The sequence below is a fragment of the Cryptomeria japonica genome, chromosome 2 (genome assembly GCF_030272615.1).
Source record: "Cryptomeria japonica chromosome 2, Sugi_1.0, whole genome shotgun sequence".
Lineage (NCBI taxonomy): Eukaryota > Viridiplantae > Streptophyta > Pinopsida > Cupressales > Cupressaceae > Cryptomeria > Cryptomeria japonica.
In genome coordinates, this window is record NC_081406.1 from 281,929,184 (window position 1) to 282,001,272 (window position 72,089).

General features: G+C 35.9%; 1 protein-coding gene across 1 annotated transcript; it reads left to right on the forward strand.

Moving 5' to 3' along the window:
- Positions 1 to 6,563: 6,563 nt before the first annotated feature.
- LOC131054456 (uncharacterized) lies at positions 6,564 to 56,013 on the forward strand. The gene is made up of 7 exons (XM_057988972.2): positions 6,564 to 7,379; positions 14,547 to 14,744; positions 15,033 to 15,305; positions 17,284 to 17,386; positions 18,019 to 18,137; positions 46,607 to 46,783; positions 54,796 to 56,013. Exons 1-7 carry the CDS (start codon positions 7,050 to 7,052, stop codon positions 55,660 to 55,662), a joined length of 2,067 nt encoding a protein of 688 aa, XP_057844955.1. The 5' UTR covers positions 6,564 to 7,049; the 3' UTR covers positions 55,663 to 56,013.
- The last annotated feature ends 16,076 nt before the right edge of the window (positions 56,014 to 72,089 follow it).

Below are 72,089 nucleotides of genomic sequence, written 5' to 3' on the forward strand. Positions count from 1 at the left end.
CCCAAGAATGCCATGTGTCTCAAGGGGAGAGTATCCACACCATAGGAGGTTAGGATGTGCAAGCTAAGGTAGGTTTAATTAAACCCAGGGTTAGATGGAATGGGTTAGGTTTAGAAGTGGTTAGGTTAGGTGGTTAGAAGTTAGAGGGAAACATCATATTTGTATCATCACAATCACTTTCACAATCCACCTCCCATAACAAGCTTTCCACATCCCATAACAAACTTTCACACTCATGATCATCCATGATCCATATTAAATTATCTCTTGCAGAGGCTCACATGTTGAATGGATACAAACAATACACCATGCAAAAATATTGAACTTAATAAATCATGCATCAACAAACAAACTATTAAGAAAGACTATAGCCTAATCGATTAACTACCTATCACTATAGAATCATTATCAAATGACATGTCTTTATGGATATATCTTTCCTACAAGCACCCTATCAAACACCATGTCATAATGGATACATGTTTCATAAAATAGGCATCCCATCAAACATCATCTTTATCATTCTATTGAGAGACACTTTTCTTTGGAAATAAGATCTAAATGGTTGTTGACTCATTTGGTCCAGTGAGTCTTATCTTTTATTTTATTAATTTTATATCATATTCCTATGCTACTAGAGGATATCCACAAGTGGTTAGAAGAGTGAGGACGGATCATGATTTTTATATTTTGATTGCTATTTGTTGTTTGTCTTGATTATATTGTTGGGGCAACTACATTTCTTGTGTGTGATTGGGGTTCTATTTTGAATGATCAAACATTTTGTGCAAATTAGATGTCATCTAATACTTTCTTGTATCAAAGTTCACATGCTTTGTGGTTACTTCCTCACATATTCTAATAGGGTTCTATTATTACCAGTATGAATGAAGGCATTCCTTGTCGAAAATGTGTCTTTCTACTAAAAGCCTGGATAGTTATCACCTTGGTCTTTCCATACCTTGGTGTTGTATATCCATTTGCAAAATAAAAATTCTCTATGATGATATTTTTGTGCACTAGTAAAAGTAAAATGAAAATTAAAAAACTAGTAACCAATTCAATCTAATCAATATCGTGAATGTAAAATTGCAACAATATTGTAAACTCATCAAAATCCCAACCACAATCCTAGAATCTACAAAACCATTCAACACTACCAATGGAGTTCTAAATCAAGTATGCAAATAAATGAAATAACATAACTATACCTTCACACACATGATAAGTTTAACTCCATTGTTATCTAATCCTTAAACATCTTATGGATAACAATATTGCTCTCAACAATAAGCTCTAACACAAGATGGAATAAATAAATGGAGTGTGATTGATTGATGATGCAAGCAAGATGTAAGAGTTTGCAGATTTTACTAATCCTAAATTTCACAACTTATTTTTTGTGTATGCTTGTGTATGCCTCATGCATTTGTTGTGTATGTTCTATGTATAGTTTGAATATGGCATACACAGACCATAGGAAGACAGTGATAAGCAACAATCTTTATAAAAATAAGGCAAAAGACAACCAACAATAAATTATTTATTTTGTATGCTCCATGTATATTTTTACTTTGATCTTTCAAGAAGAATAAGGTGAAAGACACACTAATTTTGACACTCCCATACTTCCAAAATCCTTGTGACACCAATAATAAAGCTATTAGTGTTGTCTTATGTAAAGAAGAGAAGCTCATCACTTACATCAATGAGAAGTTAAATGAAGCCAAGTAAAAGTATTTAGTATATGATCAAGATTTGTATGTGATTATTTAATCTTGGTAAAAATGAAGGCATTACTTATTATCGATGAACTTTATTTTGTACATTGATTGTAAAAAATTAAGTCTTATTGATAGTTAATAAAAGTTGAATCATAGGTATATGAAGTAGGAGTAATTGAAAGGATTTTCCTTTGTTCTCAAGTGTAGTGTTGATGTGACCAAGGAGATGATAAATGAATTGAGCAGAAGGTTAGCATTGTTAACTACCTTGATAGTTGATTTGGTAGGAATAGATTTAATGGAGTTTTACACCATAGATCCATATTTATGGATGCATAAAAGAGTTGAATTGAACCCTAGATTATCTAGAGAGTTTTTTTTAAGGATTAATTTATGTAAGAATGATATTTGTTTTAGATAGAGTAAATTTTGTATATGCGATAAAGTTTTGAGAGACAATATCTCATACAGGAACTACATAATGGAGGATTAGGAATATATCTTAATATAGATAATAATTTTTCCATGTTGAAGGAGGTATATTTGGCCATGTTTGCACCTAAATAAGTGATGTTGGATTTATCATATTATGAAGTGTTTCAACCAAAATATAGGTTGTACAAACCATATTGCCAAACCCAAAAAGATATTGAGAGGATTTTTTTGGACTTTTATCCTTGTCTGTGGAATTTTGAAATTCACATTTCATTTCTTGCAAAAATTCAAATGATTTTTCCAATATTATAGACATGTTCTTAAAAGAGGTAGTTAGGTAACATGGGTTTCAATATATCACCTCAAATAGAGATACTAAGTTCTTATGCCATTTTTTGTGCACATTGTAGAAGAGATTGGACACTAAGCTGTGTATCGACTTAAGTTGAACTCCTCAAAATAAACTTGCAACTTGTTAGCTCATCATGAAATACAAAAAGAGCTACAAGAACTCAAGCTTCAACCAATGAAACAAAGTAAAATAACAAAATATCAAAGATTATACCTTTTTTCCCTTATGTCTCATTGTGTCCTATCCCCATAGTTCTTGGTTGCAGATTGATGTTTCTCTCAGATAAGCATTGTTTAGCTTCCAAGATGGCACATGAATAATGGACATATAACTGATTGTTGATTGATAATTGCTAAATGATATTAAGCTAATATGCAGAGATAATGATATGCTATGATAAAACTCCTAAACTACTAAATTGCTTCAAACTCAAAACTCACATATGCAAAATGAAGACTCCTAGATTCACTATGAGATTAGCTATTAGTTTCAAAAATGGCTTAGGAGACCTCTATTTATAGATTTTTGAGAGGATAAGCTTAGGTGGTGGAGATCAACAGTCCTGATTAAATCTTGCAATTTGGATGGCTATGAAATAAGAAGTTGAGATGTGAGAGCTAAAGGTGGAAGATGTTCCTCCTATACCTACAGAATGGAGGAAAAGGTGGAAGGAGAAGCCAAGTGTCAGAAGGCTCACCTTGATTGAGGATGAAGACTTGAGAGAATATAGGATAGTTGGAGAAGATTTAGGGATATGAGGACAAGTAGACTCGACTCCCTCCAAAGATGTAGGAAGGTCGGAGAAAATATAGGGAAGTTGAGAAATGTGTGTACGTACACATTCTTTGATTTATGATTTGGAAGTTGAAGATAAATGATGTATTAATATTTTAAAATATTAATATCTTTAGCCACATGATTGATGAGTTGGCAAAAGAGGAAGTGATGTGGAGATGAGATGAGTTGGAAAAGGAGATTAAATAATGAAGAGATTATTTAATTGATGAGACTACAGGATAGTGGATGGGAGATAACCAAATATTAGATATTTAATTAATTGGTTTAAAAGAAGGATAAATGAATTAATTAAAAAATGTTTCAATTTAATTAATTAATAGAAGAATATTAATGAAAGTGAATTAAATAAATTAATCTTTTCAAATTAATTATTTAATAGAGGAATTAACATTAAATAAATATAAAATATTTATTTAATTGCTCATAGCCAATTTTAAGTGTATACAAGTTGAATTAAAATTCAACATACCATCCATAGACACATGGTTAGATATAAGTCATTAACATAATTTTGAGGAATCTCCTAAGAAGTTTGGTAGAGGATAGGCTAGTTTGGTAGGATTCTCTACCGGTGCAAGTTGAATTCACATTCAAAACTAAAAAAAAATCATTTACAAGTAAGTTTCATTTTCAAAATATTTATGAGACCTCTCCCAAAGGTATTAAAAACTTCTTGAAGGCCCTTGATGGAGAGTGCATTAACACAAATGTAGAAGAATTTGCACAACATGGGGAGGTGCATGTAAAAATTGATGAATTAGTTGGAAAAAAGTAGTAGAAAGCATATGACAAGTGCAAATGAGCATATATAAGAGAATTTAGAATTGCTTGGAGGGCAAGTTAAACATGGAACATTTGAAAAATGAGAGATCCCCTAGAGGAACACATGACAATTGAAGCCAAAGAAGATTGGAACTTGTAGAGTGTTGGACATAATTTATGTGAATGCTTATGAGATTAAGCTATTAAAGGCTTTGTACATCTCCTTGACAACTATTGTGTTTGATTTATATGAGTATCATAAAATTGAGTCTAAGTAAAAAACATTTCATTAGTGAAAGAAACAAATTGGAGACAACGTGTGGCTCAAAGTCCAAGAGATGAGATCAAATACGTTTGAAATGAGTACCTAAGAAAATAACTAGGAGGAAGGAATACAATGAACGTTTGGTAAAATGGAAGGAAATGGAACTAGATGATGAAATCTTTATTTTGAAGATGAAGTGGGTTAGTTGGAGTAGCCATAACATTCTTCCTCGCTTCCTTAGATTTGAGCACCATGCTCAAAATCTAGTTGTTTAGGATGTCCAATGTATAGACATCTTCTGGGACAAGAAATTTTGCAACAACCAAAAACATTTTCCTTCTATTTTTATTTTTCTTGAAGCATTTTATAGTTTCGCATGCATGTCAGCCTTTCCAAGGAAGCAAATTCTTACCATAAAGCCTCTTCCAAAATTAACATCACAGTTTTGACAATTGTTAATTTTCATTGGAAGATACTTTTATTGGACATCTTGCTCCTAGTTCTAGATCTTGATATTATCATAGGCCAACACATCCCCTATAATATATTGATCATATATTTTCTTGTGAAAAGAGAGAATCCCATGTAATGCCTAAAGAGCCACTTTTGAAGTTTCAGACCAAAATTTTAATAATATTCCTATTGTGATATTTTATGTAAATTTGAAGAATGATCACAACATTTGGTCAGTATTACCCTATCACTAAATAAATTCACTATAAAAAAGAGAACAAGTTCCTCGAAGAAAGGGGAAAGTAGAGGAAGGTATGATTACACATATTAGGCTCTCTTAGTATTAAAATATTGGGTCAAAGCTTGTAGATGTATAATAATATTTATACTCATTGTTGAGATTTTTTTTCGAATTTAATCTAATTCATGTGTCATCTCATTTATCTTCTCAATTTTCATTCTTTGTGTATTCTTGTTAATAATTGTCATTTTTGTGTTTCTGGTTGTGTGGATAGATCATGTTTCATTGGACCCTCCATCTATGAGTGTATTAAAAACTTAGCAAGCTCCTTCCATGTTATAATTATGAATTATTACTTGAGTTGCAAGCTTAGCAACTAGATTATAAACATCTAAGAATACTAATACAAGCTTATTTATCTATATAAAGCTCAAGGTTTTTGATGACATTATACTTCCACAACAAGTTTTTTTAAAATCATAATAAATTATTTATAAAGTACATCATAATATTTACAATATAATTGAAACTCTAAAATGATTCTAGTTTGTGACATCACTAATTTCCAATAATCTAATCTTATTCTACCATATCCCCTTAAACTCAATGCAAAGTTTAGGGCAAGTAAAGAAGCCTGCTTAAATCTCACAAGTGATAACCCATAATCCACTCTCGCATAAATAATTAATTTCATTTGCCTTGTATTACATGTATACATATTGAACCCAAATCATAAGACCCAAAACTCCAAAACCACCGAGTTGGTACAAATGTTGCTTATACTATACAGTTTTAAATTACATTATAATCAAAGTAGAACGACGAAAATCCAATAAACTACCTAAGTGTTGTAGTAAAACTACATTAATATCAAATTAAAACAAAATCCAACAAACCACTGAGGTGATGCAAAAACTCTCCTACTATATATCCTAAAATTGCTTTAAAATGATTTTTTGAAACTTAAGTAGTCAATTTTGACAAGAAAACTAGAAAATAATGACAAAAATTGTATTATTAAATCTATATTATTTTATTGTATAAATCCTAGATATTCTTTTGTCATATCTTTGCATTTTTCAATGTTTTTTAATACTAAAAAACACATTCTTACACATGCAAGTGACATAGACATATATTTCAACAATAACTATTGTAAATTTGAAAAATCGAACTAAAAGATAATTCACGGAATCAATCAATGAATTAAATAAACACATCAACATAACAATAACAATTTCTTTTTAAAAATTGTATTTTGAGACAAAATTTCTTAAATTATGATAAGAATTGACCTAATAATAATATCCTATAGACTGAAAAATTAAACATCTATACCATCTAATTTCTTTTCATTCATAAGAATTTTAATGGGGTCCATTTCTTTTTTATGGGTGGGGGCCAAGGAAGGCACCATCCATAGGACCTTCCCAGCATATTTGCCTTCGCTTGTGTTTTATCTCCAAATACAAGTAATTCGATTAAAAAACGTAAGAGGGTTATTAATAATACAGTCCAAGAATTTTATTATTGATAGAAAGAGATCATTTGTTTCCCTTGTGTCCCCTTCTAGCTTTTAAAAGGAAATATTTTTTCCTTATTTCTGATGCGATTTGCTATCGGCACGGACAAAATAAACTAGTCGAGATCACGAGTTTGCCACTCAGTCGCCTTCACATGCACAGGCTACTTATACGCTTGAATTTTCGGGTACTTCAATCGATTTACGCATCTCCTGCCACTCGAACCTGGGCCTTTTGATATATTCTTTCATTTTTTTGAACAATTCCAGTCGCCGCAATGCAAATTACAATCTTTTGAACAAGGCGGCGCTTACATTATTTCAGAGGAGGCGCCTGAATTGTTTTATAGAAGGCCCTGAATTTTTTAATTTGAGTGTAGTTATGCCCTAATTTCTGCAGAAGAAAAGTGTTTTTGGTTTTTTTTTCCATATGCGCGTGTCTTCGGGGCGGTGTTGTTTATGTCGGTGCGCCAAAGATAACAATAGGAAGAGAAATTATGGCCACGGCAACAATGGCTACGGCGGCGGGAGCAGCGGCGCTTTTGTATTACACTCTGAACCGCAGATCATCTGCAGCTGAAAATGAAGACGATAATTCTGAGGAGAATGAGATTGAGGATGAGAATAATGGCGGGATGCGGAAGGTTTCAAGGTCGAAGCGCGCGGCGAGGAAAAGACTTATAGTGAGGCCCGCACAGGCCCCTGCCACGTGGTTCGAGACTCTCTCTACGCTGTCAGAGACTTTGAGGTTTACTTATTCTGAGACGCTGGGGAAATGGCCCATCGGAGACCTTGCGTTCGGCATAAATTTTCTTTTAAGAAGACAGGTACTTTTCTTTACTTTATATTTAATTTTATGCATATCTTGCTAAATTTGGACGGGTCATCGAGGGTTCAAGTCTTACAAACGTGGTGAGGATTTGTGAAATGCAAATTTTGACCTGATTATGTTATTTTCTGGTTGAGTTACATCTTCCATTAACGAATCGTCTAGCGAAACCTTTTGCTCATCTAGTTCTGAGAAACCAGGCAGGATTTAGTCAAATGTAAATTTTGATCTAATTATGTGATTATCCTGGATTTGTTGCATCTTCCGTTTGTCTCGAAAAATCATGAAAGGATTTTGTCAAATGTGAACTTTTGATTCTCGTACTTCTTAGCATCTTATATTTATGATATATTTTAAGAAATCATCTGGCTCGCCTTCTTCTGAAAAGCTATGCACGGATTTGTCAAATGCAAATTTTGATCTATCACATGATTTTCCTGTTTTGTTTACATCTTCTATAGGTTGTTTATGAATTATATAGCATACCATTTGCCTTTGTTAGTTCTGAGAAAACAAGCAAGGATTTTTCAAATGCAAGTTTAATCTATAATCCAATTTTCCTGGTTTGTTTTTATCTGTATATATAAACTAGCACACATATAAAATATATGTAAAAGATGCTGAGAAATATTGTGAGATGTTCATGAGTTATTCTCATTGTGTCTGATTAATAAGTTCATATGTTACCAACTACTACATATTGATACTTTAAACTTACTTGCATTGCCAAATGATTTACAAATTCAAGTCATAATAGCGTTTGATACAGTGGTCATTACTTGATAGAGGAAAATGCCTTACAATGTCATTGTTACAAGTGAAAGGGTTATAGAATGTTATGGTTGTCAAATTCATAATATGAAAGCATCTTGTCTCTAAATCTCATAAGATACAGATACATGTGAAGAAAGCGATTTTATCAATAAGGCAGTGTCATACAAATTTGGATGGACTTCGAATCAAAATAATTACCAATTTGCAAATTCAGAGATACAAACAATGGTAAACAACTCCATCTGCATACTGAATTTTACATCAGTTGGATATTATATTCATATAGGTTGATTTTATCTGTTGATCATCGGGTACTGTTGTCACTTGTCCGATAATTTGGTGAAAAAATAGCAATGCCATTATCTATCCTGCCTGCAAATTTGGCATGCATTCCTACTGAAATGCTGTCTGAAAAAATTCCAGATCTGCAAAAGTTCCATATCTGCAAAAGTCAGATATAAGGCTGTATATCAGTTATCATATTATTATTCTCTTATAATAATATTAACAATAAATCTAATTAAGACACAAGCTGACACGTAGCTATGATGCAATATGTTTCATCTGACTTTACATTTCATAGTTTCATATGTGACAGTAATACTGTAATAGGAATCAGTCACATTTATGTTTAATTTCTTTTATGTGAATATATATACTCATAGTACAATGAGGTATCAATATATCCACTGTATAAGTACTTAATCAATTCTAGTTCTTCCCCCAATAAGGAGAGGCGTGGTGTTGTTAGTGAGAGGCGGAGTAAACCCACCCCAAATAGATGAGCCCCAAGGGTGAATGGACTGATGATCCTGAAATCTGGGCTGCATTATGAGCCCTAAGGGTGAATGGAATGATGTTCCTGATATCTGGGCTGCATTATGGAGGTGGTATCATCACGCCCTAGACAAGTAAATCCCCATCCAAGGTTGAGAATTAGAAGGGACTAAGATTAGAGCTTAAATAAGGACAATATCAGTTGTACTATGAGCAACCATAGTTATTAAATATGTAAGTAATGTAGCATAGTAAGTAGTAATGTATTTTGCTCTTTAGGAATTGGCAGCCTCCTAGTAGGGGACATTACACTTCTGCCACCTCACCACCGTCCCTGAAGTCCATCACCACACCTCCCTGTCAGGAAACTACATGGAACTATGAATTGTGCTATATTTTACAATTGGCTAGTTATTTTCACAAACTTTGAAAACTAGATTTGCAATTTGTTGCAATTTTTCAACATTGTATAAAATGTAAAAGAAAATTAGTAAATTCTTCAAAACTTTGATTTCCTATGTTTGTGATCCAATGATGTTCATGTTGATATCAATAAAATTAAACAAACCCATAAAAAGTAAAACAGAAAATTCTTCCCTAGAATTTTTCTCCTTTCCTGTTAAAGTTTTGAATCTGGAAAACCTATATTATAGGGCAAGTTCTTACAGATTCACACATATGGATTTAAATATAACCTATAACTAACATAATACTGTTTTGTTATTCATTTTACAGCAAAGGGCCCTGACTAGTTATAATTTCCAGCCTTAATGCAGAGCCTATCTATATTAGATATTAGAATAAATGCCACTCATTCAGCATTCATCAGGGAGCTTCAAAAAGCTTAGGATTCTGCTATTTAATTCAAATGAAAAGACTGTAAAGACAGCACCAAAATTTCTAATTGTGCTATAGTTAACAAATGGCTAACTTTTGGCATAAACTTTTAAACCTAGATTTCCAATTTTTCAAACTTATGTAGAATGTTAAAAAAAATTAGAAAATTCTTCAAAACTTTTTTGATGATGGAAGCAAAACCATTTTCGTATAACTCAATAATTAGATAAACAAAACCTTAACAGACATCTCAGAATTGAGCTTTACATGATCCACTGTGATTTCTTATTTTTGTGCTCTAATGATGTTTGTTCAATTTCTAAGAAATAGATATACTTATTTTTTCAGCAATAATAAGCCTTCCTGGTTTACGTACCCTCTCTTGTAAAAAATACTAATTTAAACGAGTCTGTCAAAATTAGGTTTTATGGGCAATAATGAGATAACCTGTCCTAGTGGTAAGAAAAAAAAGCAGTGGCAGCAGGTCAAGGACTGTCATGGTGTGACTGTGTAAGGAAAAACTAAAATAGAGCCAAAATATAATTTTTTTAAACAATAATAAATGAAAACTATAGTAGCCAATATATAAACTATATTAGCCAATATATTTTTATCACTAAGATCTATACCTTAAGTATGTCATGCCCCCGCCATGACAACAAAATGCTTGCATCTTAATAAAAGAAAATTGTATTTTCAAAGACTTCACAATTTTCTTGATTCCTAGATCAAACCCAAACAGCAAAAGAGAAATTTAAATTAGTAAGATTGAAAGTTGCACCAATTTTCTATTGAACAGTTAGTTAGAAGCTCAAACAATTCATTAAATCCTCCAAGAGAGGAGGATCACAAGATGAAGAGGCAGATGTTTAAGGCAGAGATTTACTAAATTGATTGCAATGAGACGCCACCTTTGGAAGGGACATGGTCATGAAAAGACATAACCCTCCCAGCACGATTGAGAGGTATAACTTGTAGATCGCTACTCAAAGGAGAACATAAGACAAGACAATCAAAGAAGATAAAAAGGAAAAGCAGATCAGTTATATACAAACAGCAATTAAAGCAGAAGTCTAATTTAGGCTGGTATGCATGATGAATATAAATATGCTTGATGTATGCATAAGCCTATGAAATATGTTTAGACACCTATATTCTTCAATATGTCTTGTCTATCATATTAATAAGCCTTCTCAATCTATTATGTTCTTTAGATTAATAAAAGTTGTCTATTCCTTCATTCCCACTAGCAATCATATGTGGAATGGAAGGAAATAAGTTAGGGGGAGGCAGTAGACTGGTTCTCTCGAATTAAGTAGGCCACCCGAAGTGATGGAACTGTATTAGTGGGATGTTCCTGCCACTTGTGGGCCAACGGGCAGGCTGTTATAATTGGATGCACCGGACTCTTGGGCTTATTGGGCTGAACAGTCTCCAGACCTCCTTTCGAGGTTTTCCTTGCCAATTCTACTATGGTTGATTATGGTTAGGGTTTAGGTTTTAATGGCAAATATATTTATCATTTCATGTAATATCCCCTTGCTGAAATAGGATTTATTAATAAATAATAATAATAAATTATAATATAAAAGAATAAAAATAAAAATTAATATAATTAGGTTTAATGAATTGTCAAAAGGCATCAAATGAAAAGTTGTGACTCCCTCAAACATGAGATATAAAAGGGAGAGAAGAGAACTTCATTTGGGGAGAAAAGGGATAAGGAAGAAAGAGGGGAGCAAAGGAATTAAGGAAGCATTAATGGGAAGAAGATAAGGAAGTGACTCTTTCAAAGGGGCAGCAATGATGAAGGGTTGTGAGTCTTGTGACCCTTTTGAAAGGGTGGTAATTGTGAAAGGTTGTGACCATCATGAAGAGGTGTGACTCTCCCTCACATTGGAGCATATAAAGGGGAGAACTTTGAGGAGGAGAAAAAAAGGGGAGATCAATTTGGGAAATAATATATTATTCTCAAGGGCAGCAAGGGAAAGTGGTGACTCAATTCTTATGAAAGGTAGTGATCCCTTCCACCAATAAAGTATAAAGGAGAATTCATTCAATGCATTGAAGGGGACTTATCAATCAATGGAGAAAATCAATACAATTAACATCATTTCTCCGAAGAAAGCAAAGAATCTTCAGCAATCAAATACAGATCAACCATTCAGCAATAGCACTCATCCAAGAGGGCAGCATTCAGCTTTTAAAGAGAGAAACAACATTGAATTGAATCTGTCCAAATTACCACAACAGACTGAAAATACATCACCTCCAATAATTTTGCAAGTATAGTGGGCAAGATTTAGTGTCCTCCCAAAAGGGGACATTACATTTCATATGATGTTGATTGGGGGACATTACATTTCATATGATGTTGATTGTTCATTAAATCTCAAACTCCCTAACTTTAATGAATTAACTTAAGAATGCTAATGATAAGTAAATTATATTGTGCAAATTGTTTATTTTGATTAAAAACAGGTACATCCCAATTTAAGGACATTACAAATTAATATTTTACAACGTAAATCTATCTTACATTAATATTTTACAATCTAAACCTATCTTGGATAAATCCATGTAAAGGATGGAGCATTATGCCTATCTTAGAAAAATATATAATAGAGGCAACTGCCATGTATACCTAAAGTTTCATAATGCCTCTGAAAAAGGATAAAAGCAGCAATCCAGCCCAATTGAGGACGGATATATTATTTACATCCATATGCACGTGTTAATAGGAATTTGCCCTAAAAGATTGGTTTTACAGATTCAAGGTTTTAACATGGAAGCAGAAATCATGTAGGGAAGAATTGCTGTTGTTATGACCCGTAATTTTATTGAAATCAAAGTGAACATCATTAGATCACAAAAAAGGAAATCAAAGTTTTGAAAAATTTACTATTTTTTTTTAACATCTTATACATTTTTGATAAATTGCAAATCTTGTTTTTAAAGTTTATGCAGAGAATTAGCCAGTCATAAAATAAACACATTTATAAACTTTTCTGCTGTATTTACAGTTTTGCATTTGAATTAACTAACATAACGTTTAGCTTTTCAAAGCACCGTGATGAAAGGTGAACGAGGGAGCATTTGCTCTAATATCTAATATAGATAGAATCTGTATTAAAGCTGGAAAGTATAACTAGCCAAGGCTCTTTGTTGTAAAATGATTTCCAAAATAACAGGTTGTTAGTTGGAGGTTATTTTATGTCCATTTGTATTAATCGGTAGGAATTTACCCTAAAAGATAAGTTTTACTGATTCAAAATTTTAACATGAAAGTAAAAATCTTCTAGGGAAGAATTGCTGTTGTTATGACATATTTAGTTTTATTGAAATCAAAATGATTATCATTAGATCATGAACATAGGAACTTAAACATAGAAAATTCTAAGGGATGTTGAAATCAAAGTGAACATCATTAGATCATGAACATAGGAACTTAAACATAGAAAACTGTAAGGCATATTGAAATCAAAGTGAACATCATTAGATCATGAACATAGGAACTTAAACATAGAAAATTGTAAGGGATGTAAACTTTCTTAAAATTACGACATTGTTGTTGTTTTTTTTCGATAATAGAAAATGAGGATTTCCAATTTGGAAAAAAATAAGGAGTTTAGAAGTTTTTGATTAGGATAATATATAGGGCAAAAATTGTATAATTTCTAATTATCTTAGCCTCATTTTATGTAAAATATATGGTTAATGTTGTACTTTTGAAAATTTTACTGGCTAAAAAATAGAGAAAATTGGAAGGGATGGTAACTCTTAACAAATAGCATATTTGGTGAATTTTTAATTTCACGATCTCAGAAAATAAGGAATTTATGTGTTAAATGCTAATACATGGGGAAACTGAAAAATATATTCAATTTGAAAGTTTAGAAAATCTATTTGCATTAGTGAAATTTTATATAAAAGTTGGTGAATGTTCTATTTTTGGAACTTTGCGGGCCAGTGAACTTGAATGCGAGAAACAAGGTCAGGATTTGTCAATTGCAAATTTTCATCTAACAACATGACTCTTTGTGTTAATTTGCATCTTTTATTTGTGAATAATCTTGCAAACCCTTGGCTTGCCATTGAAGGAAAACTTCAAAATTTCTTACCACTAGGCACTAGTAAGCAGGCTGGCGAGAACCAAGGATTACCAAATATAAAGCATAAATAACTTTGACAATGATGTTGTATTATTTCTTAAATTTAAACATAAAAGTCTGTCGTCCATGAAAACCTGGGTTTTATGTGTGCAAGTAGCTACCACTTTCTATGATTTTGTACTCAACTCATCCATTTTTTCAGCAAGGCATGCTTACAGATATTGGGAGTGCTATGTATTGGCACATATGACATCTGGATTTATATGCGTTAGAACTAATCTCGAACCTGATTGCGAGCTGTTGCTTCTATGTATTTTTTATCTCTATTGAATGATATTTGCAACATCTGCAGTTTATTTGTACCATGTTTGTGATTTTATTTGTCAGTTATAGATATGTGAATAATGCAAAAAATGAGTACACTCTCTTTCACTAACACAAATTGAAAATTTAGGGCATGTCACTTCATTCAGTTCATTGGCTGTTGACAATGAAATCAGTAAAGTTATTGCTGATGTGAGCAGACTATAGGCATTTTTGAGATTACCATGCATATATAGATGCACAAGCTGAATGAATGTCATTTACTTCTTCTGAATTTGTTAGAGCTTGGCTGGTAAAAATCTTCAAATTATATATCTTACATGGTGACTGTAAGATTACAGGGACATCTACATGTTGCAAGTGTCTATGCGGGAAGTGACAGTAAACAGCTAACAGGACCCAGTATTGTTGCTGAATTAAAGGATCTCCTGAACTTGTTGACTATGTGTATTCATTTTTCTAAGAAGCCATTCCATCTATTTTTGGAGGCAACTGGTTATTCCAAAGAGTATGTACTTCTTCAAGAGCCTAAGGCAGGGGTAAGATGCTGGAAATGGAAATCTGTTAGGAAGTTGCTTCCTATTGTGATGGAATCAATTTTCGATATATTTTTATAAGATTTCCATATAGGAGAACCAATGAATCATTGTCTTGGAAATATTAGAAATGTTAAACATCCAAATTTATGATATAAATATAAGAATGGAATAGAATCAATAGATATTGAGATACATTTACATAAAGCATATGTCAGCAGCATTATCAAATCCTTGTCTGGAAGTAAATGGCATTACTAACTGCATTAATTTCTTGTTTGTGATATGCAGCTTTTGAAGCCTGCGTTTACTATTCTAGTTGATGATAAATCACATTCTTTCCTTCTATTGATTAGAGGGACTCATAGCATTAAAGATACATTGACAGCAGTTACTGGAGCTGTTGTACCATTTCATCACACTGTTCTTGGTGAAGGCGGTGTAAGCAATTTAGTGCTAGGTTATGCACACTGTGGGATGGTTGCTGCTGCTCGTTGGATATCACAGCTTGCAGTCCCTTGCCTGATTAAGGCTTTGGAGAAGCATCCTGACTACAGCATAAAGGTAAATAAGCTTCCATTATCTTTCATTTCTTTTCTTAAGTTTTGTTGCATTTGCAGATTTTTTTCCATGGAGCAGGTTAAGTTCATTGTCATTGTCTTCTTCATCCTCCCATTTTAAAAACTTAACAATGACAATATTCTCCAGTTTATGAATATGAATTCCCGATTCTAAAAAGTTTAAGTGTATTGCATTTGTCGTTTATGGCCTTGTTTACAACTTTGCATCTGTCACTGAAAAAAATAAGTTAAACACATTTTATTTGTCACTCGTGAAAGATTGCTATTTTTATGGTCTTTTCATGCTTTTGAAAGATTGCTATTTTTAATTTTCAGGTGGGAGGTGTCATGTTTTTGTTATATGAACTATTGACAGGAAAGTCATAGGAGTTATACTTGACAGTGACTCAGATTTTTTTCATCTTATATAATTTCTAATTTAATCGTTAATGTCCTTGTCTATCTCTTGACTAATTCAGTAATAAAATGAGTGCTTGGGGTGCTAAAGTGCAGTTCAGAATTTTTTTGAGTGTTGTAAACTGTTTTATATTGATTTATTGTAATGTTTGTAAATGGGATTTGGAATATTGAATTATTATGGTTCCTATCTTTTGCATAATTGTGCTTGCATCATTTGAAAAGTTCAAAGTTCTCTTTACAGTTTTTCTGAGCCACTTTCTCTCTACTCATCAAGACAATATTATGCATGTCTGTCAATTTGGCATCATGGAGAAAGATTATATCAAATGACAAATAGGTTTTCTATAGCACAGTACGAGTTTCCTAGTGTAATTTGAAATGTCTTCATTTTAATGAGTTCCCTATTAACTAACTGTATGTTTAGGCTGATATTTAGCCAAGATATACCAAAGGGATTATATCTACTAACTGAAATTACTGCACTAATTCACAAAGCAATCAGCAAACTGTAAAATTCCTACAATATAGGTATGCTACACTGTAGTGTCTTCAAAATTATGTCATGCTTATTTGTCACCTCCCACAATTCTTTGGTTTTATTAGATGATAAATTATCTAAATGTATTTGGGGCTTTTCACTAGTATGAGTAAATACTTTAATGTGCTACTAAAGGGCTCATTATTGTTTGTTGTCTTTACAGGAATGATTCAACTTCCAAAAGGGAATAAAATAGAAGTCCAATCTCAAAATTAAAATCTTGAAGCAGTTTGATGCATTTCACTTGAAATTGAATTGTTGTTTTGATGGATGAAGTGTTGATTTGACTTGGCATTATTTTATTCAGGCTGAGAGTGCGCTTCATGTTATTTTAACTGAGTGTTTTTTATTACCTGATGCAAAAGGTAACTGCTGTAATATAAATTTTTTTATCGTGGTTGGTTTTGCTAATAAGTAATAACATTGTACAAGCCTTCTTCTTGGTGCCATGCGTGACAATTTTTAAGTGGAATTGTGACAAATAGATATATATAGGTCATGTGCTTTCGGGAATAAATATCTGCTTCCAGAAAATACTGCGTATTTTGTATTCCATAATACCATATAACATGATACATCAAGTTGTTTGATCTTTACTTTCATTGGCTATATGGCCTTTGTTTTTAAAGTATAGCCTTTATGAAGGTTTCTGACTTGCATTGTTTTGTTGTTTCTTTTATGTATTATTTAATTCTTTAATATTCTCTGGCTGCTGAAGTACCATATTTTCAATTCTTTAATATGCTGGAATTTGGAAGCACATTTTATTCTAAATTTTTGAAAAACTTGTACTGCCCCTATGAACTTATAGCATATATTTTCCCATTCATTTATTTCTTTTCTTAAATTAAACATTTCAACCATTTTTTTTTATGTTGACCAAGACATTCTGCAAGGAAGGTTTGCAAAATAGGGGTACTGAATACTCTGTGATTTTCTACTTGTGAACTCTCTTTTACAGCTGGGAACTTTTTTGATTATTATCAGTAAAGTGGATTTTGACATGCTTGCATGAAAATAACAGGTAGTTGGACACTCCTTGGGTGGAGGCACTGCAGCTCTTTTGACATATATACTAAGGGAACATAAAGAGTTTTCTTCTACTCATTGTATTACATTTGCTCCAGGTATATTGGATTCACTACCCTTGTTTGGTTGACTTGATTCAGATGGAAAGCTTGGTATGAAATCCAGTAGTAAAGTGCCACAAAGATAAAATGCAATAGCGAACAAGGCTATAGAACAAGCAATTGCCTAGTAATAGTAGCATGTGAATATTATTTCTAGAGTTAGGGAAATCTAACTTGTATTGTATTCTATGATACATTTTAAGTGGTTGATTTCTTCGCTGGTAATGGGCCGGAAGTCTTGTATAACTTAAAGTGATAATCCAAATTCTCAGGAATCATTTGATCGATTTGATATCTCCAGAGACATCTTTTGTGTTCACTGTTCAATCAGTATGACATTTATGCTGTTGTCAATATTTTATTTTAGCTGTACTGCATGTCCAAACATTTTGAGCAATGACAAAAGAGTGAAAGACCTCTCGAAGTGGTTTTTCCATTTGCATCTTGGTTTTAAACATGTTACATCTGGTTAACATTCATAACATATAACATGCTTATACATGATATTCCATGAATTTTATATTGGCATAAAACAGGCTGTCTATTGAAAATTGGAGTTTTTTGCCTCTTTATTTTTAATATTCTATTTATTTCTTTCCAACTCATTACATTAAATTGGGTTAATGCAGCTGCCTGTATGACTTGGGAGTTGGCAGAATCAGGCACACAGTTTATCACAGCTATCATCAATGGTTCTGATCTTGTGCCTACTTTTTCGGCTACTTCTGTGGATGATCTACGAGTTGAAGTATGCTATCATTTTTATATGATATTTTATTTTCGTGCATCCTAAAAATAAAATTTATGCCTACAGATAATATTTTTTTTTCTCTATTTTGGCCACAGCATTCTGAGTTTCTGTGCATCTCTTGTGCATTCACATCTCCTTGTTTTTTATAAGTATATTCACTGTGTTTTGCATTTTTTGAAAAATGAAATGTGACAAAATATATTCTTCAGACACACTTGATCAGTTATAGAGTTAATGATTCTTACACATTTGTGATGATAGGAGCAAAGAAACAATATCGGGAAAAAATCCCTATTATTCCCGATTATTCGGCAATTGGCAGTGCTACCGATTAATTCCCCCCAAAAATCGGGAAAATCGTCGACTGTTTTTTGCCGACTTTCAACTGTTTTTTTTGGTTTTAATCGGACAAAAAACGCGATTAATCGCGCTGTTCAAAAGCCCGTTAAAAAAAACTGCTGCAAAAACCCTAAAATGTCCAGAAAAATCGATAAATAGCCATCTAATTTTTAGCTTACTCACTCAACTCGAATTCGCACGATAGAGGCGAAGTTGAAGTCGAAGGGAAGTGAATAGGAGACCAAGTTTAATTGTACAGAAAAAACCGTCATTTGTTTTTCCTGGTGAGGCGAGTTCATTTCGTGGAGAAGCGACTCTACAGACTGCAGCTTTCATATCATTCTCTGCTGCCGTTGCGGCCATGTCCTAAAAAGGCGATTCTGCAATTAACATATCGCTCTCGACTCCTGCCCCGCCATGTCCAGACACGATTCTTTCCTTCTCTGCCGTATATTTATTTGGTTGTTTTAGGTCTTAAGTTTTTAAGAATTTGATATAGTTTATAATCGATATTTATTACTACACTTTTTTATAAAATTTATAAACTATAAATCAAATATATTAAAATATTAATATACTAAATTTATAATAATATAATTATATAAATTTTATAATGTCATATTTAGTTAGCTTTATATTATTATCGGGAAAAACTGTTATATAAAATTAAATTAAATTTTATAAACAAATATGTTATATCAAATAATTATAAAACGTTATATGATGCATTTTTATTATTTAATAACAGATTTAAAATGGCCATTATTAAATTGCAATTTTATTTTACTATTTTATTGTAATAACTTTTTATTATCATTTCATAAATTAAAAAAATTAAATTATATTTTATAAACATCTATGTTAAATTTCAAATCTATTTAGCAGTGTTAAACTATTTTGATAATTTACTGGATATATTACTTATATTTAAAGACAGATAAAATTATACAAGGCGAATTTAATCTGATTTTTTTTTTCCGAATTGTTACCCCTGCAGAATTTAATCTATTTTCTACAATTCATGTGTTGAAGTGTCTATTTTATTTGCCTACAATATCTCTATGCTATGGAAATGCCCTTAAATATTAAAAAAAGTAGTTTTTGATTGTTTTTCTGCAATTTTTTACGTTTTTTTGTAAATACGATTTTTTCCCGATTTTTTCAAAAAGTCTTATAGTCTTGTTTTGCCGATTAATTCCCCAAACGATTAACATTTCTTTGGATAGGAGTGCTAATTACCAGTATAGTCATAATTATGTGGTGTCAGAGATGAGAGTCAGATATCAAAACCATCAACTACTCAATTATAGAATTTTGAATGTAATTATTTACTAGTAAGATGCAAATTAGCTACATATCTTTTCACAGTTGTGCACACATTTTTCTATAACAGGTATTTTTTTGATAAAAATAAAATTAATAATATTATTTAAATTAAGGGGAAAAGCCCCTGTAGTTATGTCTAATCACCCAATTGCCAAAAATATATTATGCTAGCAAATGACTAAATTATCTCTACTAGCATGACTTAAATTGTTTGGTCTTTTCCTTTGGCTTTACTGTTAAGTGTTAACAATCTAAACAAATAACATCTATAATTGTTGAACACAGTTGGAATATTATCCTTCTCTACATCCAATGTGCCGCAAACATAATTTTTGATTAAGGAAGTTGCTTAGGTCTTCTACCTTCTTGTTTGTGGGTTCTATCAAATGCGAGTCGTTCCCTAATATAAAGTGGCACCTTCACTTGAAGCATTGCCGTTTAAATTCTTGACAATCTTGCTACTAGTTACAACTACTGATTTTTTTAAATGCATTTCAAACTCTGGCAATTGCAACACAAACAAACCTGATAACAATAATATAAAATCTGGCAATGGGGATTTTGTGGGTATTTCAATGGAAACATTAAACCCAAAACACCAAAGTTCAGTCAACATGGAAGAAAACATCTCAGGACCAGAGGTAGATTTGCTAATAGACTTTTTGAATTACAAAGAGGATGCCTACAATGTGCTATTGGAGGAACCTGATGGAAAATGTGGGAGGGGGATTTTAAAGGAACATGAAAATATATCTCAGATAGACATGTTGACATCATATGCCCCATCTTTCTCTGTGAAAGATTTGGAACCTCACATCTGCACACAAGACAAAGTCTCAGATATAAGTGGAAAGCTTACATTTGTTAATGCCAAGCAATACAAGAGAATATTACAGCGAAGGCAAGCCAAAATAGCTAGATGGCTAAGGTGGCTAGGGCACATAAGTTTATCACAATACTGCCAAGGATAGTAAACTTCAACCAAATAGTCATCCATGAGAAGCAGCAAGAGCAAGGAAAGACAAAAATAGAATGCAAGATAATCATGAAAATTTTGGGAAACAAGCTGAAAGAGTGTGCCAACAAAATCATCAACTTAAATGCATTGAGGGAATGAAGCAGCAAGAGGTAGAAATAGAGAAGTTGGAAGAGGAAAGGAAGTTGGACCAATACAGCCCTAATTCAAATCCTTTAACTTGGTCTTCAGATCTGTATGTCAAGGAGCTAATGGGGCTAAAGAGGAGACTGGAAGGTTTGGAAGCATCAGAACGGTTGAAGCATAGCAAATGGCAAGAGATCATGGACACCAATCATAAAATTACTCAAGAGAACAAGTTTCTTAAAGAGGAATTAGTCAAATTGCAAGCCAATTTGAAAACAGGGCAGTAAGAAATCGTGACAATGAAGGAAGATTTAAAATAGATTAAAAATGGAATTTTTTTAAAGCAGCAGAGGAAAGAGACATGTCACACATATAGGAGTTCCAATCAGCATTAGCAAACATAGAGATGAAAGGAGCTAAATTAAAGGAGCCTCTAGAACTAGAAGAGGCAAAATCGTGGGCACAAGTAACAAAAGGGTCAACAGAGAGCCAAAGGGAACTCATAGAGAAGTAGATTAAAGTGCAAATAGGGAAAGAAAGGCACTGGAAGGATAGGTCAGCAAATATAATCATAAAAGGTTTGAAGGACTATGGAGAGGGTGAGCACACCGATAGGTTAATAAAAGACTTTCTAGGAAACAAGTTGGAGTGGGTAGGGCATATTCATCAAGCAAGTAGAATTGGCAGTGTGTTAAAAGATGGCAGAAATAGGAATGCAAGAGTAACATTGAAAAGCATAGAGGACAAGAACAAAATTTTGAGGAACAAAAGGTTTCTTAAAGGTACACGATTCTTCATAGATGAAGATTTGACCCCCCCTACAGCTAGAAGAGAGAAGAAAAGAATGGGAAAAAGTGGTTGCAGCGAGAAGTGCAGGTAATGAAGCATGGATGTATAGAGGGAAAGCTTAGTTCAACAACAAAACAACATATAATAAATAGGAAGGCAGGGCCCCCTAGGCATACTTCACAATGGTAAGCTGGAATTGTAGAGGTTATCCTTGGAGGAGAGGGCCTGGTCTAAGGCCCATAGTTGAGGGGATGGACATAATAGTCCTCCTTGAAACACATGAGCATGAGGGTTGTAAGGTTCCAACTTTTGAGGGTTACACAAAGATATCAATATGGAGTGAGTTAACGGAAAGTGGAAAGGACCATGGAGGGGTAACAATTTTAGTAAGAGAATCTTGTGAAATAATAATAGAAGTGGGGTATAGGAAGACCCAAATAAGCAGTACATATGGATGAAAATAGAGGTTAGAAAGCTCATAATCTATCTTGCAGCATGTTATTTTGCTCCTCATAGTTCAAAATTCTATAAGAAGAGGAAATTAGACAAAGAGGACCCTTATGCAACCTTGAAAAAGGATATATCAACATACAACCACAAGGGAGAAATCATCTTAATGGGGGAATTTAATGCTAGAACAACAAATAACCAATGTCTTTGCCTTAGTAATGAAGGTGCCAATCCTTTATGGTTAGAAGAGGAAGGGAGTCAAAAATGGGAAAGAGTATCTCGATATGAAAAAGGAGCTATCACACAATATGGGGCAAAATTTTTGGGAGTTTGCAGCTTATATGATTTGATTATATGCAATGGTTTAAAAGTTTGGCCAAGTTCAGGGAACTTTACATGCCACACATATAACAGTCAAAGTGTGGTCGATTATGTTATAAGCTCAAAGAAACTTATGTCAAGTTTCATAGAAGTAGACGTGAAGGACTGTCTCACAGAAATGAAATCAGACCATAGCCCAATATATGTTAAGATTAGCATGCCGAAAGATAACCAGTATGAAGAGAAGATACAACAAAAAGAAAAGAAAGAGGTCACTCAAGGTACAGTCCTCTTGACACATGAAATCAAGAAACCTTTCAAACAATGCTCAAAAAACAGCTACATAGAAAAGGAGCCAATGGGCTAGCCAGTTCAAGAAAAGAAACAATAGGAAGCATCAAGCTGACCTCAATAACCCTCAAGGCACTCAATTCATGCAAAAGGTCTAGGCCTAAGAGAAGTAGCAAGAATAGCTTTCCGTCAAATCCATGGTATGATGAAGAATGTAAGGCAACAAAGAAAATGGTCAAAATATGGGGCAATAACAAGGAATATGTAAAGCTAGTAAGAATGAAAAAAGAGATTTATATGCAAACTAGAAGAAAAGAGCTGATTTTGCTTGGGAGGCACAATTTTAGAGGATTTTGGAGATAGTTGCAGCAAAGAGACACAGTCAAAGAGAATAACATCACAGATCTTTAGTGGTTAGAATATGCAAAGAAACTATATGAGAGAGTGCAAGATAAAGACACCCTGCCGGTAATCAAGTCAAAAACTAAACTCTTCTCCTCAGACAATATTAAAGAAGGAATTAAAAAACTTGCAACAGGTAAAGCTTGAGACATAGATGGCCTACAAGCAGAATATTTAAGATGGGGCATGGAAATCCTCACACCACACATTAAAATAATATTCAATGGGGTCATTCAAAATGGATTTCCGACAAATTGGACAACTAGTGTTGTCAACCCCTTGCTTAAGAGTGGCGACATCAACAAGCCTTCAAATTATCACACTATAATGATCAATCCTCTTTTTGTTAAATTTTTTGGGAGCATGATAGAAAGACGACTCAGTATTTGGGTTGAAGAGGAGGGAAATAGGGCGAAAGGTAGGCGGGTTTTAGGCCGAAACATTCTACCATTGACCATTGCATTCATTACACTCAGACAATTGATTGAAAAAGCTTGGGACAAGCAAGGAGGGGAGGTCTTTTGCTGCTTTGTTGATTTCAAGAAAGCTTTTGACATGGTACCTAGAAGTAACTATGGAGTAGAATGGAAGAATTGGGAATCCCAGAACATTATGGGGCTGCTGTTCATAGGTTGCATGATCAAGTCTGGGCCAAAATCCAAACCAAATAGGGATTATCAAAATGCTTTGGAAGTGACATTGGGGTCAAGTAGGGCTGTGTAATGTCCCTTTTCTAGCCATTTATTTTGTGATTTGTCGATAGCCTATTTCTCCATGGTCCCGTGGGCTAACTTGGACGTTGAAGGGATCCAATATTAGAATAATACTTTATTATTTTATTATTAATGCTCAATATTGTAAACTTAGTGTAAATATCTTAATAAGATCTTGCTCGATCTTATTGGCAGCATCTTTTTAGAAACTTGCCCTCTTGTAATTCTTCGTAATCCTATTTATTGAGCGTTTGCTCATTGTTAATATATCCAATTTTTTACCAATTACTTGTGTAATATCCAGAGGATATTTGGCCTAGGCATTTCCAGTTTCAGGGCAATCCGATTTGATTTGATGCAGTTTTGGGGGACTTACTATTTTTTAGTAAGTCAGTTAGCTAGGGCAGTGACTCAGCATTTTCAGTGCATTCTTGAATGGCAACAATGTCGGTGATGATAGTTGAATACCGATTGGGTAATTCACTTCTAATAAGAGATTTATTATTTAACGATAAAGTTTAAGTTATAAAGTTAAATTAAAATATTTAACTTTATTGTTATTTAATAATTTTAGTGAGAACATAAAGTTAAGTGTTAAAAGAATTAAATGTCCCCCTTTCCTTTACAGTGGTATTAGAGCCTCTGTCGCTTGCCTTTGATTTCCTTCAGTATTGGTAGTTTGACATTTTTTCAAACACTTGGCATGTATTCTTCTTCAAATCTGATTTTTTGAGTTTCCTTAAGTTTTGTTATAGCAGCCCAGTATATATTTGTGTTTTTTTTGTTTATGATAGCTTAATGTGATTATGGTAAGTATTTGTCAAATACAATGTTCACCAAATGATGATATCACATTTGAATATTCTATGACAATATTATCTAATATAATTTCTAACTATTACCACAAACTTTGAGACTTGAGAGATACTAACAGCAATGTCTTTTTCAATGTCATTGATAAATAACAGCAATACAATGTTTGCATACCAATTCACTGTCCATTAATGAAAATGTCACTGTGTGTTCAACATGTATAAAACCTTGTTTCCCAACTTCGAGTAGCACAACTCAAGCAGGTAAGGCCCTCTCTGATGTACTTCGGGACTGTACGGCCCCTGTCAGCAGTATCTCAGACCTGTACGGCCTCCTGTCTAAGCAATCCTCAGGCTTATATAAATTGCTGCTAATGGTTCTGGCTGGAACGACAGTCTAATTGCTTCTGTACAACAGTGATTGATAGGTGCGGCACCCTTAGTATGCTGCCCCAACAGTACGGTACTTCTGCAGGGTTTTCTGAGTATGTATGGCAGCCTGGGAACTCACTATAATCGCTGGGAATCCACAACTTTCAGCAGCAAACTTTGCTGAATGCTTCACACCTTAGTACCAAGGTCAAACTCCAAATTGAACCCTTCCTGGCAACTGTAATCTTGGCAAATGGAAGGAATAAACTTCAAAATCAATATGATTTTACCTTGAAGCTCAACTAAAGATCCTCTTGTTTGTTTCTTTCAACAGCAAAGAGAGTGTCAGCGAAGAGGGATTTCGTCCTCCAACCCCTGAGAAAACTCTCCAAACAATCTCATAAATTTCAATTCAACCAAGCATGCTGAAAGAGCTCTCAAAATTTCTATTTATTCACTCTCAAGGAAGTCGACCCAACTCACAGGCAATGTGGGATGATAGAAATCACTTTTATTTTAATATTATAATCTCCTCATTAAGGTGCCTATGTACCTTTTAAAAAAAGGGGACACTTAATTCTTTCAACACTTAACTTTATGGTCCCACTAAAGTTATTAAATAACAATAAAGTTAAATATTTTAATTTAACTCTATAACTTAAACTTTATTGTTAAATAATAAATATCTCCAAGTAGAAGTAAATTACCCAGTCGGTATTCAACTATGATCACTGACATCGTTTTCATTCAAGAATGCACTCAAAATGTCGAGTCATTGCCCTAGCCAGTTGACTTACTAAAAATAGCATGTCCCCCAAAACTGCATCAAATTAACTCGGATTCGCCTGAAATTGGAAATGCCTAGGCCAAATATCCTTTGGATCTCTTCAACATTCAAGTTAGCCTACAAGACCATGGAGAAATAGGCTAATGACAAATCACAAATTAACTGGCTAGAAAGGGGACATTATAGGCTGCCCATTATCTCCTACCTTATTTGGGTTATGCATTGACAAACTAGAGGAATGGATAGAAAAGTTTGGTGGAGGGGGAGTTCATTTGACCAATTATGTAATAAAATTTCTCTTATATGCTGATGATTTTATTTTAATGGCAAAATCAGCACTAGATTTGAAGGAACACTTGAAGGCTCTAGAACTTTTTTGTCATGAGGCAGGGATACAAGTGAACACTAGCAAAACTAAGGTCACGATCTTTACCTTGATGAGAAAGAAGTTTCATAGGGAATTTGTTTTTGAGGGCAGCCCATTACAAATGGTCAATGAAGATAAATACCTTGGCCTTGACTTCCACAATAAACTTAGCTGGATAAAGTGAAAAAGATTCAAGGACGATGGAAAGCCTTATACCCATTGCAAAATAGATGTAGAAGAGCTGAGCTATGGTATTGGAAAACTAGGAAGACTTTTTCTGGCCTTATTGTGGTTTCAGGGGTTTTATATGGTTGTGAGGTTTGGGGCAGCAACAGTTCAAAAAGTAAATGGAGGCAAATAGAGAGATTACAAAAACATTTTATCACAAATAACCTCAAGATTAAATCATCTATTCCATACGAGATTGCTCTAGCGAAAGCGGGGGCTTTTCTTATTGAGGTGGGAGCTATGGTCCGGTTACTAAGGTATCTAAGAAGAGTAGAAAATATGGAGATACATAGTTGGCCAAAAATAGCAGTGGAAGAGAAGCTAGAGAGAAGGAAGAATACATGGATGAAGCAAAACATTAAATGGATGAATAAATGGGATATCAGCATAAGAGATTGCCCAAATAACAATAAGGAAATAAAAAAGTACGTGCAAGGAAAGTTTAGAGAAAGCATGTGGACATGACAACTTGGGAGGAAAAAATAATATTATATCAAACATTTCAATCCCACACATGACCATACACAAAAGAATTACATAGGAATGGATATAAAATGGAAAGCAAAAATGTTAATTGCTCATATTAGAACCAACTTACATCAACTTAGATGTGAAACCGGAAGATGGATGATACCTAAAGAGGAGTGGGTAGATAGAAAATGTAGATATTGCACCCAAGGGGTAGTGGAGACAAAATGACATTATATCATGGAATGCCCAACTTACAAGGATATCCGAATCCACCACATTGACACACTAAATGTAAACACCTTGAGCAATCTATTTGAAGAATATTGATAACAAGAGTTGCAGATTTCTTGATCAAGTTACACAGCTTAAGATCCAAGATGCAGAAGGAAAAGGAAAAGGAGGTTTAGCAGACACTATTCTTTGGTCTTTGCATACTCTTCTTTGCTAGCTACCCGTGGGTCCCATAGACTGTTTGGCCTTGTGGATGTTATTAAAAGCATTCATTCATTCATTCATTAAACCATTGACTGCTTCCATCTGGTCCTCTGCCTTGGTGACATGCAATGCTGCTATATCCCTTAGTTTATTTTTCAACGTCTTTTGGAGTCTCCATCCCTGCACCAATAGATATTATTTTTTCTCCTTTGACCATTTATACAAAACTTCCTTATCTTTACTAGTCTTCTTGTTGTTCATCGATATTCACCCAAAAAGGCTTTACATGCAAATCCAAGGTCAGGACTCTCTTGATTGGGAAGGGAGTAAGGTGTTCAACAACAAACTCAAGACGGACTCTTCTAATTTTGTAGATGTATCTTCTTGCAAGGTCCTTTGTCCTTGATTTCATGTTCTTGTCTGGGAAGTTCATTTATCCTCTTGCATGTATCTTGTGTCTTAAAGAACCTTGTTTTCATAAGAACTTCCTATTTCACTTCGTATTTCTCTTTCGGTTACTCAACTGCCACCATATATTCATCTTCACCCTGATGCTCTTCATTCTCATTCTTAAAAGCTGTATTCCCCCTGGATTGGCTCTGAATGGTATACAATATGTTAAATTAGGAGAAGATAACATGGACAATAGTTTTACAAAACAATGTAGACTGTTCATGCTATACAGAGCTTGATTGGCCCTAAATGGTATCCAATATGTTAATTAGGAGAAGATAACATGGACAATAGTTTTACAAAACAACGTAGACTGTTCATGCTATACAGAGCTCAATTGCAGAAGAATAAGGACATCAAACACATCGACAAAGCAAGATATTACAAGATTTGATGTTTAAAAATAATAATATATCTGTTTTATAATGGTCATCTTAGTTGTTGACTTGCCTTTTTTAGTTTGTTTAGTGTAACTACTGCTTCTTTTGTTAGAAGGCGTAGTTAGCTTTTTAGTTTTTAGCTTTTTAGCTTCATGTTGAAGCTTCAATTTAATGGTTTGTTCTTTTTAGAACATCGTCTTGTAAACCTCTTTATATACGTTGTATATTTGTAAATATAATCATTTAATTATTTTTCATGGTATCAGAGCGGGTTGATAGGATTCTTTAGGATTTGGCAAAGTTTTTAATAAAAATTCGTAAGCTTGTTGGATATTTTTGGTGAAATTTTCGAAGGTCGTGGATTAGGGTTTTTGGAGAATTTTTTTTTTGTGGAAGATTTTTGGGGCAAATTTGTCTTCTGCAGTTCGTGACTTCCTTTCTGTGCGTTTTCTTTGTGAGGTGGGTGTATTTTTCTGGCCTGCATTGGATTTCTTTTGCAGTTTCAAATTTTTTGAAAAAAAAATTCGCAGGTCTGGAGGGTTTCTGGTCGTTTGTTTTTGAGCTTGACCCAAGTTGGGATTTTCTGAGGTGCTTCTATTTTTGTGGGAGCCGCAATTTTCTGGGCAGCAGTTTGTTTGGCGACACGAATTATTTTCGGGTTTCTATTTGTGCTCTGAGAAGGCAACATGGTTTTTTTTAGTTGGTGCAGGAATTTTTTTAGTAGATTTTTCTTTGTTTTTGCGACGATTTTCCTCTGTTTTTCGTGGGTTATTTTCTCTACACAGTTTTCCTGTGTTTTTCATGGGTTATTCCGCATGATTTGTGTGATTTTTTGGCGGGTTTTTTGATTGTGATGTTTTATACCTCCAGTTTGTGTTCTTTGGGAGCTATTTCTAGACACGATTCGGTTTTTTCTCGACGGGATTGAGTTTGTAGCGATGTTTGGTCTTTTGGTTTTTATGAAATTTTTCTTTTGGGTTTTCTGGTTTTTAATATTTTTTTCCTTAAAAAATTAATTTGGGTTTTATAATTTTGTCCCTAAAAAAATTATGGTGGTTTTTTATAAATTTTTTTCCCTTTAAAAAAATTATTTTGAATTTTTTATAATTTTGTCTTCAAAAAAAATATTTTGGGTTTTTTGACTTTTCTCCACAAAAAAACATGTGATGGTTTTTCTTGATTTTTTCCTCAAAAATCAGGGTTTTCCTGTTAGACTTGTTAGGGTTTTCATGATTTTTTCCTCAAAAATTGTTTGTAGGGTTTATAATTTTTCCTTAAAAATTATCATCTATATTTCACAAAGTTTGTGTGGGATTTTGGTTATCTGGGTTTTACCGTTTTTTCCACCAAAACGATGACTTATAACCTTAGATTTATGGGTTTGTGGATTTTGTCCTAAAAAATCGTGAAATCTTTTGGAGGGGTTCTTGTTTTAGTGTTTGACGGTTTTTTCCACAAAAATCATGCTTTATTGCAGTTTGTTTTCGGTCGCACCTGGCGTTGTTGGGGCAAACATTTGCAACTGTGGTATCTTGCGGTTTGTTTTGGAGTTGCTGGAGCAAACGGTGCTCAATGCTCTTTTGCAAAAGTTTTTGCGTTTTTTGTCAAAATTGTGTATGTTTCTCATTGGAGGGTTTGCCGATTTTTCCTTAAAATCGTGGTTTCAGGCTTTTGAGGATTACATCAAGTTGGATGGCTTTAGGTATTCTTGGTCATTAACATTTGCAGATCCTCGGAGAGTATTCTTAGCACCAGAGTGTTCTTTGCATTGCATTTGTGGTAAAAAAACCTGCAGTGTCTTCTATAGGGTATTGAGTACGATGACCATTTGAGAGGGTATTAAAATAATATTATATCTATTCTATAATTGTCATTTTAGCTGTCGACTTAGTTGTCTTTTTTAGTTCGCTTAGTGTAACTACTGCTTCTTTTATTAGAAGGCGTAGTTAGCTTTTTAGCTTCATGTTGAAGCTTCAGTTTAACGGTTCGTTCTTTTTAGAACTTCGTCTTGTAAACCTCTTTGTATATGTTGTATATTCGTAAATATAATCATTCAATTATTTTTCATGATGAACACTCCAAAATTTCAAAAGGTGAAGAACTGGCTAAAATATACAGCAGCACCAATTAACAGCAGAATATGGGTGTACATAGGAGAAATGAGATCAAAATGAAGGACAAAACTACCATAAAAATGCTTAAAACAAAAAACCTGTGAGAATACACAAGGAGCTGGGTGCACCTAGAATGAGAACTAACTATCAGAGAGATACTAAAATAGAAGAAAAGATTTGGTGAGTAATAATAGATTGCAGCATCATAGAACAAAAAAACTTTGGATGGAGGAGGGCATGCCAGAAGTATAGAAAACACCACAATGAAGAGCATCAAGGCAGATAATCACAATGCTGAAAGAAACCAATAGTTGTCCTGACAACAAAACTTATGCCATACTTTGAAGTTTCTATTGTTTTGCAGAATCTTGAAGAAACCTTGCTGGAAAAGTAATGCCTCTTACCAACCAAGATTCTCCAATTCACATCATTAAAGAGCCTATTTGAGGGGAGAAAATTAGCATGCAAGTCGAAAACTATCAAACAACTTGATTGTCAATCTGATGGGAAGCTTGGGTCATCATTACATCTTGTAAGCATCATCTCCTAGAAATTTATAGTTTAATTTGGATTTTAAAAATGGCTGCCAGTACACCCCAAACGACAAATTTAGAAAGGAAGGAAAAAATATTTTCTTCTTATTCAACATTCCTTCCTTCAACAATAATAAGTCCTTTTTGTTTTATCAACGTACATTAAGGCATCCACCCTCAGCTCCATTTGGAAGTCTATTCGACCTTTTCCTAAGTTAACAGTTCACTCACAAAAGCTCTCAGATCTGGATCAGGCTTGTACCCAATCTGGATTTGTTGTCTGGACTACCATGAGTGTGGACAGGGTGCAGATTATTTGTTTATTTTTTTCTGACACAAAACGGCAGGAATTTCTTGTGATATTCCTAGCGGAAAACAACAGTGAGAATCACAGAGAACTCTACTTGTATTTGGTCACAATTCTGATTGTGAGACTGTTGCAACATCAACAGAAACATGATTGTTTGCTTTAAAAAATACCTTGTGGTGTGAAGGAAGCCAATTTATGTTGGCAAATGCGTGAGCTTTGAAGAAACCTTCTGCTTTGTTTTCCAGAACGTAATCATCTTTCACTGAGGTGGAGACTGATCATTTAAACTTGGGCAGCAAAGTGAATGTAATCTCAGAAAGTGAATGAAATGTAATGAATAAAATAGCTAAAATACAATGGGCATGTCTTGTCCATAGTTTGGAACCATAATATATTTAAATTTTAATAATTTTAAGTTCAATATAAACATAGCCAAATTTTAAAATTTATAGTTTAAGATCCCTGCATCAAATTCCCCTGATTCTATACCTGCCATGTGGGCCAATCCTAGAAAAAACCTTGTCTCCTGTTTATTAGAATAATACTTTATTATTTTATTATTAATGCTCAATATTGTAAACTTAGTGTAAATATCTTAATAAGATCTTGCTCGATCTTATTGGCAGTTTCCTTTTTGAAACTTGCCCTCTTGTAATTCTTTGTAATCATATTTATTGAGTGTTTGCTCATTGTTAATACATTCAATTTTTTACCAATTACTTGCGTAATATGGTATCAGAGCAGAAAGAAAATTTTTGTTTTTTCTAAAAATTTTCAAATGAAAATTTTCATGACTGAAAAAACAAATCTAGGGCCTATAATTTTTTCAGAATTTGAAATTCAATTTTTTTTTTCTAAAGGGTTTTCTTTCAGGCGGTTTTTTCTACTATTCTTCGTGTTTTCTATGGCAGATTTTTTCTTAACTAGACCTTCGTCCCGTGACGCCATTAATCCTCTGTGCGTGACGTGATTTTTTTCCACTTGCAAATTATTTTTTCTGCCATTTTTGGACGGAAATCTGCATTTTTGATTAGGGTTTTTGCCCTTTAGATCAAGTCGAATTTTTTTTTCCGATTGCAGATTCTTGGTGGGTTTTTCGAGAGCTCAACTGGGTTGTTTTCAGAATTTTGTGTGTGCATCGTTTTCTCTACCTCAAATTTCGTGCTAGTGGATTTCAATTCTGATTTCAGATTCTTTCTGGGTTTTTCGCAAGGATTTCTGGGTTGTCTTTGGATTTTTTTGGGTCAATCGTAAAATTTTCTTGAAATCTGTGCCAATCGTGCTTCATTTTTTTCTTGAAATTCATGCCCACCATACTTCATTTTTTGAAGTTTGTACCTGCATCTGCCTCTTTCTGCATTGGGATTTGAATTTTTTGAATTCCGTGCCAGTGCCTCTTCTCAGTTTTTTCATTTTCCGTGCATTGGGAAATGTGCAAGATGGTATCATTGACCAACTTGATGTTGGAAGACAGTCAGCGATTTAATGGGAAAAATTATAACATCTGGAAGCAGCGCATGCTAACTATTTTTGAATATCGCCGCCTGGATAATATTGTTTTGGGCACGGAGTCCCGTCCTCAAACACTTGGAGTTGACCAGGACAAGTTTGATGACTGCAATAGAGAAGCTGTTATGCTTCTCAAGCTCTCTGTTACAGATGACCAGCGACCTCGGATTCCTTCTGGCAAGTCAGTTGCAGAAATCTGGAAGCATCTGAAGGAGTTGCATGAGACATCCGACAAGCGTCGAGCCTTTTTTCTGAAGAATCAGCTGTTCTCCATTATGATGGATGAACGCATGTCCTTACAAGAGCATCTTACAAAGATTAAGGACATTCAAGATCAGCTCGAAGCTATTGGTCGGCAAATGGAGGAAGAGGATATGGTAGTCATTACTCTGAAAAGTCTACCAAATCCGTATGAGCACTTTATAGAGACTCTCAACATTACTTCTACTAATGTTGATCTGAAATTTCCAGAGTTATGCACCAAACTTCTACAGCAGGATCGTTGGAAACAACAGTTTGGTAGCGGTGCTACTTCAGCCTCCTCAGAATATGCCTTTGTTGCCAAATCCTTTCACAAGGATAAAGGCAAATCCCAGTCATCCTAGTACTTTCAGTAGAAGGGCTCTTCTCAGTCTTAGGATGGTTCCAAGAAAAAAGAAGGTGCAATGCAATTACTGTCACAAATTTGGTCATATGATCAAAGATTGCCGTACCCGATTGGCTTCTGAGCAGCGGAAGCAGGGAGGGTCTAAAAGACCTACAGATCATGTGAAGTCTTTTGCCTGGTACATTGATTCTGGTGCTTCTCGTCATTTCACTCACAGGCATGACTGGTTTGTTGAGTTCTCCCCCTACACTGATTCAGTTATTTTTGGAGGTGGTGAAGAGTACACTGTTGTCGGCAAGGACAACGTTCAAATACAGCCTGGAGGGAGGAATCTCATATTCCTCAATGTGTACTATGTTCCTGGTATGAAACTTAACCTCCTTTCTGTCAGTCAGATTATGCGGCATTCTCCTCAGCTGGATGTAGCTGTGGGCATTGAGGATCATGGTCTATATAGACTTGTGGATACAGGCGATTCTCTTGAACATGGCTTCGCAACTAAATCTTCATCTATCAACAGTCTCTGGCATCAGCGATATGGTCACTTGAACATTCATTATCTTGCACAGCTTGTTCGGGAAGCCTTAGTACATGGTCTACTTGATATTCAGACTCAGAATCATCATGTTTGCGAAGCTTGCTAGGCTGGGAAGCAGCACCGGACACCTTTTAAGGATGGTGACTCATGGCGAGCCTCTAAGGTACTGCAGTTGGTCCACGCTGATGTATGTGGTCCTATGAATACTACTTCTGTTATTAGGTGCAGGTATTTCTTGCTTTTTGTTGATGATTTCAGTCGTAAAATGTGGGTGTATTTCCTTAAGCACAAATCAGATGTGTTTATTGTATTTCAGAAATTTAAGGCCTTAGTCGAAAAAGAGTCTAGTTCTTCTATTGTTACTCTTAGGTCTGATAATGGGGGGGAGTTTTGTTCTTCTGCTTTCTCTACTTTCTGTGATACACATGGCATAAAACGTCAGTTAACCACACCATACACCCCCCAGCAAAATGGCGTTGTAGAACGTCGTAACCGCACCATTACAGAAATGGCTAGGTCTATGATGGAACATAGAAATGTTCCTAAGAAATATTGGGCAGAAGCAGTGTTCACTGCAGTCTATCTTCTTAGTAGGTCACCCACTCATGCTGTTAAAAATAAGACTCCTGAGGAAGCATGGTCTGGTTGCAAACCTAGGATCAACCATTTGAAAGTTTTTGGCTCTTTAGCTTTTGTGTGGATTCCTGATGCCAAGTGCACTAAGTTGGATTCCAAGAGTCAAAAGCTCATGATTACAGGGTACAGTGACAACCATAAGGCTTACCGACTGATTGATGTAGACTCTGGTCTTCTTATCTTCAGTCGTGATGTTGTCTTTGATGAAGAAAGAGGACCATTTCAGCTTTCTTCGTCTCAGCAGCATTCTAAGGATCAGCCTTTGAAGGCTTCTGACTTGGGTATTTGTCTTCCATTCGGTTCACTTGATGGGAGGGATGATGCGGATTCTGTATTTGATGATGCACTACTTGAGTTTCCTCTGGAAGATGCTAATCTTCCCCCTACTCTTGATCCTGATTCGCTTCCTCTTCCAGTTATTCCTCTTGCTCCCGATGTTGGCACATCTACTCTTTGGCCTAAATGGTGGGCTAAGACCATCAGTGCTCTTCGTCCTGATGAGCTCATTGAGGGTAGAGCTTCCAGAAACAAGGGCAAACAACAAAACACAGTTAATTTTGCTCTTATGGCTAGCATCCACAGTATCTATGAACCTCAAACATATGCAGAGGCCAAAGGGATTCCAGAGTGCGAATAGGCAATGGATGCCGAGTTCCAAAGTCTTCAGAAGAATCACACCTAGGTTCTTTCAGATCTTCCTCCAGGGAAGAAACCCATTAGTTGTAAATGGGTATATAAGGTCAAGTATCATGCAGATGGTACCTTAGATAAATATAAGGCCAGATTAGTTGCTCGAGGATTCACATAGCGAGAAGGCATTGACTATGAGGAGACTTTTGCTCCTACTGCCAAGATGAGTACTATTCGTCTTCTTCTCGCCATTGCAGCTCGGTATGGTTGGAAAGTCCATCAGATGGACGTGAAGAGTGCCTTCGTCAATGGTGAATTGCAGGAAGAAGTCTACATGACGCAACCTCTTGGTTTCAAGGTTGCCGGTTCAGAACCGCAAGTGTGTAGACTTCGGAAAGCACTCTATGGACTTAAACAGGCTCCTTGAGCATGGTACATAAAATTTGATCAGTACTTGGTTGCGCATGGCTTTCAGCATAGTCCTTCAGACAGTAATCTGTATATCAAACACTCTGGTAATGATATTCTCTTTCTTGTTGTCTATGTGGATGACTTGATCATTACTGGGAATTCAGCACATTTGATTTCAGAAATCAAACAGGATTTGTGCAGCACTTTTGATATGACAGATTTAGGACTTCTTCATTATTGTTTGGGTGTTGAGGTTTGGCAGACTGATAGCAACATCTTCCTTTCTCAGTCTAAGTATGCCAGAAGCTTGCTTGACAGGTTTCGAATGCACGATTCCAAACCTGCTTCCACAGCTATGGAGACTGGTCTGAAATTGTTCGCCAAGTCTGATTCTCCTCTTGTAGATGAAACACAATTTAGGCAACTAGTGGGCAATCTCATCTATCTCATTGCCACTAGACCCGACCTCAGTTTTGCAGTGAGCTACATCTCACGCTTCATGACGGCCCCCAGGGCCGATCATTGGGTAGCAGCGAAGCGTGTCCTGCGCTATGTGGAAGGCACCTCGGATTATGGACTTATTTACACTAGGAGTGATGATCCTAGACTCAGTGGGTTCACAGATTCAGATTGGGCAGGCTCAGTTGATGACAAGAAATCAACCTCTGGATATGTGTTCAGTTTGGGATTTGATGTAGTCACCTGGACTAGTAAGAAGCAGCAGGCAGTGGCTCTCTCTTCGACAGAAGCAGAGTATAGAGGAGCTGTTAAGGCAGCTTGTGAGGCAGTTTGGCTTCGCCGGATGCTTGGAGATATGCAAATATCTCAAGCAGGTCCGACTCCCTTGTTTTCGGACAATCAGGGAGTTCTCAAACTGGCCAAGAATCCAATCTTCCATGAAAGAACCAAACATATAGAACTTCATTGTCACTACATTCGGCAGTGGGTTGAAGACGGATTATCATTCAGTTGATGTATGTTCCTACCTCGGAGCAGTCAGCAGCTATTTTCACCAAACCCCTCAGTCCAGATAAGTTTGTAAAATTCAAGGGGTCTATTGGTGTAGTTGATAGATTGAGCATTAAGGGAGGGTATTAGAATAATACTTTATTATTTTATTATTAATGCTCAATATTGTAAACTTAGTGTAAATATCTTAATAAGATTTTGCTCGATCTTATTGGCAGTTTCTTTTTAGAAACTTGCCCTCTTGTAATTCTTTGTAATCCTATTTATTGAGCGTTTGCTCATTGTTACTACATTCAATTTTTTACCAATTACTTGCGTAATACTGTTCTTGGCCCATGACCGTTAAATTTGCTGTTAAATTTACCGATGGCCCAACTCAGTATGTCAAGGACTTCATCTCTAAGAACAAAGATAAGGCCTTGTTGGTGGAGGGGCACTTTGGGTTTTGCTTATTTTCCCCTACTGATGTGATTGGAGACATAGTCAAGGAGGATACTGTTTGGGGGAGGAGAGAGGATAAAAGTGCTGAATGCAACACCTGTTCCAATTGTTAAGGAATTGAGTTCAAAGTCAGGGCCTTGGAAGAACATTTCAATTTGCAAAACAGTATATTAAAATGTTTTAAAAATGAAAATGAAAAATTGAAGGAAAGAATGTCTTCTCTCCAGAGACGAATCAATGTCGAGGAGCCTGAAGCTGAGATAAGTGTTAGATTTTTGGTGAAGGAATGGGAGAACATAAGGAATTTCAGCTTAATGTTTGCTGATATCACTGACCTCAAAGAGTGAACGGGCCAGTAGACATGTAGGATGAATAGATGTCTTCCCTGAAGAATGTTATTCAGCTCAACAAGACATCTATCAAAAACTCTGCTGCTAGCATTGCCATGTTGCATGGCAGGATGCTGAAGAGGAGAATCTTGGGGGAAGGTGAGGGCCCTAGTGAAAGAAATCACTTCAAACAGCCACAGAATGATAAAGAAGTCAATCTGGACAATGAAGTTTTGGATGAACATTTAGGTTTCCTCCTAGAGAAATGGAATGCAATTAATGATTTGAAAGAAATGTCTTCTGTTTATTTTGCTGGGCTGTCCATGTGCTGTAGATACGCTGTTTTGTTGGTTCTTGCCATGGAGTTATATCTCTCGTGGAATTCAATTCCTTGTTGGTTTTGTGTTTGGGAATTTATTTGTGTTTTGGGGTCCTATTGTTAAAAAGGTTTGGGCCCTATCTAAACCCACCTTTACCTATAATATCAAACAAATATTTATAGTTTCATATATATCTTCTATTATATTTTAATTTAATAATATAATACATATGTTACTGGTTTGGCAAGGTCTATTGGTCCATGTTCGGATCTGGTCCGACTTGAGGGTTATCTAGGGTTTTGCCCCAAAATTGGGTGAATCTCTAACATATCTGACAGGTTTTCATGCCTAGGTGGAGAATTTTCAAATTATTATTTTTTTTTATATTTCGACTTCCTACTTCGACCAAAAATCCAAAAACGTCCCCCCAAATCGTAAACGTGGATTCCAATGCATTTTTAAGAGAAAAAAAAAGTCATTTCTCTTATTGGGAAAGAAATACAAAAACATTTCTCTTGTTGTGCACACAAAGTGATCTGCACCATGAAGGTCTTAAATTTGGTTTTGGTGGTGGGGGTTTCACCCTTTGATATCATCCCGCGTCCCTAGATCTTGTGAGGGCCGTTGCCCCTCGATATTGTTGTGGTGTTGCCCTCGAACGAGATGATGTAGTTAGTGTAAAATGTCTATTATTGAGCTTCAATAATAGGGCTTATCTAACTATGTATTTGCTAGTGCTAGTGCTAGTGGCATTTTTTGTGGTTCTTTTAATTTACTAGTACCTACATCATCCAATATGGATGGTGATGATGATAATTTTGAAGACCCATATGGTGATGCTTTATCATTGATGGCTGAATATATATATATATATAAATTTGAGTTTGACTATTGACATTGTAATGTTCTTTTATTTTATGGTGGTTTTGTTTATATACAATATATGATGCGATGTGTGCTGTTTTGAACTTATTTACTGCTGCAAATATCTATATATTTTTAATTTTTATATGTTTGTGTATGAACAAACCCAGAACTAACCCAACCCCAAATGTTTTCTTGACCGAACCTGAACCCAATTAGTATTTGGATTGGTGACTCAGTATAATATTATATGTTGCAATATCAATGAATTTAAATTCTATTTTTAGGCTAATTTATGTGTACATTTTTGGCTTTTATATATTTTTTGTATGGAGGAACCCAAAATGAATCCGACCCCCAATATTTTTTTTGCCGAATTTTAGTACCAACCTGAACTTGAACTTGAACCCAAACTCGTAGTGGTAACTGAGAAGCACACCACAAATACTGAGAGGGGGGGGTGTTGAATCAGTATTTGAAACTTTGCAATAATTCTGAAAACACACAAAACCAGTAAAGAGAGAATTAGGAATGCAAGCAAAACTCAGAGACAAGAACTCATAAATTTTCTCGTAGAAAATCCTTTCAGGTAAAAAACCACGGCATCAAAAGACTTTCATAAACTTAATTTGGCACCAACCCAAATTACATAAGACCAATCAAATTACAGATAGCTCCAACTCTCTGAAAAACTCGCCCAGCAAGGATGAAGCACCCACTCACCTGATTGAGGCACCAACCTCAAATCCTCTGCTATACAGAAAACAGAATCCAAACAAGCTTTGAAATGATGATACTAATACTGTTATATCTGTACAAGCCTGTCTAGCTCAGCATTTTTTCTTTTAACAAATATATGAATAGACATATAAAAACTCTTCTCAAAGCGATACTTCAAGTAAACACTTCACCTCCTGAAATCACCTGACACAACATTCACACACCAGAAACCTCTTTGCTCTGCACCTCACTTAATTCTCTCAAAAACATGACTCAGAGGCACCACGATATTATTCCCAACACCTATTCATTCCTCACTCAAAAGAAGCATACACACCTTTTCTTCCAGACGTAGCAAAAACAATAAATCGAACATCATAGTCTTCAAAAGGAACGGCTCAGTTAAGCATGATAACTCCCTTCTTTTCAAAAACATGCACCACCAGATTTCACGATAGGCACCAATATTTCAGACACAATCACCACCCTTATACGCACAGTCCAAAGAAGAGTTTGGCGCTGACTGGAGAAGAATCTCTAATTCCTTTACACACACAGATAATTTCTGTTAGAACACCCAGCATGCCTTTCCTTAGCAAATGCCCTAGGCTATTTCACTATATTCAGAAAGCTATACTAAAATGTTGCTCCACACCTTTTTAGCACGACTCAGATTTTAAAAGAAATGCTGCTCACTTTAATCTTCACACTGCATTCACACCAAAAACGCAGCATGAGCGCTGCTGAGAAAAATTCTCTCCAAAAAATGTCTATGCTCCAAAACGATTTTTTTTTTAAACATGCTTTCAATGCACACGAACTCTACTCAAAACAGTCATATTTCCAATGACAAAAATTTCCTTGCCTTACATAACCATCTGACAGAAAAAGACACATTACCAAAAAAAAGGCATCCTCCAAAAAATGCACGACCACCATACACATCCATCTCCCCTTTCTTGGCACCAAAAAAAACGTATCAATAAATAGCAGCTCAGAATATGTCAGAGCCACAAATTAGATTAAGGCACATAATTTTAATAAAAATTGAACTCTCCAACAAAGCCAAAACACGATTTTGATCAAAATCGTCTTCCACCAGAACTCCTTTAAAAACGGCATGCAAATTGAGTTTTTTTTTTTTAAAAATGACCACTGCAAAATAAATGCCCACGATGGCATCATACTATTTCCAAAATAAAATAAAATAGCGCTCAACACAAATACAGCTCATAAAATAATTCTTCTTTTCAGCGTCAAAAATAGAGCTTTCAATGCTGCATTGAGATGCCCACAAAAATAATATTTCCATTATACACTACAAATGTTAACTCCTTGAAAATCCAAAAGCTGACATGGCATTAAAACTGAAGCCATAGCTGACTAAGATGACAAGTAGGCACCAAAGAAGTTGATACATACACACACGCTGCTCAAACAGGCAACTAAGCAGCTCCAGTAGGCATACAAGCACCTCAAGCAGGTAGGCAACCAAGTAGCTGAAACAAGCTAGCACACAACCAGCCAGCTCACCCAAGCACTCAAGCAGCTCAAGCACCTAAGAAGGCAAGCAGCTCAAATAAACTTCAAAATTAACCTTGACATCAATGACAAAAATTCCAACAGTAACTTGGATCATTTCCATCAGATTTTCTAAACTTGTATAATACTTAGTATTTTAATATAGTCATGAAATTTTCTATTATCAAATTTGGAAGTATAAGTTCAAATCATATTGTTGAGGTCATACAATTTGTTCTTGTGAGTGAATTGATGAAAAAATTGAGCAAGATTCAACGAGGCCCTAACATCATCTTGATTTCATGTGATGATTTACACCTTGAAGGAGACCCCTAGATTTCTAACCAGTTGGTAGTCCAAGTATTCTCTCTGAAGTCAAAGGGGAAATGTATCTCATTAGATTGATCTAATCTTAGTTGCCTCATCAATTAGATTCTTTAATTTCCAGTTCTTGATGCTTAATTAATTTGTTCCAATTAATAATCTAAAGTCTTAAGCCACTATAATCTTCTTAATTCCATTGCTAATGACCAACCTAAGACAAACAACAAAAATATCTATGTTAGCCACATTGTTTGATTTCTTGCTAGTGAGAAGGAATCCAATGGTGATCACCTCCCCTGTCAGCCTCTTATAGTATCTCCAATTCCATAGATTGGATTACCTCTGAAGTGGTGTCAAAATTTAACTTCATGCATCCTGCTTAATGTGGAAATTTCTGTATTTTAGTGGGGACTGCTCTAATACTATTTCAAATTTCGCTTTCATCTTATGCACCGAATCCTCTCAATTTCATTTGTTGTTCCTCCCGATTTTCATTGAATCTCTTTAGAGGTTTTATTAAGGTTTTGAAAAATCCTCCTATTTTCTTTGCAAATAATATCCTGTTCAATGAAAATTTTAGTCAATCCTGCCTAGCTTTGAGCTCCAAGGTATTTTAAAGTTATATGGAGAGTGTTGAAGTTTGATAACAGCCAGGTTACTCATTTGCAAGACTTCAGATGATCTCAATTTTATTCCTTTTTGATCCAATAGTCCTTCGCTTCTGTTATCCTGGCTATTGAAGCCACACCTAAAAGTGTTAGGTCAAGCTGTTAAACAATTAGAACAGAGTTCATAGTTGGCTTGGGTGCTTACTATGTTCCTTTAAGTTTGGCCCATTACTTACAGATGTCCCCATGGCCATTACAAGGTGTCTGAGAGCCAGTGGTAATGAAACCAGGCTTACAATATCGAATCATTATTGCCCTCCACTAGGGCAAACACTAGGCAATTTAAAAAGGGGACATTATAGTGTGATACAAAGATACCTAACCACCTTATTTGGGCCGGCCCACTACCAGTTTTTTTCTTAATCCCTACTGGAGGCTCATGATCCTAGTGAAGGAAAGTAGATTTATTACTTGAAATTTTAGCTCCCGAGGCTACACAGAAAATATGAAACCTTTTCATCAAATTATCAAAATTTTCCTTCTACAAACAAAGTAGTATCATCAACAAATTGAGCTTTTAAGAACTGCTTATTATTGCGGAGCCAGATTCCAAATACAGGGGGACTACCAAGACTTGTTTTTAAAGCATAATGAAGAGCATCAACAACTATCACAAAGAGGGTAGGAGCAATAGGACAACCTTGCCTAATTTACCTTTGCTGCAAAATAGGCTTAGTAAGATCCCCATTTCTATCAGTTTGAGTGGATGATTCATTAAACAAAATATTAATCCACCTACAAAACTAAGGAGGGAAACCGCTCAATTCTATCATAAGCCTTTTCAAAATCCAACAGAATCATACGAACTTTTTGTTCACTATGTTTGGCCAGGTGCATGTCCTCCCAGATGTAATCAAGTTTTCCAAGATATATCTGCCTTTGAGAAACCCTGCCTGAGTAACTGAAACCATGTTCTTTAATTTACTGGACAATGTAATTGCTAGGGTCTTAGCCAGGATCTTGTATGATACAATTAACAAAGTAATCAGCCTCCAGTTCTTTATAAGGCTTTTATGAAGTTTTATCACAATCCTTGGGAATCATTTTAATAATACCTCTTTTAATCTCTTTGCTCAATTAGTGATTTTGTAAAGCTTCTTTGTAGACATCAATCAAATTAGCTCCAATCCATTTAATATTAACTTTATAAAATTCATAGGAAGACCATCAATACCTGAGGATTTACCATTACTAAAAGAGCAAATGGAGTTGGCAATTTCATCCACAAAAATATCTCTGTCAAGAGCCATACCATCTTTCTAGCTAATTTTCTGTGAGATAGTCCTTTGATAAAAATCTTAGGCCTTTTTAGACAGACTTGATAAAAGCATTATCATTTGATGAGATACCATCCACTTCAAAAAGCCCAATTTTCTTTCTATTCTGCTTGCAGCTGTGAAGGTTAAAAATCATTTTGATCCCCTATTACCTTCATGAAGCCAATTCATCTTAGCTCCAATTCTGGCACCCTAATGCATTCAACTCTGGATCTTCCTTAGCAAGGTCTTAGTTCGAACCAATTTAGTTTCATTACTCAAGTCACAAGTATTTCTCTGCAACTCTCCTTCCAGGGCTAAAAGTTTTCCTTTCAGCAAAAAATCAATCCTCCTATCAACCGCTTTCTTTTTGCCCACAATAAAATAGATTCCTCCACAAGGACACCAAAGTCTCCCACCTTTGGATTGCAGAAGCATATTTAGTCAACCTCTTAGATATTTCTGTAGCAGTTCTGATGCCATTCAAGCAGTAATGGTCATTAAGAAGAGAGGCATTCGATTTGAAACAAGAGGACTGAGGCTTTTTAACACCCAAACCCAACTGATCAGCCACTACACTAGCTTCAATGGGAGAATGATTTGACATAGTAGTTGGGAACATAGAGAGCAACCGACCTTTACTATCCTGTTTAAGGAGAGAAAATCCTTGTTGCCATAAAATCTGTAAAGAACGGAATATATCCTTTGATATCTTTGTTCACATCTTTCTTATTTTCAAGAGGATCAGCAAGAAATAAAGATCTCTTCATTCTACAGCAAAAGAAATTATCATTGCCTTTCCAAAGACCCTCCTGGCCACCCAGTTTATCCTCTGTATACGCAAGCATATTAAAGTCCCCTGCAACAAGCAAGGGACCCTATGCAACTTGACAGCCATCCAGTTCCACAAACCACACCTCTCTTTGTAATCATTAGAAGCATAGAGTGAGCACACACCTAAGGACTTGTCAATTTCTAAGACTGCCCAAACTGATCTATTGCAAAGGGAGATACCTCACTGAATAACTGAATTATTCCAAAGTGGATTGACAAGTATAGCAGCACCACCTTTGCCTTTCTCATGACTAGTATTCGAGGCATTTTTGCAAACAAATTTCATCATGCAGTCCATTTGAAAGCCAACAACCTTAATTTTCTGGAGATGCAGAAAGTCAAGGAATTGCCTGTCATTACAAAAGGACTTAAGAACATTTTATACCTGGGGACAACCCGCTAACATTCCAAGTGCAAATGTTCAAGATCTTTTACAGTCAGAAGAAGGTTCTGCCTTTTGGGTCTTATAGAGCATGTCGAAACATTTAGGCTTGTTATCCTCCTTTCCTTTTTCTACACTCTTCTTATCACCATTCGACGCAGCATTTCGTGACCTTTCTGCTTGTTTCCTCTTTAGTTTTAGGCTCCTCCTGATTGAGTAAACACAAGTCTAAATCAGACCCCAAGAAAAGAGGATTAAAAGTAAGATTGTTATTCAGCTCTGGTCTAGCCTCTTTGGGATTAGAATGGTTAACAGGAGCAGTGTCAAATAGGATTTGGTCAGGCTTAGTGGAACCAGCCTTATGCCGAATTTCATCAGCACGGGATCTTAAAGTCTCAAGGGCCAATTGCTGGGTGTCCTTAGGGCCAGAAAAACTCAAGCCTTTGTCCGAGTTAGAAGTAATCAGAGATTTATTTGGGGCAGGATGGTCCAAAGCTTTAATAACAACTAAATCCCTGTCAAATAATGGATCAGACAGAGGGAGGCTGCCATTTTCCTCTGTAGAACCATTAGATGACGAATAAATAGTCCCACTCCATTTGGTATTGCTGTCCACAGAACTGCCAACACTGATATGAGAATCAGAAACCTTTTCAGGTTTATTTGAAACATTCTTTTCTTTATCACACACATTATTTTTACCATTTTCTGTTGAGTTATTTCTAAAACCCCTGCAGGCCCCACTGAAGCTTCAGGGCAATCCTGTCTTAAGTGTCCATTTCTTTTATAGAGAAAACAGGAATTCAATGTACCAAGCAGCTCGATTTCGCAACAAACAATTTTGCTTTCAAATTGAACAGATGGAGGAAGAATGGACTTGTGGTAAAAGCCAATGTCACAATGAATGCAAAAAATGGAAATAACGGTGAGCAGTCTTTGTATTGTGATGTAGTCACAGGAAATGTGATAACAACCTAATTTAATGGAATCTATATTGTTGGCAGGATCAAGGTAGAGCATGAACAGTCAACAGAGATCATACCCCACATCACAGCAAGGAGCTTGCGGAACCCCAAACTGAAGGGACATCATGTGGATTAGGAGTAGTATAAAGTGGTCACGCCCCATTAGATAGATATTTGTAGAGGAAAAGATATAATGGAACAGAGGAAGGAAAATATTACAAGGAGAAATGTGTGTCATATGAGGATAATATAAGGAGATACAAGGATATAGTAAAGATGGAAAGATCTACACAAATGTATATAATTGATCAATGATAATATAAATATACTGGAGTTCTATATATAATGTGTTTTGACTTATGAATGTTCTGTTTCAATGTTTGGTTAACACTTAAGGTACAGTCCTGGTTGACTGCTTACTTCCCTTTGTATAACTAAGTCGGGGGTATAAATACAACATTCAAAAATTACTTGAGGCTCAGAACTTCGGTTTGTGTTCCCCCATTTTCTCACTAACATATAAACAGTGTTCCACGGATGTTGGGGACGGGGAGACGGGGGGACACAGGGACAGGCTTCGGGGACGGGGGGACAAAGGGAAAAAGTTTCGGGGACGGGGGGACTTGGGCCTGGGAGGGGGAAACGCGTTTCCGTGGAACACTGCGATATAATTCAGTTTCTGTATTTGTTAATTCTTGCAGAATGATTTGCTATACATTATACCTTTTAAATTATTTAATTGAGAATGTCATATGCCCTAGAGGAGATCTTGCAACAGTCTACACATAATATTATTAGCAGACGAGAATGTTCAATCTTGCATCTGAGAAAACTGACTCTTCCATTGGTTCGTATCATTCTCAGCAGGTTTTCAAGCTTCATTTACTGCTTTTTCTTAGAAACCCAGGAGCCTTGGCTTTGTTCAGACTTGCACAGGTCATAGTTTTCAGTGATTTTGTTTGGCTGTTTTCAATCATATGTTGAAAGCATAATGTATTACAATAAATGAATTGTTCTGATCCATGAAATTGGAGGTGAGGAGAGGAAACTTGGGCTTTTAGATTAGAGAAGCTTGTTTTATTTGGATGCATAACTATACACATATTCAGTGAATTTAAGAAAATAGAAATGCAATTTTACTATTTTAGTAGTTTGGTTTTCCATTTGAACATGATTGGCTGTTTGCTAGTTGCAACGAGACTTTTTTGAAATGATTCTAATTATATTAACGAATTCATAATCTTGACCCAGTCATTACCTGCCACTGCCTTCTTTCATAAAAGTTCAAATGGGATAATATATTCACATATTTGTACATGTTTCATGTTGGTTCTTGCTATAATTTTGAAGTACCATTCATGTTGTTTTGCTACTAAACTCTTAAGCTTGACACCAGTAATGACCCATCATGGCACTTCTTGACTAAAGTTTATATGGTTAATAGCATACATGTTTGTGCATATTATCATCTTGGTTCTTGTTAGCATTTGAAGCATTATTGATGCTGTTTTCCACCACTAGTTTCTCACAAATTGCTTTTCTGACAGGTTACAGCATCAGCATGGGTCAATGATTTCAGGGAACAGATTGAACGGACAAGATTCCTTAGTACTGTTTATCGTTCTGCATCTGCCTTAGGATCTCGGCTGCCATCAATTGCTAATGCCAGGGACAAAGTTGCTAAGGCTGGTGCAATCTGGCGTCCAGTTTCAAATAGTACTCAGGTATGCCATCACGTTTTTTGGATAGGATCTTTAGGTGTCTGGTTTATATCTGAGAGAGATCTATGGATTGGAATGACAAAGATTGCATCCATGAAATAATTTTTGGCGTATGGGAAGTTAGTTATTTGTGTGGTAGGATATTTTTGAATTCTAAAATATTAGTCTTGGGTTACGGGAGGAATCATTAAAAGTGGAAGAGTGTGGAAATTGCTGTTATTACATTACATAGATTGGTAAAATATTTCTGCAATCCCTCCTTGCATCATGTAATCTCTCCTAGCATATCCAAAATTTCAAACATTTTATTAAAGATGTATGGTGATTTTAAATATTGGCCATTTACGTATAAGTTATATTGCAGTCATAGATAGTTTTTTGTTTTTCAAGCTGAGACATCTGCTTTGGATTTACAGAGTTGTCTCTTTGGGAAAGCAGATATCTTGCACAGTAGATTCCCATTATATGGCAGGTGTATAATGAAATGTTTTCCCCTTGAGCTTGTAGTTTCTTTTTATCAATTTTATTTATGTTGGAAAAAGTACAAAAAAAGCGACCATCAACTGCCTGTTAAAGGTTAAGAACTTTCAATCCTTTTGGCTTTTTAACAAATGAATATTTTGATACTTTAAATTGTTTGTTCTATATTTTTCTGCGCGACGCAGGGAATTAAAAGGCATAAGGACTCCGATCTTTAACACCTACTACCATCCCATGCAATTACCCATAGCAGCAACATTTTTTTGGGAAATAAATAAGCAGATCTGAAGTAAAATTTTCCAAAAATAAGGATTTTCTTATTCATGTCAATATCATTGATTACATTGCATTGCACAATGCACATATTGAATAGTATAGGAATGATTACTATTTTTCAAATTTTCAATGATAATCTAATTTCTACAAAGTCAACATACAAAGTAAGTACAAAGTTCCGAAAATTCAGATGTAGCCAATGACTCTTGTTGCTATGAAGAAGCTTGCATTCCCTGAGGAGATCATAATCATCACCAAGGACATCATCTTTTGCAATCCACTCACAATCTAGATCAATCTTGTCAAGATCAATTGGTGGGTCTTCTTCGATGGTTCTTGATTAGATTTGGCAAATTGAAAGTGAAACAAAAACAATGATTACAATTACAAGTACTTTATAACCTTGAGCTTTCTTTAGCTTCAGGCAATGGTTGCGGTGAATGAAGACCAAGTCATTTATCCCTTGTTGTGTCAGAGGGCTGTGTTTCTGGGATTGTATGTGTTCAAAAACACTCCAAGTATGCTAGCAAACATATGAGCTACATGTCTAGCTCAAGATGCACATTGCAATCTGTTCAAGATTTTTGATAATTTGGCCACAAAAGTTCTTGCTAAAACACACATAATTTTGAGATGATTTCATGTCTCCAAGAAGAGATTGTCAAATATTTATGGAGTCTACTTGAGAAAAAACTCTTTGCTTGCTTGTAATCCATGTTGTTGGGTAGGGAACATTTTTCTTCGTACATGTGAGTAAGCCTTGTGTGACCTCAACATCCTCTTTGAATGAGCTATAAAACAACATTGGAGTCAAATACTATCTAGTGACATGGAGAGGCGAGTGCATTTGTTGATCCCATCTCCTAAATAGTATGCTCCACAATGGCATGTACTTGTCCTTGTTCTTTTCCATCACACCTTTCATCATCTCCTTGACCTTTCCCATGGGTTCATACATATTACACGTGGGATTTCTCCCCTGTTAATTTTGTGCCCTAGATCAGTAATCAGATTTATGTCTTTTAATTATGCCCTAGTTTGTTAATCAGATTTGTAATATTTTCTTAAACCATAATTCAGTAAACTCAGAAATGAAACAAGTAAACAAGAGACAAACACAAATACCCTAGGAAAACCTCCAAGGAGGTAAAACCCAGCATTAAAGACCCACAGGTCAGATTATATATTCTCCCTTAATTGCACAAATACAATACTTAGCTTGCTTCTCCAGATCTGATCCCTTTGTATGTCAGATCTGCACTTCTAAGCACTTCAAGTCTGCACCAAAAGAGGCCTATATCCTCTTGGACAAGTTCGCACAATCCTTGGATAAATTCGCACTTTTATTAGCAGAGCTAATTCGCTGATTGCATTGATGATTGAATTGTGTTTGCACTTTAACTTTATCTATATGGATCTTTTGACCAAGGTCGGCCTCAATCCTTTTTGGCGCCAATTTATATTTTGTGGCGTGAGTCCTTTTTGGTGTAGCGTGGAGGATGGGGCTGGACTTGTCTTGGGGCCACGCTACCCCTTAAGGATAGGACCCAGTCCTAGATGGGTTCGGATGTTGCCTTAAGGCAATCCGAACCCATCTTTCCCTAGTTATAAATAACATCCCCATCCTCAAGCCTAAAATTTTTACAAGAGGTGTTGAAAATTCAACAAACTGTTTATCTTTGCATCCCAAAAATTCATAGAAAAAATGTACTCTACCACTATTTTGCCCCATCCATTTGATTTGTGAAGCTAGAATATATCCACTCATTTGAAATGGGCATGTGCTTCAGGTTCAGTTTTGTTGGCACAAAGTAACATGAGGAAGTGCGAAGCAAATCTTTTCCCCTCTATTCGCAATAGCTCCTTGACCTCAATGAAGGAGCGCATCATACATGACGCCCTCGTGGAATTGTAGATAAACTTGGTAATAGTTGGAGCTTTTTGCAATACCTCATTAACCGATTCAAGTTTTCCGATAGGGTTAGATCAAGGCAATGTGTTGTGCATTGCTAAAAAACATAGAGGGATATGTGGCAAGGTGTGCCCTAGGTCTCTGTGTAGCAAAATTGGTGTGTTTGCGACATGGCTTAATTGCCTCTTGTGGATTCTATAAGTCTAGTGGTTGTATAGGCCATTGACAGGTTGATCTTTTGGTGCAACGACAACCACTCCCAACAAATGGTATCAGAGCTAGGTCACAGGTTCAAACCCCGCTTGTGCTGAGGGGGGGATTGTTGCAAGGTGTGGCCCTTGGTCTTTGTGCAGCAAAAGCGGTGTGTTTGCGACATGGGTTAACCGCCTCCTGTGGATTCTACAAGTCTAGTGGTTGTATCGGGCATTGACAGGCTGATCTTTTGGTGCAACGATAACCACTCCCAACAGGATACTTGTTCATGTGGAGTCTCTTAGTAGCAACACAGGCAGGAGCATTGTTTATAATAAATTGACCCACATTTGGTGGCCCTTCATCTATGACCATTTTTTCAAACTACTTAAGTACTGTAGTTGTAGATTTGATCCTATGTGATGCATCCACAAATTTCAAAAAGATTGTGTCTATTTCACAGGGGACAAGACCCCCACAAAGGGTGCTGCTCCCAGACCCTTGCAAGGGGTTCTTTGTGGCAACCTTGATGGGGGCTTTGGACCAAATACCCTATGAGAGACACTGTCCCTTGATCGTGCTGGTGGTTGCCGCTGCAAGCCCTTGCTTTGGTTTTAAAAAGAAAAAAATGAAACTTGTTTTGGGCCTTTGTTTTCAATGGTTGAAATCTGTAACATATTATCATAGATACATAATTAATAATCACAACATTGTAACGTGAATTGAACTCATTTTTTGATATATAAATGGAGGAAAAAATTACTTATGACCCTTGTAAATTCAGTTTTATGCATTTAATATTATTTTACAAGTTTAAAAGTTTTTGAATTTTCTGGGTTTGCCAAATTTTTTGAACTATGCTACAGCCTATCAAGTAATAAGCTCTTCAACTCAAGGATTTTCTAGCCAATGGGACCAAATATGATATATCAAATTTGGGCCAATCTTTTCCATGCTTGGTTCACTATAACAAAATCCTTACTGCTGAAAATCTACAGAAAAAAGAGGAAGATTGGGCTCACTATTTTCCCAAACTACAAAAAAAGCTGAAAGCATCCACCACATGTTCTCACACTATCCTCTTGCTGAATCTCTTTGGCATTCAAGGCCCTCAAGTTCTCTACTGAACTTCTTTTTACACTATGTAAGAGATTTCAGTTTGATATGAAAATTCTTCAACTTATGTGTTGTCTCTTCCCTTGCTTTATCATAATGGTAGATATGGAAGGAAAGAAAAGCTCCAACTTGCAAAGATGATACAGCAAATATCTATCCTCTAATCCGAATGATAAAGGCTAATGTTAGAAACTTAGAAGCACAATAATGAATAATTGCTTATTCCTCTCAGATTTTAGGAATCTGTTATTTCTTAATAATGTCTGAGTTGCAGTTGGCAAAAGGGTGGAATATTTGCTTTCACTACAAAATCCACTGCCTTAATATTAGTTGTAAAGCAAAATGGGACCAACCTCTCAAGGGATGGTACAAGTGATTTTTTTCTGGGTAACCAAGCAAGTAGGAGTAGAGGGCTTATAAGAGACGATCAAGGTCTACCTGCCTTTGCCTTTCAAAGGATAATCGGAAGCAGTCAAATAATATTGCTCAGTCGATAGCTTATTATCATGGATTCATTTTAGCAAATGTGTGGATATGAAAAGCTGCAAATAGAGGGGTTTATAATCTACAGAGTTTATAATTGGAGGCTTCATAATTCTCAGCTTATAAGAATTCAGGTTCATTAGCATATGTGTAAAATCATACATGAAATAGTGCATATCCTTACTGCATTTTTAGGGGTTTGATTAGAGCTCAAAGTAATGATTATAACATGGAAGTGGATGTGCTTGTGAATTTGCTCATTCATTATGTTAACAATGGTTTGGAAATTTTTTCAAGTTGCCACAGCAAGTTTAAAATATGGCAATCTTTAGAGACAAAAGTTGGAGATTTATTGAACAAGGATTCATCAACTTATTATAAATGCTGGTGTCTGACAGAGATTGCGAAGGGTTTTATTTCTAGGTGTTATTGGGTTTGATTTTCAACAAAAGCTTTAAATATTTTCATGGCTATGGGCCACTTGATATAAGGTCACACTTTCACTTTATTCACACAATTTTAAATCCCTTTGGTCAAAGCCTTTTTCAAGTATTTGCAAGTGCCTATACCATGAACTTTCAGTCTTTTTAAAAATGCTCACCTTTCTTGACCCTGATGCTATGTGTAATAATTTTCATCCATGCAATTTTTGTCTTATGAGGTTTTCATATAAGTTGCATTTTTGCAATTTATCAAGCTATTTGATGATTTATGGGGGATCCAACTATGTATATTTAATATTTTTATTCAATCATCATTGGTCTATATTTCATGAGTAGTGGTTCATGAGAATCCATCATTCATAATCACAAATGTTCCACTTACCACTCATTGCACCAGGTGATGATATGAGGTCACCCATCGTAGTACTACTCTTGCTCAAGTGCACTTAACCATGTAGTTTCCCCCACAATTAAGGCCACTTAGCTATCTACCCCATTTTCAAAACCTTTAAAAATGTTGTACCTTATTAACCATGCATTTTCATGTAAGTGTTGTTTACATAGTGTATCAAACTATGTGCATTTATTGGAATTCACCTTTGTAATTATGAGTTAGTTTTCATTGATCCACATTTCATGAGTAGTTTAAAAGGACTGAACTCTTGCGATCACAAATGGTTCGCTCCCATTGCATCGAGGTGATGCTCATAGGGGTGAAGAACTTCAATTCCCAAGGGTCATTCATCCTCGCATTACTTGGGCTTAAGCACTTAACCATGTAGTTTCCCTTCCAGTTAGGCTTGCTTTGCTTGCTACCTCATTTGCAAAACCTCCAACTAGTGTTGTACTTTGTGAAACATTCGTTGTGGAGCTCCCTATCTCATTCGTTGTCATACAAGTATTGTTTTCATAGCTTATCACATTATATGATGATTTATTGAGATTCAACTATCTAATTTTGGTCAATTTCATCATTCCATAATCATTAGTAGTGGTTTACAGGAACTAATCTTTTGTGATCATGAATGGTCCACTTAGCACTCTCATTGCATCTAGGTGATGTTCAAAAGGGTGAAGCACAAGGAATTCTTGTGAGATCCCCATCTGAGTTCTATTTTGACTGACTTACCATGATGTTTATTCCATTTGCAAGTGCAGGTGTTGTTTCTCATGACACATTTATTATAGAGCTTCCTAGTTAGTTCATTTTCATATAAGCGGTGTTTCCATAGTTTATTCAATTATGTGATGATTTATTAGGATTCCATCGTGTAGTTTTGAGTAAACCTTGATGGATCTATATTTCATAAGTAGTGGCTCACAAGAAGCAATCTCACATGATCTCAAATGACGAACTTAGCATTCATTGCATCTAGGTGATGCTGATAGAGGTGAAACACTTTGACTTCAATGAGGTAACTCATCCTAGTACTACAACTCAAGTGCACATAACCATGGAGTTTTCTCCACAATCAAACCAACTTATCTTGGTATTCTATCTGCAAAACCTTTAGCAAGTATTGTGCCTTATGAACAATTCATTATAAAGCTCTCTAGCTCATTCATTTCATATAAGTGGTATTTTGATGTTTTATGATTTATCAAATTATATGATGATTTATCAAGATTCAACTATATAGTTTTGATTCAATCTTCATCATCTCATATTTCATGAGTAGTGAGTGCTTCAGAAAAATTTATCTCATGTGATCATGAAGGGCCTGCTTAGCACTCTTTGCATTGAGGTGATGCTATTCGGCATGAAGCACGTGGACTCCTTGGGAGGTCACCTATCCAAAAGCTACTTTGACTTGAGTGTACTCAAACATTGAGTTTCTCTCACAATCAAGCCCACAACTTGCTATCATGTTTGAAAAACCTTTTGCAAGTGTTATGCCTTATGAACCATTCATTATGAAGCTCCCTAGCTTTTTCATTTTCATAAAGTGATGTTTTTGTAATTATCAAATTATGTGATGATTTATTGGAATTCAATGACAGTTTTGAGCCAATTTTCATTGTTTTATGTTTCATTTGTAGTGGTTGACAAAAATCCATCTGTCGTGATCATGAATGATCCACTCTTTGTATCTAGGTGATGCTCATAGGGGTGTAATACATGGATTCTATCTACATCATTTGGTCACAACTTAGTCAGAACTTGGATGACATTTTCAACATCCACTTCCATTACTAGCTCCTCCAACATGTTGCACAATTCTCTATATTCTTCATTTCATTGGAGACATCAACCGATGACAGAGATGTTATATTGCAAATTTTTATATCAGCACCGGCCCCTGCCCCCCTCGGTCCCTGAAACCCGTACCCTTGTCCCCCTTTCAGGAAACTCCATGGAACTATGGAAACAAATAAATAAAAGCAAATATTTGAAATCCTTTTATCCCTCCGTCCTTGTTTCTCCCAGGACTAGAGATTCCAGAAGTTTTGCAATATTCTTCCTCTGATGGAAGGGCCATATAGCAGAGGAGCATTATTTGGCTTAGCTGAAGATAATGGCTTAGTCATGGTGAAACTAACGCTTGCTAAAATTCAGATTCTAAATAGGTTGGATTCTGGATGAGTGTCAGCTCAACATGCTGCAAGTTTGTGGATGGAATATTTTGTGGACATTAACATAATCTCTGCTTTGCACCAGTATTCTACCTATGCTTTATAGTTAACTTTTTTCCCCATGGAGATACAATCCATCTCAAATTTGAAACATAACTAGTAGCGAGAACTATTATAGAGTCTATGCTTTGTTCATGGTGTTTTTTTATGTAAAGCAGTTAAATATATATTATTGATATTCTCTTTAGGGAAAGAGGTATCTCACACGGATTCCATTATATTCATAGGCAGAAGACTAGCTCTTTTGATCAAGGCATGAAAGTGCCAAGACTTATTTGCCTTGAACCAGTAAGGCATTTAAGTACAGAACAATATTAAGATTGTTTATCTATGTCATAGATATGCACACATGCCTTAAAATGACAGTTATTTAATGACTTATATCATACAAGTGAACTATGATGAGTTATATCATTCAAGTTGTTCTTTTCAAGCAAATTAAATTGACAGTGTTAAAATATATTTATTGTTGGCTGCAGGTTGTTATGAAACAAGCTCAAACTATGGCTCAAGCTGTTGTTCGGACAAGACCATCTCTTGGAATTTCTGGATGGTCATGCATGGGTGCTAGGCGTCGCACAGTATCTGCAGTAACATCCTCCACATCAGCTGAAGCTGAGTCCAAGACTCTTATTGGTGAATGCAGTAAGTTTTCTGAGCCTAGCAGTGAGAATACAAGCAGTGTAACAAATTTGGAAAGTGCAACATTACCGATATCCGGTGGGGAAGGCAACATAGATTCGACATGGGGAAGAGGATTAGATCTTTCATATTGTTCTGCTACCGATGAAGAATACAGAGACCATGAGCTAGATGAAGTTGAAGAAGATGATCTGATTAATTCTGATTCAATTATTGATCATTCTGAAGAGCAAGATATAAGTGAAGATTATATATGGCATCGGCTTGAGCAAGAACTCAAGCGAAAAGAAGAGAATCAACAGGAGCGTGAAGAAGAGGCTGAAGCAGCAAAGGAAATTATTCAAGAAGAAGAGAATGTTGTGGCTGCAGCTGTTGAAAATGCTGGCCATGCTAACACGGATATGGACCTTGGTGTATCTGATGAGAACGAGACTATTCGTTTTTATCCTCCTGGTAAAATAATGCATATTGTGTCTACTTTGCCATCTGATACTGTTCCTGATGGCATTGATGGACACAAGGCAAAGGTTGGCATTTACCTTACTTCAAGGGCTCTCTATGGTAAACTGCGGTTATCTCGGACAATGATTAATGACCATTACATGCCTGTTTACAAGAGGATGATGGAACAATTAATCAATGAACTGGAACAGGAACCCGAGGAAAATGCTATATCAGATGACATATTGGATAAGGAGATATGATGGAAAAGCTGCATCCATATCCTTTCTCTTCACATGTATTATAAATATATGTCACTGTATTTCCACAACATATTTGGTGGTTTTTTAATAAAATATAAAGTAATGAAATAGAAGCATTGTTCATTTTTCTTCCTCAAAATGAAAGGTCATGCAATTTTTTTTGAAGAGCAATACAGTTGGGATTCAAAGCGAAAAAGATATTTTTCAAATCCCATTGTACTTGTAACAGGAAGGTAGTTTTGCAGCAAGCTTATGATTTTGTATAGTTCTTAAATGAATCACAAGCTTGCTGTCCAAACTCAATATTGATTAATTTTCTGGAAAAAAGTGTAACTTAATATTTGGTGTTTCTGCAGTGCATCATTATGCAATATCATTTATCAGGAATCAACTATGTTAATATCTAAATCTCAAAAGAAAGCGTTGACTTGCTGATTTGTTTGAACGTCTTTTGCAATTGTTTTCCAAAATTTGTAAAATCTTCTGTTGTATAATTTTGGGTTTATTGGCTGCTAACTTTGTTATATTCTATTTGACAATACTCAATCTGCTTTCCTTGGAAATCTAAAACTCATTGAGAATCATAGTTGTTAAACTCTGGGATGGGGAATCTGCTGTGTTCGTGTACTCACATCTCTAGGTGTCTGTTTAATAGTGAGAAAATCGGACCCTTGTCTGGGATTCCATCTGTTCATGTATTCACGTCTCTTGGTGTAAATGTATAATTGTGATAGAGCCAAACCTCTATCAATACATTTCAATACCCTGTTTTGAATTTATGCCCCTTTATTCATGTGCTCCAGTATTCTCTGAGGTAATGTTAATTAGGTACTTGGTTCTGTCTGCATATGCTCTCCATATCTTATGTATCCTCGTGACTATGGTACGAATCAATTCCTAAGTTGCTGAATTGTGGGATTTTTCGGACATTTCTGGATACGAAACGTAATGGAATCGGATTCGGAAACGAATCTCCTGTGGGTACGTCCAGGGTTTGCATTTTTAGATGCTGAAATGTTTAGTGATTCTAGTTTGATCTTTTTTGATATTCTTAAGACCTACAGTGTTGATTAGTGAACTTAGAACTTATCTATCATGAGATTCTAGTTTGATCTTTTTGATATTGAAAACTGAATTTAATTAGTATGATATGTTTCAAAATTTGAAATTTGTAATGGTTTTGTTTAGCACATGTAGTGGTATATGACATTCTAAACTTAACTTTATTTTTTAGCTATATATATATATATATATATATAATTTTTGTATGAACTTATCGAAAAGGTACCCAATCCTCCCAAAAAAATTCTGCTGTATCGGTGTTTTGTACCATGTACCCGTACACGTTCCCATACCTGATTATCAATTCTATTCCGATAATTTTCAGTTTACGATTTTATTTTTCCGGCTCCAAAGAGGTAATTGTGCCAATACAGTAACCTGAAACAATATTTTATATTAAAAAAACACAATAGAAAATCATTTCAACATAATGAGCTCCAGTGGATTGTGCAGATTGTCAAAATTTTGTGACATATTCACAGAATGAACTCTATAATATATATTGAGTCTCTAACTCGTACATAGAGGCTTCAAATCCACCACAATGAATTTAACACTCAATTCTCTACAGGCACCAAAAGGGTCTTAACAAGACAGTTTACTTGCATTTAATAATTAAATTAATAATCAGAACACAATTATAGTCTGATTATTAATTTAATTATTAAATAGAAATAAATTGTCCTGTCAAGATTCTTTTGGTGCCTGCATAGCCAACTCTCAATTCTTTTGTAGTTTTAGGATCTGATCTGTTTAATAATTGCTAAATTCCAGCTAAAATATATCAATTGTTGAGTGGAGCACATTTTGAACGTAAAAATGCTTTCTGCTATCCATTTAGAGCATTATTTGCTTGGCGCTTTAGCAATGAGCCACCAGGGATTTCATGGGTTTCCAGTTCTGCATATGCCTTTTTAGTATGACAATTGTGTTGAAGTGTTTTCATAATTTGATAATACAATTTGCACGGGTAGAGGGTACGTACTTAAAAGTCCAAGTCGATGGTCAGTCCTTTGGGGTTTGAACCCTTATTATTCCCTATCTAATGCAACACTTCGGACGAGTCTATTTTGGTTCCAAAACGGCAATACGGATTTACTGACACGTGTGTTAGTCGCGCATTTTATACCATCGATTTCGCAATAAACGGTTGTGATTGACTAACATGTTGCTATCACGCTGTACAAAAAGTCTGTTTTGGAGCCAGAATAGCTGCAGCCTAACACTTCTATTACCATGCCAAGACGTGAACATTGTTTTTCATCTACATGTTGTGACAAACTTTATTGATGGTAAGCAAATGCTCCAAAATTGTATTTAACATCGTTTGAAATGTCTGCCGCTCAGAACTCCCACCCGACAGCCTCTGGCTATTGCTCCCCTGGTCGTCTGGAGGCCTCCGCCCGCTCTAATGGTGATGGTCCTCCTGCGGCTGATGCTCTCGTGGATCGTGATGCTCTTGATGCGATGCGGCTGGACGCCCCTGCTATGGATGGTGGTTTTGCTTCGAGGGTTTCAGGAGTGGCTTACTCTGCTTTTGGGGCTTCTAGGGGTTCTTATGCGGATTGTTTGGCTTCTAGAGGGGGAAAGGGACCTGCTTATACTGACTCTAAGCCTTTTCCTGTTTGTCAGTCTATTGCTATTAATTTGGAAGAAGAAACGGTTAATGTGATTGATCAGATTGCCTCTGATCTTTCTTCTCTTGCGGTTATTTGTCGGTTTAGGGGTTTTTGGCCTAGTCTTCTGGGACTCCATGAGTGGGTCTCTAAGCACTGGGGGTGGATAGAAAGATTATTCTATGTGAACATTTTTTTACTTGGGAGAATCACTCCCCATTGATGATTAAACCCCGGCATGAGAATTTCAACCCCTCATTTGAATCCTTCTGTAAAATGCCGATTTGGGTTAGACTCCCCAACCTCCCACTTCATTTTTGGGTGGACCAGCTCCTTGAGGAAGTGGGTGAGGCTTTGGGAGATTTTCTTATGGTGGATGTGGAGTCCTTTGGTATCCTTCATTCTACCTACGCACGTATTTTGGTAGATATTGATGCTTCTAAGGGGCTGCCAACAAAGATCAAACTTTCGACCCCCAAGGGTTTCTGGATTCAATCTTTGGATTATGAAGGGATTCCCTTCAGATGTAGAAGATGCTTCAAGACTGGGCATGTTGCGGCTAAATGTGATTTAGAGAGAGTTAAAGTGAAGAAGCCCTCTTCATGGTGGAAAGGTGCCTATTCTCAACATTATGCAGTATTCATGAGCTCTTCTTAGACGGTTGGGCATGATCTTCCCATTAATGCCTCTAAAGTGCTTGTGGTAGATTCTGCTAGATTTTCCCCCAAGGTCCTTGTTGATTGTGCTGTCCCTTTAGCTAACGTCTCAAATGGAGTTCTTGCTTTGATTCCTTCTGAGCCAACTGGTGGTTCTGATTTCTCTGTTGGATCTGCCCCTGCTGCTGGATGTTATAGGATTCTTGTGGGTACGTCTGTTGGTGCTGCCCCTTTGCCTACTTCTGCTTCTATAGCTTTTGCTGGAGCTGTCTCATTGTCTGTCTCGTCTTCCAGTGATGTGCCTAGTCTTGGCTCTGTTGGCTTTTCAAGGTCTGTTGGTATCTCCTTGGATGCTGGGTTTCCTGGGTTGGATTCGCTGGTTTGGCAAGCTGAGGCTACCAAGGTTGAAGAAGGCTGGATTTCAGTTAAAAGTAAACATTCTAAAAGGTCTTCGCCTTCTTTTGATATGACTCTTAGATCCCAAAAGAAGGGATCCAAATAGAAATCCTAATGTTGGTTGGTTGCTCTTGGTTGGGGGTACCTGTTGTTCGAACTGCCTGTAGACTTTCCATGCACATGTTCTTATTTGTTAGGCAACTTTACTTTGTAGAGGGGTTTGTCTGCTTAGATTCCATTTTCTTGGCTTTGATCCGTCTCGTCTTTGTTCCGCTTTGTTATGTGGATAATCTTGAATATTTTTAGTTATGGGTTTTAGGTCCTTCCTATTAACCTTGCCTTGTACAGGGTTTAGGGTCCCTTAAAAACCTGTTTTTAACTTAATCAAAAACTTTATTGATGGCAATAGTTGTTGTCAAATCTTTATATATATATATAACTGAGTAATTATCTCTCTTAATCTTTTTGTGAGTATAATCAATTCACAAAGTACAAAAATATCTCCAATTGATTTCAGTATTAGAGAGAAGGTGGATGTTAATATATAAAGAATTTTGTCGTAAAATCTATCAAAGATTGGTAAAGCTTTTACTCTATGTACATGCCTTTTGAAATCTAATTCTAAGTTACCTTGGAAATTCACGTCAAATCAAATTAGCCTCTCATCATCCAAATAGAATGTAGAACACATTGTTACTACGATTGAATAGATTACTAATCATAGTTGCAACATTTGCCAAAAACTCTTTTTCGACTCGCAAGTGCTCTCGAGTAAAAATACCAGGTGAGTTACTTGCCAACGAGTTTTTGAAAAACTTGCGGCAATTTTTTCTTTTTCTTTTTTTTCAACAAAAGTGGCAAGCCATGTAATATATTAATAATACTTAACAACTGGTTCAAGAGCTCCTGGAGGAAAGAACCATTGAAGAAAACCTCCATTCCTTGCTTAGGCAAGTTTTTCTTATGATACGAGTAAATGCAAAAAATTGCGAGTTTTGTATAAAAGCTCCTCAAAACTCATATAATATATTTTTTCTTGCTTGCATTAAAAAAAACATGATTTTTCGTTGGTGGTAAAGGTTTCAAAGGCCTTAATTTGGGGTGTTGTCCCTAGACTCCTACAAGGGGTGCTACCCCTTGACCTCATTGTGGGTGTTGCAGGTGTACACAAATGAATCGCATTTTTGATGGAAGAAAATCATTCTACTCGAGCTATGGTGTATTCATATTGAACAAAGTAATTGGTATCCTTAACATTACTACCCTTCTTAAAAGCATCTTCTTTTCCATGTTTATGGATTGGATCCTTAAATGTCTTGAGATCACTATTTGATGAGGATGGAGTATCTTTGATGGTAATGTCACCTTGATGTATATGGTGATGGTAATGTCATCTTGATGTATAAGGTCTTGGATAAAATGTTTCAGTTTCATGCAAACTAAAGTTTTATGTCCTTTGATCCTAATGATAGTCACAAAACTCATCGTATTTGTACCATGTGGTTTTTACTTGAGGTTCAATATTCCTAGCTTTGAGTAATGTGATCATCTTACCTTGATCTAGTTTTTGCAAGACAATTTTAATAGGTTCTAGAGGGGTAAATTTTCTTCTTGAATTACTGTTTTCTTTTAAGGGGATTGTTTTGTCTAGAAAGGGTCACGCCTTGAGTGTATGCTATGTGTTTGTTGATATGTTAGGTGAATTTCGTATGGTTTGAATAACATTTTAGTCTACGACACCATCATTGATAATATTCTTGTTCTTTGCTCAAAGATAATGTTTATCGCTAGATGTGGAGGGATTATCCATGTTGTCTTTATAAATCTTCACAAAAACCTTAGTAATAAAAGCTTTTTCAATGGTGTTTCCTTTCTCTATGATCTCACCAAATGTGTCAAAACATTGAAGTTATAAGTGGAAAGCCATCTCTTGATTTAAGTTTTAGACAAATATGTCAAGAAGTTGCTTTTTAGGAAATATAATAAGGACGCTTTCTAAGTTTCTCCATCATTGTAGAAAGGAAGGAAATGTTTCTCCATTTCTTTGATTTATGTTGCATAAATTAATCATAAAAACTCGTGTTCAATTTTGTATGTAAAGTGATATTTTTTTCTACAACTCATGAAAGGTTTTAATCCCAAGAGGTAGGTGTGAAAACCACTGAATAGCTTGGCCTCCCAAACTTAAAGGAAAGAGGCACAAAAGATAGGAACCATTGTGTGCAACCTCCATGCAAGCTAGGTGAATTCCCTTACAACTCACATGGATTACCTTTTCCTTTGTACTTATCAAACTTGTGGATCTTAAATTTTTGATGGAAATGTATCATGGGTATAGATCTACTGAAAGGATAAGGGTATACATCCTCAGTGTGTAACTCTTCTTAGTGTCTTGTTTTTATATTGGCCATCTCTTGTTGCAAGGTCTTAATTTGGGATGCCAATTCATTTATGGGTGTTAATGTAGGTGGATTGGTATGTATATAGGTGGAAGTGGGGGGATTTGACTTTGTGGGGTGTATGTGGATATGCAAGGTTGACTAGGTGGAATGTACATGGAGATAGGTGGATGACTTGATGGTATGTAATTTTGGTTATAGGTATAGGCATGGGATGCCATTGGTTGAGTTTGTTGGTAAGTATGGGCATGAGATGTCATTGGTTGAGTTTGTTGATGAGTGGAAGGAAGGGATAAGGTTGAAATGGTTTGGGATGCTATTTGTTGTGGGGTGGATAAGAACTGAATCAAGGATGCTACATGGCTTGCTTGGGAAGCATTTGGTGGATGGGACATGTGTGGCACATTAGTGGTGGACGTGGGGATAGAAGGTGCAATAGGTGGAGCTGGATAAGGTGTGAATTTATCATGTGTTTCTCAATATGAACACCATTGAATCTTGGAGGCATTATATAACATAGTCAATAGGTTGGATATTGGTATGCTTGGGATGGACACACTAACTGGATTTGTTTGATTGGATGTAGTCAAATCTATGAGATCTTGTTCCTTTTGAGTGGGAATGGTAAGGAGAGAGGAAACATTGTCACCCTTTTGAACTAGTAATTGAAGATGGTAATCCAGATTTGAAGCAAGGACCATGTTGAGCATTTACATTCCTTTTAGGATCTTGTTCAAATTCTCTTATGTCATCCAATGTAGGGTTTTAATCAAGCTCTTCCACAACAATAGTTGAAGATGGTGGAATGTTTTATGATTCCTCTAGAGGGTAAATTTGAAGGCATTCCATATTTAAATTCCTCTTGAATTGCTTTCATGTTTTTCTTATGTTGTGATCTTGTGGTTGTCATGTGTAAATGTGATACTTTGGATGAGATTAGATACTTTGATTTGATAAAATATACTTGTGATACAAAGCTAGAATTAATCAAAGTTAAGTTAGTTCTCTGAATGATAAAGACACCTGATTTATAATGATATTTACTTGATTTAGACTTGTGAGTGGAAAGCAAATACACTTGATATTTAATCTACCAACTCAAGAGTAGACGAAGGCTTAGGAGCGAATATAACCACTGTGATACAAGATAACTTTTCAATTTGGAATAGATATATGAGACCAAGCAAAAAGAAAGTTGACTATTAAAAGAGGAGATGCAGATTAAACTATGATAAATTTTGTAATGATATAACAAGCTCTTAGTTCATTATCTTGTATTTCAAGTCTTATCAAGTTATTAGCTTGAAAGTTCAAGTTTGCAAGTTTCAAGTTTCAAGTGTGGTTGTCTTAGAAGTTTGATATCTTGAAAGTTTGGTTTTGGTTATTATTTTGTTTGGATGATTTCTTTTGGAAAGACATATAAAAAACAAGATAGATGATGATTCTTTCGAAGCATGAAAATACACCAAGCATATTAACAACTCTAGATCCATAAGGATAAAATATTTTCTTTTTTTTGTGTTTTTGTGATTCGTCCCAATATTCAAGCACACACAAGAAATAAATGTAAAATATTATTTTCCGTATGCCTCTTGATTTGAATAAGTGTCCCTTTTTGGTTTCAAGGGGAGAAGGTGATCTAAACACTCAAACACAAAAGACACATAAAGAAGCCTACTCAAGTGGGTTTATCATTCCTTGTAAGAATAAGGAATCACAAGAAAAGATGGCCAAAAGTCTCAACTAGACTTTATAAGTTCAACTAGGGGTATCCTTTATATACCTCAAGGGTACATGAGGGTTAATCTGTAGATGAAAGGGAACATTGACAAACCACCAAGGGAAAAGGTTAACTCACTCTCCACCTTTACTTCTATAAGTTATAAAATTCTTAGGGGTGTAGCTCAGATTGATAATATTTCACTTACAAGAGGGGCATATTTCAATTCAACGGTCAATCTTTATACTCTACTAGAACACAAGAGTTGAGAATGTCCCCTAGAGTGATCACTTCTCTAGGCAAACCTCCTAAAAAAATAAAACAAGATCACTTATTTTTGATCCTCAAAATCACTCTAGTATGCAAGAGGAGAGCATATATAAGTAGACCTTGGAGATAAGAAGACACTTGTTTATTTTAGATCCCAAATCCAAATGTGAAAGATTGACTTTGAACAAAATTTTAATGTGAATAAGACACAACAAGCAATATAGTCTAAATAAAGCAATGATTTTATAATAGATAGCAATGACTATGATCATTTGAAATGTAAAAGAAAGATGGATCTAGAACAAGTACACTCAAATTTTAATGATTTCAATTTATCTCAACTTAGTACAAAGAGGTCTAAGCTAGTCTTTCTCAACCTCAAATCACAAAATGTGCTCCCTACGCATAGGAGACCAACTACCAAGAAAACCCTAGAAAACAATACTAATTTATGTTGCAAGGTTTGGTATAGATTAGAAATGTTCAAATCTATAAAAGACCCAGCTATTTGGAGATTAGAAAATCTAGTTAAAATCATATCTAAATCTCTCATAGTCAACAAATCAAATACATTGAAACACAGATCAATTGTAGTTAAACAAAGATTAGATGCAATGAAACAATGATCAGATGCATTGAAATAGTGATTAGATGCATCAAAACAAATATCAAATGTGCCAAAATAGAGAACAGTTGTTACAGAGTGAAGATTGAATACAATGAACTAGGGATCAATTGTGGCATTTCTACAATCAAATGTGATGTTTCTAGGATCAAATGCACTAAAATTAAGATTAATTACATCAAATCAATAGAAAATATCTCAAAGATGCTAGAAAATAGGTTGAAATTAAGTGCATAGATCTGGAATCAATTGCACCAAAACTAGAATCAATTGCATAAAATCTAGAACCAATTGCACATAATCAATTGTGCACAAAGTAGAATCAATTGTATACTTTTTCATCGATTGTGACCTAATACAGATCAATTGCATTGATTTGCGAAAAATATTCAAAATTCGGTTCAAATGCATTAAAGGAAGGATTTGATTTGCCAATTTGCTTTCAACTTCTCAAAAACCAAGTTTCTTATGAAAATATTATTAAAAACCAGGGACGTGGGTCCCATGAGGCGTGCTAAATTGTGAAAGATGAAAATGCGAATCTAAATAAAATGGAAACAATGTAAATGCAAGATCCAAATTCACACTCACACTCAATCAATAAAATCTAAGATCTACGCATTAAATAAAATGATAGACAATAACATCATATTAAAGACCTTAGATTGCTCTGTTTTTTTTTTTTATACTTGATTGAATGCTTAAAATGTAAGTTGCTTTCAAAATTTTGGCATAACCATGATAACACAATGATAGGATGATAATTTTATGTTTGATGCATGATGCTTGATACTTGATGATAATGCAACCGAGTGGAAATGAATGAGTGAAGGGTTTTATTTATATGCTTCATCTAACACTTGTACAATGGTGGAGATTAATTAGAAATATTAATGGATGCAATAATTTGAGATAGGGTAGGAACTAAAGTTAGCACGTGGATTGATGAGGTAGAAGGATTAAGAGGGATCAAATGCATAGAGGAAATAAATAAAATATTAATTTTATTTATTTTGGTAAAATTAAATAAATTATTTGAAATTTATTTAATTTTGTAAGACGTGTTAGCTAATCAAAATTATTTAATTATAGCGGACCAATGATGAATTGATGAAATAATAAATTATTTGATTAATATAGAAAGAATTTGAGATAATAAAAATTATTTAATTATTATAGAAGAAAAGAGAAAATATTAGCCTAATTGTTTAATTAATATGAATAAAAAATAATTAAAAGGTGACGACATGACAAGATGAAAATGCATTAGTCATTTTTAAGTGTCTACATGCATTTATTGGCATTAAGGACAATCTTAAAGAAGCAAGTGCTCAATCCAGAATAGTGCCCTTGATATTAGGATTCTCATAGAAAAATTTAAAGAATCTAACTGAAGGACTTGAGATTCAGTGTTTGGGTGAAAAGAGCAATATAGTTGGGGATAAGTGCACCAAGTTGTGGTACCAAAAAGGTGCAAATTTTTATCTTTTCATAAAAATGCATCATTAATATGAAATGGTCGTCCAAACCTTCGGGTTGGATGCCCAAGGCACATCCAACCCAAAGGGTTGGTATTCTCCAATGCAAACCATTTGGCGAGTGCCAAATGTTTTGCATTGTTGAATTGAAGGTTTTGTGAATGTGCAAATTTTTGAATTTGGGCACAAGTTATACCCACCCCCGAAGAAGAATATATACATGAAATATAACATTTTATGTCACATATTTTAAGTTATATTTCATGTATATATTGGCAGGATGTTTGAGAGTGGTTTCAACTCTATAGGAGTTATAATGTAGATTCTAGTTTATAGAGGATCATATAAAATTTCAGACTTAGTCAAATTTTAGTGATCAACATGCTCTTATAATCCTTCTCTCTCTCTCTCTCTCTCTCTCTCTCTCTCTCTCTCTCTCTCTCTCTCTCTCTCTCTCTCTCTCTCTCTCTCTCTCTCTCTCTCTCTCACTCACTCACTCTCCTTATCTCCCCTAAAATCTAGGCCTATAGATCTCTCCCTATCACTCTTTACATTTTCTCTTTCTACCTCTCTCTACCTCATCTTCCCTCCTTACCCCCATATCTATCCCTCCCTCCCTTTCTCTTATTCTCTCTCCCTCTCTTTTTGTTTCTCTCCGCTCTCTCCATTCTCTTGATCACTATCTCTCCCTCCCACCCTCTCTTTCCCCATCCCTAGGTCTCTCCTTCCATCCATCTTTACCTCTCTACCTCTCTCTCCCTATATCATTATCAACCTCTCCCCCCCCATATCTCTCTCACTCTATCTCTCCCCTAAGTCTATTTCCTCTCCCCCTAGGCTCTAGGACTTATATCTCTTCCCTCTCTATTTCTTTACCTCCCTCTTTGCTTCTCTCCTTGCCTCCTTACCCCTCTTTCTCCTTTTGTAAACTTCTCCCTCTCCCTCACATTTATATCTATCCCCTCTCTAGGTCTCCCACTCACTACCTACCTACCTCTCCCTCCCTCCCTCCTTATCCCTCACTTTCTCTTTGTTCTTATCTCTCCCATTTTATCTCTCTCTTCCCTCTCCCAGTCATGACCTCTCCCTCGCTTGTATAGGTTTAGGGAATAGAGAGTATGATATAAGGTTTAGGTATAGGGTTGAGGATATAGAGTTTAGGGTTGAGGGTATTGGTATGGAGTTTGGTGTACAAGATTGATGGTACAAGGTTTAAGGTACATAGGGTTGAGGGTATTGTCCATATTTATAATTCCCCCCCCCCCCCTCTCTCTCTCTCACCTCTCTCCCCTCTCTAGGTCTCTCCCACCCTCTCTATCATCCCCTTCCTTATCACCCTCATATATATCTCCCTCCCCCACTCTCTCTTATATTATCTCTCTCTATTCCCTCTCTCCATTCTCTCTCTCTCTCTCTCTCTATCCTTTTCTCCCCTTTCTAGGTTTCTCCCTCATTCCCTCTCCGCCTCTATACCCCTCCTTCCTTGTCTCATTAGGAAACTATCTCTATTCCCCTCTATCTATCTCTCCCTTATCTCTCTCACCTAGGTATTTAACCTCTCTCTCGCCCTCTAGATATCTCACTTCTCTATCAATCCCCTCTCTAATTCTCTCCCTCCCTCTCCACCTCTCTCTCTCTCTCTCTCTCTCCATCACCCATTACCCATCCACCTTTATGAACTCTCTCCTTTTCTTATCTCTCCCCTCACCTCTTTATCTCCCATAAACTCTAGACCTATTACTCTCCCTCTCTTCTCTCTCTTCCTTCTCTTTCTCCCCTCTCTAGGTATCTCCTATACTCTCTCCCTCTCTCTCTCTCTCTCTCTCACCTTCCCTCCTTATCGAGCCATATCTATCCATCCCTCCCTCCATCTATGTTCTCCTCCTATTGTTTTTCTCCTCTCTCTCTTTGTTCTCTTGATCACTACCTCTCCCTCCCAACCTCTCTCTCCACACCTATGTTTCTCCTTCCCTCCATATTTACCTCTCTACCTCTCCCTCTTTGTCTCATCTTCCCCTCTATCTCCCTCACCTCTATATTTCCACCCGAGGTCTCTCACCTCTCTCTTTCTAGGCTCTATAACTCTCACCTATATATCTCTCTCCTCTCTAGCTCCTTACCCTCTTTCTCTCTTTGTGAACCTCTCTCTCTCTCTCTCTCTCTCTCTCTCTCTCCCTCACCTATCTACCTCTTCCCTCTCTAGGTCTCTCAATCACTCCCTACCCACCTCTCCCTCTCTTCTTAGCTCTCTCTTTCTCTTTATTCTTCCCTCTCTCCTCTTCTCTCTCCCTCCCCAATATATGATTTAGATAATAGGTTGTATGATATAAGGTTTAGGGTATAGGGTACAAGATTGATGGTACATAGTTTAGGGTACATATATCTCACCACTCTCCCCTCCCTAGGTCTCTCCCTCCTCTACATCCCCCTTCCTTATTACCCTCATATATCTCCCTCCCCCACTCTCTTATACTCTCTCTCTATTCCCTCTCTCTATTGTCTAGGTCATCATCTCTCCCTCCTAGCCTTTCTCTCTCCCTCTTTCCCATTTCTAGGGTTCTCCCTCCTTCCCTCTCCACATCTATACCTCTACATCCATGTCTCATTAGAAACCTCCCTCTATGCCCCTCCATCTGTAATATCAAAAATCACACCTTGTACAGTTCAGCGCAACAAATGATGCATTTCTCCATATCATCAAAGGTCGTGTTCTGCCGCTTTGTCTTTTGGTTTTCCTTCCAGGGCCTATATCTCTCCCGTTTGAAGGCATTTTAGAGGATTCTTGATCATTTTCTTGCAGGTTGAAGCTCTTGGCGATCTTCCTAAGCAATATTCACATATTTTCATAAGTCCGCTATTGTTGCAAGCTTGGAGAACACACAACATACTCAAAGCATCTTCTTTGGAGCTGCATAGGGGAGTTATCTCTCTCTCTCTTTCTCATGTCATTTTATGCATTCTCCTTAAATCTATATTTCATTCATCTTTTATTTCTTCTTTATTTCCCTTTTCTCATTGAATCTATTGGGTTGTCCGTGGACGTGGAAACACCGAAAAACAAGAGTCTGACTGAGGAAGACTCCAAAACACAACCCCCAACATTTTCCTCCTTTGCATGTGTGTAGGTTCGAGTTTGTGAGGAGTTCATTTAGCAGGAGGCTTCATAGCTTGGACCTCTTGTAAGTTTATTTCTTACCTTATCCTTTGTCCTTTTGTTTTATTTCTAATATTTACACTTTTTTATATTTATCAATTATTTTACTTTCTATGCATCCATACGACCGTTTAGTGTCCTTTTGTACGACTCTCTACCTCTGTCCGTACAAGATGACAACGTGTTGTGCTATTTCCTCAAATACACATGCTCGTCTTGTCCACAGAGGCTTGTCAGGGCTGTTTGAGGACACTGTTTGTCTTACATTAGTTTAACTCTGTTATTTAGTATCTCCTAGCTCACCCTTAGAGCCAGTATATAAGAGGTACTGGAGGGTCAGTTTGTTCTTTAGGATCTATCATCCTTGAGGTAACAAATTTCCTCCACTACATTTTGCTAAACCCGATGTGAAGCTAGTTTCCTTTTTATCATGTATTTATCTTTTAGTTCATTGCATACATTTAAAATCTAAAATCTAAAAAGAAAAAAAGAAGAGTGTAGCTTGTATCTCCATTTTAGCATTTTGCATTAGTTTTTCTTTATCTTTTTGTTTAGCAAGCTTTATTAGAAGACCAAACCCTTCGTGTCTCTGTAGTGTGGTCTTAGCGTCGCAAGGCTTGTCTATGAGCTTTACGACCCAGACTGCCACGAGAGTCGTAGTCAGAAGGACATCTACACGGAGTTTCCCTCCCAATTGCTATAGTCCTCCTCTACCTAGCACGATGACCAGAGATCCTTTGTCTAACCCAAATGATTTTTTCACCTCTCATCCTCTCTAGATTCCTTTCATGGGAGGCTCATCATCTACTAGTTCTCAGACTAACTCCCCGTCGAACTCTCCCTTGCCTTCTCCTCCTGTCATTAACCACGACTCCATTGTCACTATTAACTTTGACTAGATTCAGTCTCTAGAGGAGAACTTGAGAGATTTCGAAGGGTTCCTTAATCGGCAGAATGTCCTCCCTTAGGTTGGGAATGTAGTTAACACTCTAAGAGACATGCTCATCTCAGATTAGAAAGGTTTAGAGATGCTAAGTACATTGTCCATAATTGTTGAAAACCATGTACCCTTGGCAGATGCACTCCCTCAGGACAACAAGTTTGATGCCTGCAATTCTCAGATCGACATTGACATATAGGGGTTGAACATGCATATGGTTGATTCTACTATTCCTAGAATCAATGCCTCATCCACTCCCATAGGTTACATGCGTATGTCTAGTAGCTCAACCTCTGCCTCTTTTGCAACTCATATCTCTACGGTTAGCACTAGTACTACATCTGCCAATGGCACTAGTCCTCTTGGAGGTACTGGTGGAGGTGGTGGCACACATGGCACACCTCCACCTCCCCTGCTCTCTAATCCTGTCTTGAACACTATCTTACAAAACATGGGGCAATTACAGTTACAACTTACAAACTTGGCCTCCACTTATGGTCAATCGTCTATGCCTGAATACTATAGTTAAATTCCCCTTGACATCACTATCTTGAACACCATCCTTCCTCCTATGACCAAATCATTGAAGCTCGATAGGTTCAACGGTGATGGGGATCCTAATGTGCGCATTGACTCTTTTATGACCATGTGCAACAATTACCACAACTTGGACTTTGTATTACTTGAAGTGTTCTTGTGGTCCCTTAAGGCAATCATGTTAGAATGGTATAGCACCTTACTAGGTCATTCCATCTGTAGATCAACTTATGGATCTATTCCTTAAACGATTTTAGGATAACATTAGTAGAAGGGTCACCATCATTGACCCACAAGGGCTTCACTTAGTGAGCTTGGGTTATAGCACATACGTTCATGGCATACTAAAGAATCTCCCTATTTAAAAAAAATATTGCCCTAAACTCCTTTTTTGTCACCCCCTCCCAATACACAACCCAAATTAAAAGCCTCCCTATTTTCACCAAATATTGTATTTTTCATACTCGAAATTAAAAATCCCCTATTTTCACTGATAGGCAATATATCACACCCTCATTTTTGGGATATTAAATCCCCCAATATGAATGCACGTGATATAATATTGCCTAGGTAGTGAAACCCCTGTGCACTGACCTTGTTAATTGTAAGCAAGAACCTAATGAAAAAGTCACGAACTTTATCTTGAGATATCAATCAATCCCTACTAGGATCCCCTTTTCCCTGCCAGTTAGCGATTTGTAGAGGATGTTCATTAGCAACTTGCAATGGGCATCGAGGGAGAAGCCATCTCTTAATCGTTATAATTTTTTTGCCAATACATGTTCTGCACTCACGTACTACCAACACACCATGACGCAGTGCGAAGATTCTACTTCGAACCCTTGCGGTGGGTCTTTCGCAGACACGTCCATGAAAGGATCTAGAAAGAAAAAAAGCTATAGCTAATGTTGTGGTTGTTCTCCCAATGGTTGCTACACATGGATTACAACATAATAGAGTCTTCACTAAATTGAATGATTCCTACTTAAGCATAATGCAGTGATTGCTAAAAGGTACCCTTCTCGAGGTTAGACCATTGTCTGATAATAGAACCTGTCTACGTTGGTACGATGGGTCAAAATTTTGTCATTACCATCGTATACCTGGTCTTGACACTAAGTGATGTTATCGTCTTTGGAATATTGTCCAGGACCACATCGACAATGGTGAGATTAAAGTTGATGCATAAAAGAATAAGTCAAACAAGTCTGTTGATAAGAGCAACAATGAGTTGCAGATCGACATCGATCTGTTTCCCCCGCATTCGACAAATTTTATTTTTGCATTAGATCCTCCTTCAAATGATGGTCTATTTGTAAACATGGTCACCATCACTCCTATTTGTTTGCCTCCTAGCTAAAACGGGAAGGTGTTTGACATGTCATTATCATTCACCCCTTTGGATGCCCCGTATTGTGGACAGCTTTCTCCTTTATACATCCCTGCTAAATTGAACAATCAAATTGTCACAAGTGTGATGGTTGACCCATCATACATAGTCAATGTCATCATGGAGGAGAATCTATTCATGAACGGTTGGCATAGGTCTGCATATGACAAATGCCGAGCAACCC

Excerpts from the sequence above, each read along its gene's own strand:
- LOC131054456 (XM_057988972.2), top strand. The coding sequence starts at position 7,050 with ATGGCCACGGCAACAATGGCTACGGCGGCGGGAGCAGCGGCGCTTTTG. Across the intron at positions 15,306-17,283 it reads ATCCTGACTACAGCATAAAG|GTAGTTGGACACTCCTTGGG; the intron begins GTAAATAAGCTT and ends TGAAAATAACAG. Across the intron at positions 17,387-18,018 it reads TTGTATTACATTTGCTCCAG|CTGCCTGTATGACTTGGGAG; the intron begins GTATATTGGATT and ends GGGTTAATGCAG.